Source organism: Pipra filicauda, unplaced genomic scaffold (assembly GCF_003945595.2).
Source record: "Pipra filicauda isolate LSUMZ 115617 unplaced genomic scaffold, ASM394559v2 scaffold344_size1527164_pilon, whole genome shotgun sequence".
NCBI lineage: Eukaryota > Metazoa > Chordata > Aves > Passeriformes > Pipridae > Pipra > Pipra filicauda.
The window spans coordinates 806,365-873,525 of NW_024104470.1; the positions used below are offsets into that span (position 1 = coordinate 806,365).

At 54.2% G+C, this 67,161-nt stretch overlaps 5 protein-coding genes across 10 annotated transcripts in view; 2 read left to right on the top strand and 3 right to left on the bottom strand.

The window, feature by feature from the left end:
* Window positions 1-4,151: 4,151 nt before the first annotated feature.
* On the bottom strand, window positions 4,152-8,677 carry ARSI (arylsulfatase family member I). The gene is made up of 2 exons (XM_027719197.2): window positions 8,036-8,677; window positions 4,152-7,045 (listed from the first exon to the last, which is right to left on the bottom strand). The coding sequence occupies exons 1-2, from the start codon at window positions 8,353-8,355 to the stop codon at window positions 5,647-5,649; spliced, it is 1,719 nt and encodes a 572-aa protein (XP_027574998.2). The 5' UTR covers window positions 8,356-8,677; the 3' UTR covers window positions 4,152-5,646.
* Window positions 8,678-28,072: 19,395 nt separating this feature from the next.
* On the top strand, window positions 28,073-48,011 carry TCOF1 (treacle ribosome biogenesis factor 1). Of its 2 annotated transcripts, XM_027718255.2 has the most exons (18): window positions 28,073-28,177; window positions 28,631-28,686; window positions 31,351-31,493; window positions 32,216-32,322; window positions 32,590-32,941; window positions 33,777-33,877; window positions 34,310-34,534; window positions 35,168-35,437; window positions 39,326-39,500; window positions 39,665-39,807; window positions 41,687-41,860; window positions 42,098-42,347; window positions 42,579-42,667; window positions 43,389-43,617; window positions 44,688-45,254; window positions 46,328-46,428; window positions 46,970-47,006; window positions 47,472-48,011. In XM_027718255.2, exons 1-17 carry the CDS (start codon window positions 28,073-28,075, stop codon window positions 47,000-47,002), a joined length of 3,120 nt encoding a protein of 1,039 aa, XP_027574056.2. In that variant the 3' UTR covers window positions 47,003-47,006; window positions 47,472-48,011. The 2 variants fall into 2 exon arrangements, with proteins under 2 accessions (XP_027574056.2, XP_027574055.2); XM_027718254.2 differs by having other exon boundaries at window positions 46,970-48,011.
* Window positions 48,012-48,453: 442 nt separating this feature from the next.
* Window positions 48,454-52,719, bottom strand: CD74 (CD74 molecule). Of its 3 annotated transcripts, none has more exons than XM_027718260.2 (9): window positions 52,614-52,719; window positions 51,214-51,389; window positions 51,007-51,098; window positions 50,865-50,918; window positions 50,597-50,692; window positions 50,275-50,365; window positions 49,706-49,894; window positions 49,276-49,368; window positions 48,454-49,127 (listed from the first exon to the last, which is right to left on the bottom strand). In XM_027718260.2, exons 1-9 carry the CDS (start codon window positions 52,682-52,684, stop codon window positions 49,123-49,125), a joined length of 867 nt encoding a protein of 288 aa, XP_027574061.1. In that variant the 5' UTR covers window positions 52,685-52,719; the 3' UTR covers window positions 48,454-49,122. The 3 variants fall into 3 exon arrangements, with proteins under 3 accessions (XP_027574061.1, XP_027574060.1, XP_027574063.1); XM_027718259.2 differs by having other exon boundaries at window positions 48,454-49,130; XM_027718262.2 differs by lacking the exon at window positions 49,706-49,894 and having other exon boundaries at window positions 48,454-49,130.
* A 3,942-nt stretch (window positions 52,720-56,661) lies between these two features.
* Window positions 56,662-59,584, bottom strand: RPS14 (ribosomal protein S14). Of its 3 annotated transcripts, none has more exons than XM_027718245.1 (5): window positions 59,456-59,584; window positions 58,181-58,331; window positions 57,712-57,873; window positions 57,457-57,533; window positions 56,662-56,773 (listed from the first exon to the last, which is right to left on the bottom strand). In XM_027718245.1, the coding sequence occupies exons 2-5, from the start codon at window positions 58,327-58,329 to the stop codon at window positions 56,706-56,708; spliced, it is 456 nt and encodes a 151-aa protein (XP_027574046.1). In that variant the 5' UTR covers window positions 58,330-58,331; window positions 59,456-59,584; the 3' UTR covers window positions 56,662-56,705. The 3 variants fall into 3 exon arrangements, with proteins under 3 accessions (XP_027574046.1, XP_027574047.1, XP_039240212.1); XM_027718246.2 differs by lacking the exon at window positions 59,456-59,584 and adding an exon at window positions 58,722-59,052; XM_039384278.1 differs by lacking the exon at window positions 59,456-59,584 and adding an exon at window positions 58,435-58,452.
* A 4,561-nt stretch (window positions 59,585-64,145) lies between these two features.
* NDST1 (N-deacetylase and N-sulfotransferase 1) overlaps window positions 64,146-67,161 on the top strand; it is a 20,403-nt gene continuing 17,387 nt past the window's right edge. The window contains exon 1 of the mRNA XM_027718243.2: window positions 64,146-64,183. The gene's annotated coding sequence lies outside the window, so the exon portion shown is untranslated. The remainder of the gene's footprint in view (window positions 64,184-67,161) is intronic.

The following is a 67,161-nucleotide window of genomic DNA, read 5'->3' on the forward strand; positions in this document are numbered from 1 at the left end:
CCAAAGTGCCAGGAGAAGGGGCTCTGTGCCAGCTGGGAAGGTATTGCCTTTGGCAGCTGAGATGGATTGAATTCCCTTTCGGGCTGCCATGGAAGGGTTAAAAGGAAAAGAAAAGGTTCTAACCAGACAAAAATAGGGAGAAATCTTTGAGAGGGGAGAGAGAAGGAGGAGCAGAGAGGGAGAGAAGAAAGGAGGTGGAAGTGGAGGAGGACAGCAAGTGGTGGAGTGAGGAAGAGGAGGGGGAGGAGGAGAAAGGTCTAATGGCTTTTCCATTAATTGCACCATTACCCACCTTCATCCCCACCTTGCATTCCTGCATCCAGCCTCCCGCTCCCGTCTGGTCCAGCCAGAAGAGATCCTGCATCCCTGGTGGCAGGGCAGGGACGTGATTCCCAGCAATGGACAGGCACAGGGATGAGGCCACGGTCCCCAAGGGTTGATGGCCTCCAGACCCACCTTGGCCATGCCCTGGCATCGACAGAATACACCAGGCACCCTCACTTGGGGTGAGGGCAATGCATTTGTGCCCTCTGTGCCCTGGGGATATGATGGTCCCCAAAACACCTCCCAGCCCCTGCACAGCTCCTTCCCATCTCATTCCCACTCAAAAGGGGGTTTCATTCACCACCCCCAGGGCTGTGTCGGGAGGTGGGTGTTGCTGTGGGGGCCGGTGTGTCCCGATGCTTGTGGGAGTGCTCTCCTCCTCCAGCAGCAGCCTCCAGCAGCCCCTCAGAGCTGAAGGGCAAGAGGAAGAGCCCCCCCACTCTGGAGACCCCATGGATGCCCGTGAGCAGCTCTGTGCCCCCACCCCACTCCTGCCTGTGCTAATGTTCGTGTCCCCGTGGGCTCTGCAATGTGACCTGCCCCCCCTCCCGTGCCCACCCCCACGCTGGCACACGTGTTCAACCCCACACGCATGACTCTGCGTGCTCCTGTAGCCAGGAGGAGGGATCTGTCCCTTCCTTCCCCCCAGGACCCCCACTGCACCCCTGATCCCCATGGCACAAACCCCTCACCCAGGCAGGGGGTGATGGCAAAGCCCCCTGTGAGGACCGTGCCTCCCTCCTCAGGATTCTCCTGCCTGGCAGAGACACAGCTCTCCAGGAAAGTTTTCTCCCTCCATCCTCTCTATCCAGTTTTTTTTTTGTTTTGTTTTCCTCAACATTTTTCCCTCTGAGGGTAAGGGGATGTCAGACTTCTGGGTGCTGAACATGCTCTGCTTCACTGATGATGTTTTCCCAAGCAGGAACTGCTGCATGGCTCTGCTCTTGGGTGCCTGGAGACAATCCAAGGGGAGCAGGAGCTCTGGGTGGGACCTTCTCCTTCTGGGCTGGGGGCTCCCCTGTATAGGGGAGTAGTCCCAGCCCTCTCCAAGAGTCCTCAGGATACACTTAAGATATCTCTGTTTCCAGCCATCCCAATGTTTGCTCCTGCAGGGCTTTGGGAGCTAAGCTGCTCTCCTGCTGCCGTGCTCGGATCTGGCCACCTGATGGAGACCTTCATCCCCAGTGATCCTCTCCATCACTGGGCTGCTCTACCTTTGCTCCAGCTCTACCTGCAGAGATTTAGTTTCTGCATCCCAGCCTGGGGCTGCCCCAGGGTGGGCACCTGAGATCTGATGCAAAACCCCAAATGCACTGGAATGGCAGCTCAGGGAGGACCAGTATGTCCGGGGGGGGGTGCAGCAGGTCCCCTCTGCTCCCAGGGGATGGGGCTTGCAGCAGAACCAGCAGGGCTGCAAATTACATATTGCAGACATCCCAAAATTACTGGGACAGTTTCACATGCAAGCTGGGGTCTGGGGGATGCTCAGTTGCTGTCCTCTGGGAAGCTGAATTTGGGGTTATTTTTAGATAAGATTATAAATACCGTGGTAAGAACTGATTTACATTTAGGGTTGTGTTTGCAAACGTGCCCTGTCCCTGTGGGCCCCAGCACTCGCTCCTGCAACCACAGGAAGCTGGTTTTGGCTGAGACAGGATTTCTCAGTGCCACCCTCTCCTTGACAGCAGGGTCCATGGGCAAAGACCCTCCTGTGGACATGGCTGTGATACTTGGGGACACTCAGCAGGTGCCATGTGGCTCCCTGGGGCCTTCATGTGCTGGTTCTGGGTGGGGAAAAACCTCCAAAAACCACATGTCCTTGGATCTCTGGAAGGAGAAAGGCCAAGAGTGCCTTTGGTCCAGAACACCCTCTCCCCAGCATGAAGTGCTCGGGGTGCTCTGCCACCTCCCACTGTGGCAGTTTGCTGAGATATCCATCCCCTGTCCTGCTACCGGGCTTATTGCCTTCCCTCTCTCTGGGGGGGCTCTGAGGTACCTCCAGTCCTGTCTGACCCATCCCACCCTCATTCCACTCAGATCCTATCCCCACTCCTATCTCTATCCCATCCCAACTCCATCCCACCCACATCCTCATCCCCATCCTATTGCCCTCCCCAACCCCACCCCATCCCATTCCCATCCTCCTCTTATCCTCCTCCCCCATCTCCAGCCCATCCATTCCTAGCCCATCCCCATCCCACTCCCTCCAGCCAGCAGGGTGGAGGCAGCCAGTCCATCCTGACATTGGAGCCCCAGATGCATCCCCCTGCCCCATCCCTCTGCAGGCCCCCATCCTACACCCAGTTCCTGATGGGGTCTGGAGCAGCCAGGGGCTTGCCCAGCACTTTGAATGGAGGTTGGGAAGGAGGGGAGCCTCAGCCTGTCTATGCAGACACGTCTCCCGGGTGCAGGGAGCTCCACCACTGAGCATCTCTGCAGCTGCATTAACCCCTCAGCAGCCAGAGCACACACACACTCTCAAGGGACTTCAACTGTGCGAAAACACGGGATTGTGGCACATTGCTGCATTTTTCCCCAGAGAGACCATTAAAGAGCATTGCTGGGATGAAGAGCCCACGCAGTAGCAGCCATGTGTCCGTTCCCAGCGCAGTGTTCAGATACAGCACAGCTGGAATCGGAGAAGGACAACTGCTGTCCTCAGGCTCGAGGCTTTGCACTCCGTGAACACCCAGAGATGCTCCTGCCTACTCCTCCTCTTTGTTTTCAGGGACTAAGATTTTCCTTCAACTGTTTCTTCTTAAAAAGATTCAGAACCCAACTTTTTTTAATTAAAATACAGATGACGGCAGATCCACCGCTATGTCCAGGCTGACTGCGAGCCCGGCACCAGCCCAGCACATCTGAAACTGGAAAGGAAGCAAGGCCAGACGAACCTTCTCGTGGGGATATTAGAAAAGTGAAGGGAGAAAAATCAAACATGTTTTCATGGAAATTTCCATTTTTGAAGAAAAAAAAAAAAAACAAAAGAAGGACTAAACTTGGATGCATTTATATAAATATGGAAATGAAAGCTGTTTCCCGAGCCTTGTCGCCACCCCACGTCCAGCCCTGCTCTCCTGCTCCCTTCAGCACCAGCTCCCCCTTTGCCATGATTTATTCCTGAGCCCCCTGCAGCATCACCCCCTGCCCTCCTCTGGCTCCAGCTCTGTCTGCAGCAGCCTCCTCTTCTTCAGCAAATTGTTGCTTTATTTTCAGCAGCCGGTTGGCTCTGCCAAATGGCAGCCAGTGCCGCAGCCCCACTGTCGGTGGATACGCTGGTGATGCACATCCCGAGGGACCAGGCTGGCCACTTGAGGTAGTTTGAGGATGTGGAGCATCCTCCCAGGGCTCACCTCTGCCCAGGTGATGCCATGGGGACCAATCCCCTTGGAGCAACATGCTAAGGAAGCAGGGAGATGGGGCTGATGGAGGAGCTGAGTCCCCCTCTGAAACCTGTTCTTGGGATGTGCCGACGGGACGGCACGGTGATGGATGTACGTGGAGCAGCAGGGACTGCCACACACACCACCACACTTTGGCTTTTCAAACTCCTTCCCAGCTCTACAAGAAGAGGCCTCCTCTCTTCTGCCTTGCTGTCAGCTGGGGTTTTTTTTCTTTGTTTCTATAGAAAATCCCAATTCCCCCAAATAATCCAGCTGAGAGTAAGAAAAAAAAAATACAAACGTGTCATTGCATTCTCTTCCCATCCTCATCCCTCTCTCACACACAGGGCTTGAAAGCGCACTGAAAGGTATTCAGCGTTCACGCTGCCAATTGTCACATCTTTCAATGACAGATTTTAAATGAATGTTATTTTGCAAGGGAGAGAGAGAGGGGGGAAAAGAAAAAAAAAAAAAAAAAGAAAGCCCACACTGCTCATCCAAGAGCTGACAAGTCCTAACGGGCCTCATTTTCCAGAGACAAAAATAACTATTTTCAAAATTCACAGCAGGGCCTTCGCCTACACACGCTGCACCAAGAGAAACCTGTGGGGAGAAATGTAAAACACATTGTGTAAATGGAAATGCACCATGCATCCAAAACGCTTTTGAAGCGATTTGCCCCCTTTCATCCTCGCCAGCTCTCCTGTGAGTGCACGTACGCACGCTCGCACCCCGCCGAAGGCGCGGGGGCCCGGCGCTGGGTCTGGAGCTGCCTGGCCCCTGGCAGTCGGATGGGTTCCCCATGGCAGCGGATGATGGGAAGGTGTTTTCCTCCCCACGCGTGCGCTGCTGGAAGAGCGGTGCCCATCTGTGGCGAGGGGATGTGGCGCGGTGCTGGCAGGCAAGAGACGTCCCCATCACCCCTGTCCTCCACCGCGGCTTCAAGGTCCTGCAGCTACAGAGCAGCTACAGCAGCCTCTGCAGAGACCTCCTTGAGAACTTCCTTCTGCCCCAGGTTCAGCAGTGGAATGTGGGGACAGGGACAGCACCAGCACTGGGAAGGGGCAGTCGGGACGGTTTGCCGTTGGATGCGTAGGAGGCATGGAGAGGAAGATGGGTGCCGTGCACATGGGGGTCTGGACAAATTATGGGTGAAAGGGTCTGCTGGGTGACCAGTGTGGAGCTCATCAGAGCCAGGGGCAAACCTGCCTCCCAGATGTGGGGCCACAGAGAGCTCTGAGTGTATCCAACTATGTTTCCGTGGGCCACAGCTCCTCACCGGGGCTGGTCCCGGCCCCCAAAGCCAGTGGAGAGGGGAAACCATAGCCCCAGGTGAGGTCCCTGTAGCAGCATGACTGAGTCCAGCCACATCAGTCTCAGGTCTGATATCCATGGTCAGGAATCCATCCTTCTACAAAGAACTGTAATAGGGAAGTGCTGTGGTCTTGGGTTTGGGGGAGGCCCTCGAGTTCCCAGAGCAAGAGCAAAGGCAGCAGCTGCCTGGCAGAAGGCTGAAAGCCAGGAGCATGTAAATACAGGGAAATGGCAAGGATCAACCTGCAGGCAGGGCTTTCCGTGCTTCCTCCTGCTCTTGCAATGGCCAGCACTTAAAGCTTATGATTGGCTGTGGAGTCCTTGAGGAAAGGGTCTCTCTCTTTGGAAGGGCGTGTGCACAGGCCAGCCCAGCTCAGCACAGTCATACACCACCACCAAGCACCAGGGCAGAGACCACATCACCCTTCCTTGCCCACCGAGACCACCTCCCTGCAGCCACCCCTCCAGCCAGAGAGAAGTGTTTTGCGATGAATCCTGGAGCAAGGGAGAGCAAGAGAGCACTGGCCACCTCCCCACATGTTCTTCTCCCTCACTCCCACCCCATGGCAGTGCAGTCCAGAGTTCCACCCTGGCCAGGATGGGTCGATGCTGGGGGAGTCTCCCATCAGATGCGGTTGGACATGAGCCTTGTGTTCAGCTTGCGGAAGAAGGAGCGCAGCTTGCAGATCTTGCACTTCTTCTTGTTCCTACTCTTCAGGGGCTCCCGGCTGCCTTCCCACTCCTCCCCGTCATCCTCGCTGGCCCAAGGTCCCCAGGCACCACCATTGAAGTCTGGGTGAGCCCGGGGGTTCTCCGCAGGGTACCGCACCGGGATGGCTGTCCGGTTGTACTGCACCAACCTCGTCAGGAGGGTCCTGACCACATCTGGGCGCTGCTCTGAGAGGTCGTAGCGCTCGTAGGGGTCAGCAGTGATGTTGAAGAGCCACACGGACTTCCTCAGGCCGTCAGTGAGACGCTCCAGGTTCCACCAGCTCCCTGGGAAGTTGGTCAGGGTCTGCGGGGGGATCCAGTCACTGTACCCCGGGTCGCCAGTGAGGAGCTTCCACTCCCCAACCCGGATGGAGGCTTGCACAGCTGTGTTCCAGATGCCAAAGCCATCCTCCAAGGAGCCATACTTGGCATGGTTGTACAAGGGGTCGATGTTGTGCAGGATTTCAGTACGTGGTGACTCCTTGCCCTCACTGATGGCAGGCCAGACATCGTAGCCATCCAAGCCTGGCACATTGCTCAGGTTGCCCCTGGCCAGGCTGACCAGAGTCGGGTACCAGTCTGTGATGTGAACCAGCGCCCAGCTTGTCCGACGCTTGCGCTTGATCAGGGGACTGTGGACAAAACCGATGCCACGGACTCCCCCTTCCCAGTACGTCCCTTTGCGGCCCCGTAGTGGCCAGTTGCTTCCCCCGGAGAAGGTCTGCCCACCATTGTCAGTGGAGAACACGATCACGCTGTTGTCGTAATAACCATACTTCTTGAGGGCCCAGGTGATGTTCTTCACCGCCTCGTCCATGCAGGTCACCATGGCAGCGTACTTGCGGCGAGCGACGTTGCCCATGGAGCGGTAGCGGTAGATGTACTCCTTGGGCGACTGCAGCGGTGTGTGCACTGCCTGGAAGGCCACGTAGATGAAGATGGGCTCCTTAGGGCTGTGGGATGCCAGGATCTTGCTGACACGCTGGGCATAGAGGAAGGTGGAGTACTTCCCGCTCTGGTCCCAAGCCACGTCCTCCCCTTCGTGCAAGTCGTAGCCGCAGACGCCCGGCCCGTCGCAGTTGTCGTAGGTGTAATAGTCCACGTTGCCTGTCAGGGACCCCAGGAAGGTGTCGAAGCCCCGGCGGGTGGGCAGGCACTCCTTCTTGTAGAAGCCAAGGTGCCACTTGCCCACCATGTGTGTGGAGTAGCCCGCTTCCTGCAGCTTCTGTGGCAGGGTGACCTGGTCGAGGGGCAGGCAGTTGGGCTGCCGAGGGCGGATGATGGAGTGCTGCAGCCCTGTGTGGATCTGGTACCTGCCAGGAAGAGCCAGGAGGAGTCAATGATGATGGGCAGGCAGTGCTGGGTGGGGATGTGATGGCACTTTATGTACTGAAGACCAAAATACATCCAGATCTCTGTGTCACCCGACCCAGCCCCATGAAGCAAACTCCAGCCAGAGACAGGGAGCTGCCAGCCTGGGGAAGTGTCTGGGCTGTGTCAGGGCTGGGCAGCACAAGCAAGTGGGTTTGCAATGTCCCACCTGGATACCCCCATCGTCCCTACCCTCTCCTGCTTTGCACACCCCAGAGATGCCTGGGACCACTCGAGAGCCATCAAGAGAGAAGAGAGGCTTCTGCCTGGACCACAGTGGGCTCCACCACCCCCTGGCAGTAGGTGACCACATCCATGGGCACCTCCCTGTGGCCCACTCCTCAGCAGGAGATGATCTGGTGGGATCTGCCTCCTGCAGTGAGTGCTGACCACCCAGCATTGCTCCAGAGAAAGCCCCACTTATCATAGAAGCCCCATGATAAAACCTGACTGTGCTGCTGCAGGAGAGAGTGATGGAGCAGCATCCATCCTGCCCTGGCCAGTGCAGCACTGAACATGCACACAGGGAAAGCACGGACCAAGGGATTCACAGATGCAGGGAAAAATGATCCTTTGACCCCACAGCAAATCCCCAAGGGCCAGTGTGACAGCTGCATGGGACTACCTGGGGACACAGCTCCTTGCCTGGCACTGAAGCACCTCAGGCCAGGAACTACCCTCTCCCAAAGTGACATCCATTACCCAACAGCATCCACATTTTTGGCCTTGCCATGTGCCACTATTTTTCCTGTATGAAAATCAACTGTTCACACAGGAAGCCTTCCAGAGAAATCCAGATCCACTGGAGGATCTCCATCACCTGCCAACACACCTGGGCATCGGTCAAGCTGCAAGCTGGGGTTAAACCCCTCGGGGCTACAGAAGGGACCAAAACAGGGACAGGAGTGGGGTGTGAGTGGGCACTGGCTTACCTGCCGGTTATCAGCTGGCTCCGGGACGGGGTGCAGATGGGCTGGATGTAGTAGTTCTCCAGCTTCACGCCCTCCGCTGCCAGCCTGTCCAGCGTCGGCGTCTGGATATCCGAGCCGTGATACCCGACATCGTGGTAGCCCTGGTCATCAGTCAGGATGAAGATGATGTGGGGTGGCCTGGCAAAGGCAGGAGGCAGAGATTTCTCCATGGGGTCCGTGGCCACATCAGCCACCAAACTGGGCTTCATCCAGTCCCAGGATAAGTAGCCAAAGCTGAGCAGGCTGACGAGCGAGAAGCCCGTGAGGGCATAGACGGCCATCCCGGAGCACACTGTGCTGCCTGCCAAGGGAGTTACTGTCCCAGCATCGCCTCAGAGTCACGGAAACAGGAGGTCCCCCCCTCCTCCAGAAGAGCCCCCCGACCTAGGGGATGGTCCCGGCAACCCCCCCGGCTGGTTTTGCGGGAGCAGCTTCCATAAAGGCACACTCGCGTGCACACAAAGAGCTTAATCCGCCGGGGCTGGGTTGCCTTCAGTCAAAAGAAAATAACCCCCGCGCTGCTCCAATCAAACACATCTGCACGGCAGGACGGGCTCCTCGCAGGGACTGGCGGCGGCCCGGAGCTGCTCACCAGCGTCCCGAGCGCTGGAAACACTTCCTGGCTTCCTGGGGTTTTCTCCCCGCTGTTATTTCTTTATGAAGAGCTCCACAAAATCCTTGTCAGAGAAAGCCGCTGGCTTTCCCTCTCTCCAGCCCTGCTCCTGCCCGGCTATCCGGACAGCTCACTCGGGATACGATGATCCTTTTCTTTAAACTCCTGCGGAAGAGGGTGCTAAAGTTCAAGCCCAGGGGTGCCGAGTTCTCCTCCTCACTCTCCGGGCAAGAGCCGCCCTCTCCTTTTCCCAACCTCCGCTCCAAGGCAGAGTCCCAACATCTGCCCGGGACGTGGTCTAAGCCGCCAGGTTTATGGGGAGCTGCCGGCTCGGCCCCTCCCAGCTCAGCAGCTCAAGGAAAAAGCTGGGAAGCCCCAGAGCATGCAGGGTCCTGAGTGTGGCATTCCTTGAGCCACGGATGCTTCCCTCCCTGCTTGTCCCGAGACGTGTGACACACGGGTCAGGACCCTCGGTGGGATGCTCAGCCAAAGCCCCTGCAACACCCAGACTGGGAGGGCAGAGGGAAGGACCGGGTCTCTGGGAGGGATTGCTGGGGCCAGCTGCCCATGCTGACAAGATCACCATCTAAATAAATCCTGAACAGGGGGGATCTACAAAAACCTATTTGAACACTCCCAGTGTTAATAAAACCAGGTGCTTGCAGAGCACTACAGAGAGGGGTGGGTGCTGCTGCACCCATTTTCCAAGAGGGGAAACTGAGGCAGGGAGGAGCCGTGGTCACAGCCAGCCAGGGGCAAAGCTTGGTGGGGACCAGAGACTTCTGCCAGTGCAGGGGTACTGATCTGAGCTTGGGGTTCTGGGACAAGGGGCCAGTGCCCTGATGCTTCAGGGCAGCTTTTGGGAGAGATGAGCAATTCCCCTGTGCAATTCTTTCCTCAGGGCCAGCATTCATCAGGCATCAGGAAGCTCCCACATCTGGAACCATCTCACCCCTTCAACTTTCCCCGGGGCAGGACTTGGCCCAAGAAGGGAGACTGGTAGCACAAACCCTCTCACCTTCACCCACCCTTGGTACAGCCAGAGCTGAGCCCTGTGGCTGTTTGCACAGCCCCCATGAGGACCTGAGGGGTTCCAGCAAACAGGGCACCCCAACAGCCCTCCAGTCCACCCACTCACCCCACCTGCAGGGCTGCAGGGCTGTGGCGGGGGCTCACTGGGGTATTTGGGGGGAACCTCAGAACTGGCTGAAAAGAGCAGTTGAGACAGACAGCTCCAGGTCCCCTCCAAGTCTCCCTCCTGGATCCCCTCCTCTGGTTCCCCCCTCAGGCTCTCCCTACACTCCCTGCCCTTCCCCTGACCCTCCAGCCCCCTGTGCCCCAAGTGTCTCCCCTGCCCCATGCCTGCCTGCCCCATAGGACCCCGGGCACTGTGGAGGAGTGGGGAGGAGGGATCACAAAGCTCCCTAGTCCCAGGGACAGGGATGACTCCCAGGAATAGCAAAGGGAGGGTAGGCTTCTCCCACCTGGCTTAATGCACAGGCAGAGGGGATGAGGACAAGAACAGGCAATGAGACAGAGCCTATTTCAGCCAGGGCTCAGGGGTTTGCAGGAGCACGGGGAGTGGTGCAGGGGACAAGAGCAGGAGGCAGGATGGATAGCTGTGTTCTGTGCCTCTCCCTGCTGGCAGGAACCTCTACTCACTCGATGGAGCACAGCAGGGCTGGGTTGAGCCGTTCAGTGAGGTTTGATTAATCTTCAGGGGTTTATCACTCATTTCTTCCACCCGCTTCTCCTCTCCCTTTCCCTCCCTCCTTCCCATCACTCGCTTCCCTCTTCTCCCCCAGCATCTCTAGTTTTGAACAATACCCTCCTCCCAGAAAATCCTGGACCTGACTGAGGGTAAGTAGAGGTGGGGGACCCTCCACCTCCTGGGTCCTGTGTGCATAGCCACACACATGGCTCCGTGCACACCCTGAACAGAGACAGAGTTATCGCCAGGGACTGTAATCGGAGCTCTTTCCAAATAATAAATAATAGTCCATTTGGGTGAATATTACAGATGAAAGAGGAAATTGAAGATGTCAGGCCTCAGACGTGCCAGAGAAAGTGTGTTTAAGGCAGCACAGATCGCTGATAAACTGTGTCTTCCTTGGGGCCAGAGGATGAGCAGGAGGGAGGTGCAGAGAGGGCAGCAGAAGGGATGTGTGGCCACAGCAGTGGAGCTGGAGCCCACTTATGAGTAGCAGGGCTGGAGCCACCCTGGAGGAGCAAGAGCAGAGCCAAGCACCTCCTGGGTGTGTGGATTTGCTGCTCCAGCAGCATCTGCAGCCCTGTGGTGGGTCGCGTCCAGCTCACGCCCTTAGGATGAGGAGGCACAGGCTGGGAGAGTCATCCTGAGTTTAAGCTGCTGTCAGTGGCCAAAGCTCAGACACTTGAAAGGAGGGCAGGAGGTGGCAGCAGGGACATGGGCACATGCTGGCACAGGGAGGGGATCTTCCATGCCCGCCAGGGCAGCTGGCTCAGTGAAATCAGTGCTGGCCCTGGGTCTGGAGAAGAAACAGCAGGGTTAACTCAGCTCAGGGAGCTTTTCCAAGAGCTGAAGGGTGAATAAATAGTGAATTTGTTGGAAGTGCCCCTGCTCTGAAGGTTCAGGGACGGCTGGCAGGGTCCCAGCAGCACACAAACACCTTCAGGGTGCTCCTCCAAGAAATGATAAGAAGGTGAAAAGCAGCAAGGGGTACAGTGAAGGCACTCTCGATCCCAGGAAATGGGGTGCCTCGGGACCCTCAAACCAGCCCCACTGAAATCATCTGACGGGAGGCAGGAGGAGGGAATGGCTGGTAGTGAGGAGGAGGAGGAAGGAATGACAAGTCTGGAGTTTCAGGGTCAGTACGATTTAAGCTGTCTGCACAGCTGCTCTGAGGGTGATTAATGCATCACAAGGTCTAGGGACGGAAAAAGTACTCAGGGCCTGCAGGCACCCCCCCAGCCTCTCTTAATTCAAGGCAGTCACTCGTCCAGCCTAGCTCAAAGATGTCTCAAGAGCCAGGAGCTTCCTTGGAGAGCTCCAGCATGTTGCACAACGGGGAGATTTCCCCTGGCAGCCAGCCCGGACATGGATGCTGAGCCAGCCAGCAGACCCTGCCTGCTTTGGTCCTGCATCTGCCCTGGCAAGGACAGCCCTGCTCCTCCCTGTCACATCAACTGCTGTGACAAATGACACTGAATCTCCATCTCAGCCTGATCTGCAATGGTGTTACCAGTTCAAGGTGATGGGGAGCCCCACTGGGCGAGCTGTGTGCTGGATGTGGGGCTGGCAGCAGCTCTGTGGGCAGAGCATCACCCTCCCACACCCCAGCCCAGCCCTTCCACACGCCTGCAGACCCTTCCCAGCTGGAGCCAAGCCCCCCACACAGGGGAATTGCTCAGCATCCAGAGTAAAGCCACCAGACAAAGCCTCATATTCTCCCTTTTGGTGCTTCTAAGCCCAGCAACATGACCTGAGAGGCAGCAAACCCTGACCGGTGCCTGGACCAGGTCCCTCCATGTCCCTGCAGCTGGCACAGCTCCTCACATTTGCACAGCTGGTTCTCTGACCAAATATTTAATTATTACTTCTTCTTTTTTCCCCCCTCCCCCCCTAATTATTAATTTTATGTGGCCTAGGGCAAGAATAAAAATAAACACAGCTCTTCCTGCTTCTTTCTGCCCACCGCCCCCCGGCTCCGGCCGCACTTGCGTTTTGGCTCCGAGAGCGCTCGCTGCAAATGGGGTTATGCAAACAGGCTCCACATATTTCTCCACGCCTGCGATGTGCCACGAGGGCCACACAGCAAAGTTTAAAACTAAGCTTCAAATCTTTTTTTTTTTTTTAACTTCCCCCCCCCCCCTCCCCTTTTCTTTATTTTTTAACCCTTTCTGGGGATGGAGCCATTTCAGCCCTCAATACTGCCTTTCTCTTGCCATCAATGGGGCATTATGGCAGGGGATTTATTGGAAGCAGAACTCCCAGGCTTTACAATGGGAGCTCTGTGCAAGGCAAATATTGCACAATCTGTTTGCACGCCACCGGCTCACTGCCCTTCCCCCTCGGCAGCCCCACTCACGCCTCGGCCTCCGGCCTCCGGACCTTAAAAATCAGAAAAATGAAAGGTTTTTAATAAGTCCCCTCTCTCCTGCTTCAGAGCAAGACATTTGACCTAACAGGGCATCGGGGAGCCTCAAAAAAACACCTCTTGTCGCTCTCGCCTCTCAGATGTTTAAGGGTTTCCGCTCTCCCCGGCCAATGTGTGATGCATTTACTCTTTTATTGGCATGATGAAAGAGCCTAGGCAAGTCTGGAAAAGAAGGGAGCAGTCCCAGGAATGGGGAGAGGTTGTTATTTTGTCTAGAAAGGGGAGAAAAGGCTGAGAGGAGGGGTTGGCCAGGTGATTTGCAGGGAAGGAAGGAGGCTGGAGGCATCGCCAGTCCCAAGCCCAGCAGAGAATGGGGCTGGAGGTGAATGCCTCTCCATTGACTTTGGGAGCCTTCAAGAGGTCCTGGCCATCATGCCTTTGGCCTGGGGATGGATCATGGCCCTGTCCTGGACTTCTTTCTCCCTGTCATGAGCACTCTTTGCTCTCCCATGTGTTATCCTCGAGAGATATCCCCAATGACCATCTCCCCTCCCTGGCACATTGCAGGCAAGCAGCATTTCTGCTAGGCAGTTCCAGGACCTGCCTCCTCCCTACCAACCCCCCAAATCCTATTTTCCCATTCCACGACCTCATTTTCCCCACCCAGAGCCCAGCACCTCTCTACCCCCTGCCACATGGACCCTGTGGATAAAAATCAATTTTCTAGTGGCAACCGCTGCGGCAAGACCTCGACCAGATTACAGGGCTGGGGTTTGGTTTGGGGGAACTCGGAGGTTTTTGAGCACACCATAATTCACTCTCTGGAAGCTGGAGCCAGAGGAAGAGAAAACAGCAATCTGCATCAGTTCCTGCTTATGCAACCCTGATCATCACTGAAGGGACGAGGAGCAGTGCAGCAGCAGCCACGGTGCAGGATGCCAAAGCCACTGGGTAGCACGTTACAGGGCAGAGAGGAGAGCATCAGCTGTCTCTCTGACAGGGATTCTTGAAGCCAAATACCCTTTTTTCCAATACACTTGCCCATATTTCATGCCATTTTCACTGTTGAAAATAATCATCATCATCAAAATGCACTTGGAAGCCGTAGCAGAATATTAGAGTCTTTTTTAATGTAAACCATAGCCTCTAACAACACATGTTGGGCTTGGCCAGGGTTTGTTCCCATCAAACCATTGCTGCTCCCCTTCCTCCTCTCCTGGTCCCACAGCACTAGCAAAATATGAAATAAAAGCCCTGAATAAGAGCAGTTCCTCTCTTAGGCTAAGGAATTTTTCTTCTGTTTTTGGTCACCGTGATGATACATCTCAATTAGTGTGCAAATTCTCCCATGAAATTACTTCTATGCCTTCCTGCTCACGTTTGGTTTTTTTCCTTCCCCTTCATTCGGGAGACTTCAGTCCATCAGCTCCCCTTCCTTCGTGTAATATTCCTTCCCTTGCCTTTCCCCACCTCCTGAGAAACTGCAGCTTGCCGCCTTCTCCTCTCCTCTCTCTAACGACTTGCTTTGAAGAGCTGGAGAGGAGCCCATGGGTTTGGCACTGCTCCTTTCTTCCCATGCCTTATGGCAAGCTTTCCTCATAGCCTGGGTGCTCTCCCTCCTTGTCCTGCCCCCTCTTCTCAAGCCCAAAATCCAGCACCCCCCTGAAGTGAGGTGCTTCCCACTGGAGCTTCCCAGCAGAGCCCCAGGGCTCATGTGATGGCTGGCAGTGTGGCTGAAGAATTCTCCTTGCTGTGAACCAGGGATGCCCTGGGACGTGGATCATGTGTCCCAGGGAGGATGACAGGGGAAGCAACTTGAGTCTGGCTTTGCAGGCAGGACAGGCTGGAGGTGAGGAACCCACCCACATGTGACAGCATTTGGTGGGAAGCCGGAGAACACATGAGCACGTGGGTTTGTGCCTGGTCCCATCAGGCTCTCATGGCTCAGGCTCCTGGGGTGGACACTGCTCTGGTCCCAGCATACTCACCTTTTGGAAGGACTGAGCTTTGCTAAAAAAAAAAAATTTATTAAAAAAGTCAGCGGTTGCCTGGCCTCCGAGGGCTCTTTTGAAGCAGAGGAGAAGGTCCCAAAGCTGCGGAAGGAAAGATTTAAGCATTTAGCATAGTTGGGTTCTGGCAGCACCGCCATGTGACCCTGACACTGGATTCCCCAGCTTATTGATTTTGGACTTCCCCGCCTTCATTCCTGACACAATTTATCATGGGATACACAGAAACTCCTCAATCCTCAAAGTATGCAAGATGCTGGCAACACCTCCAGCCTCACCCAAGCTGGGAAAGAGCGAGCAATTCTTCCCAGCACCCACCGGACAAATGTCTCTCCATCCCACAGCCACTCTGGGCTGCACCCCAGCACCTTCAGTGGAGCTCCCAAACAAGAAAAGGCTGCTCCCCCTCACCATGAGACAAGACCATCACTGCTCTCCTCCTGAAAGCAGCCATGGCAGGCAGGTACCCAGGGATCCAGCACGCTTCTGGATCCATGGGAGCAACCCCAGCCCCTCCAACCACCTCCTAAGACCCTACCAGGGTTCTGGCTCCCCTCCCAAGCCACGGCACAGCAAGGGACCAGCCATCCTCTCCCCAGGGCTGGGCAGCCTCCTGGCTCCTTAAATTCCATCGTCCCTTTCAGGTGCAACCTCTTCAAAGGCAGCCGGAGGATTTGGGCTGGCAGGAGATGCGACAGCCGGTGGGCTGGATGCCCACCCAGAGCTCTGCTTGCTGCCCCAAGCCAAGGCATGGGGGAGGAGGAGGATGAAGCCCAGCACTCCCTGCCTTGGCTCAGGTGCCTGCCCCAGACAAGGAGCCCTTTCTCTCCACTGAGCCTGCAGTAGGGCAGGGCAGGATGGCCTCAGCACCCTGCTTGTTTATAACCCTGCTTCAGTGCAAGGAAAACACACCTGCCCGTGCCAGCCGGGCTCGCACCTGTATCCCCTTCAGGCCCCCTGTTTATCCAGGATGTGTTTCCTCAGCACCCCGGGGGGCCGGTGCAGAGGAGCTGCTGCGCCCCAGCACGAAGGGTTGTTTTCCATCCTGGCAGGAGAGGCAGGTGGAAAGCTCAGGAGGGGCATTTCAAAGGGTTTTACATCAAGGCTGGCCACAACCGCGCTGCTGGAGCAGGAAGAGGGCAGGGAGCATGTCCGGCCAGACCCCACGGCTCGCCTCTGCCCACCCCATCCCCGCAGGCAGCAGCGAGCCCTGGGCACAGGAGCTGGCAGCACCCACTCCCACCCTCTCAAAAGGTCTCTATGCTGCTGAGCACTGACTGGGGAGTGGTTCAGAACAGGCAAAGAGCCCAATTAGATGCTGCATTACTGAATACAAAAGGTATCAATAATCCAGCAGGAGATGAGAGCTCTTTCTCGCCCAGGATGCCAAGAGCACAAATTGCCTTCTTGTAAGAGAAAGGCTTAATTTCCATAGAACATGACAGATTAAAGCACGAGTGGGTGGGTCCACTCTATTATTCATCAGCCTTCACTGCTAAGAGGAGAGGGTGTGCTGCCTCCATTGAAGTTTCTTCGAAGGCTCAGGGTGCCCACAGACATTTTAGCAGGGTAGGAAGCAAGATACGAAGCTTCGAACACTCAGCGCCCGCGTTTCCCTTTGCCCTGGGTTTGTAACACACCAGCCTTGCTGCTGCTATTGCTTCCCAAGAGGACTTAAACTAGAAGGTCCTGGTTTAAACCCAGAGACCTGTCTGACCTCTGGACCTTAAACCAGCAGAGAAGAGGTCCAGGATGACCGTGCTGCTGCATCAGTCATGCCCAAAGCTGAGCAGAGCTTCCTTTCCTGGCTGTGCAATGAGCTCTGTCAACAGAGAAATCTAGGATTAAACTTTGGAGCTTTGATTCCTCCCTCCGGAATGGGAAACAGAGCAAAATAATGAGAAGAAAAACCAGCTTCTCTAAGCTGAATTTACTGAGGAGAACACTGGATTATTTCACTCGGACGGAAAACTCCAGGAGAGATTCCTCAGAGGCAGCACATGGCATTTGCAGCTAAACTCTGCAGGGTAAGATTGTGCCAGAGGAGGTTTAGATAGGATGTTGGGAAAAATTTCTTTCCTGAAAGAGTTGTCAAGCATTGAAACAGGCTGCTCAGGGAAGCGGTGGAATCGCCATCCCTGGAAGTGTTCAAATATGTAGATTTGGTGCTTAGGGACATGGCTTAGAGGTGAAACTGTCACTGCTGGGTTAATGTTTGAACACGATGAACTTGGACGTGAATTAAGTTTTCCAAACTTAATGATTCTAAGATTCCATGATAGGTGGATATAACTCCATTTCAAAGCAGGGGGGCCTGGAGCAGCCTCCTGCCAGAGCCATGGATCAGGGTGAGGTGTGTTTGTTCCAGCACAGGCAGCTGCCCACCAGGCACCAGTAAAACAATCAGATCAAGCAAAGAGATGTGGTTTCTCAAACAGAAAGTACCAAGCTCAGTGCTGGGAGACCATGTAAGGAAAGCACAACAAATGTAGGGAAGGGGTTGGAAGGGGCTAGATGCAGAGTCCTGGGCTGGTGCTGGGAGCTGAAACTGAACCACAGAACTTCTGGTGCACACGAAGACGGTGGAGAAATGTGCTCTGCAGACACTGGATCTGGAGCATCATCCCCATATTCCAAGCCCACCCATTACTATCGAGGATTTTCTGCTTGTAGTCGCAGGCATAACTTACAGGGTGGTTGTTGGGAGGGTTGAAGTACCTATATCAATACTGCAGAGGGTGATTCATGATTATCTGCAGTAATCCAGAAGCTATACAAAATTGCTAATAATAGGTCTTCAAAACCGACATTTTAGTCAAGTTAAAAAATGACTGGAACAAAATTCAATCATGCTTCGCTAAACCTATAAATGGAAAGGTATAACCCATATTCAGATCCCCTAAACACTGAGCTAAATGAAAGCAGGGGATGTAGCTCAGCCCCAGCATGCGAGTCAAAGTGTGGTTGGGATCCCCCCCAGAAGAAGTTGGTTCTCAAATATGCTGAAAGCGGTTCCCAATATATCAGGTGCCACAGGACTGGCTTAAATCCGGGCTGGTGGAGGGGATTTGGGAAGGAGAAAGCATGAACACGGATTATGTAGCTGCCCTGGCAGCACATGACAGGCTGCGTGCTGGCAACTGCAGAGCTGCCAGAGCTGAGGCTCCAGCTGTGGGGATGCGGATGTGGGGCCCGGCAGGGTTCATGATCCTGCTGAACACCATTTATTTAACGTTGCTGTGCAATCTGATGCACCGTTGCTAGGTGACCAGAGCCCAGGGATGCCAGGATAACGTGGGAACGGCTGCGCAGGTCAGCCCTGGTCCAGCTCCTCAGCATCACATCTCTGGGATGCATCAGGATGTGGCTCCATGTCCAGGGAGCAGCACAAGGAGTGAGGTAAATACAGAGCTTGTTCAGGGGGATGCCAGATGTGATCCTCATGGTCCTGCCCCCCAGCCTGAGATCTCTGCCAGAAGAAGGGAACAGAGCCTTCCCCAGCCCCAGGTCCCAAACCTTCCTCTCTCCCTTGCAGTTCCCACACTCCTCCTGCCTCCAAATGCCTGCTTACCCTGTTGGGAAATCTCTTCTCACCCCGCCTGACTTGCACTGTTTCATCTGCCTACGGATCGGATAAGCTGATAAAATGTGCTGAACGCACCAAACGGAGCCTGTTCCCTCCATCCGCTCCCCGCGCCGGCTCATCCAAACCAGCTCCGCCGCATCCAAGGCCACAGAAAGCTCTCTTGCCATTAACGCTGCAACAGAGCACGGCGTTTGCAGGGCCAAAGTAAACACGAAATCTGCAGGGATTTTTGTGGTATTGAGGACAACTTAACGACTGCAGCCTGAGGCAGATTTATTGTCACAATTTTCACTGAGCTCTGTAAAATCCAGCAGTGTTGCAAGCTGGTCGTTAACATTGGCTTTAGGCTTTCACAGTTCTGGTTTGGGGAGTGGCAGCAAATGTTCCTGCATGTTGCTTTGGGATGGGAGCTAAGTGTGGGATCAGCTGTTCCCCACCGAACCCCCTGGCCCCCTTGGTTTTGGCATAACCAGCCCCACTTCCACCTTCCCCGCCCTACCCAAGGGAGACAATGTTTTCTCCCACCTCTCTCTGGGAGGGCTTCCCAGTTCCAGGTGGGTAAGGAAAGGTGGGGTTTCACCCCACAGCAGCTCCTGGGAGCCTGAGAGAGGAGTCTTTCTTACTTTTTTCCCTACCAAACCATCAGGCATTTCATACTGACCACTTGAATGAAACCAGGCTGTTTAGTCCAAGCAATTACTCATAAGCAGCATCTAATTACTTCTAGTATTTAAAGAGAACAGAGAAGAATCTCCTTGGAGTATAAACTCGGTGAAGTTGCAGCTGCACACACTCCTTCACATCCCCACACGTTCCCTGGCCCACAGGCACACCCCAAAGCACCCAGGGGTGCAATCAACCCTTTTGTCCCCTCATCCTTTTACCAATAACAGTGTAAACAACAGATGGGAGCAAGGGGATTTGCAAATATACATTCCAATACATCATATCCATACACGCACTCCTGCAACAGCATGAAGGGTAAAACAAATCCATACTCTGTGGGAAAACATTGCCCAGCTCTCTGGCCAGGCAGGGAGGCACGGCCAGTCCCCCCCAGCCCGCTCTCAGCAGCAGATAACATCAGAGGTTGGCAGAGCCACCCTCCCGTCTGCTGCACTGCAGGCTCTTCCCACCCCAGCCACAGATGAAGTTCAAGGGAGCTGGCTGGCGCTCCAGGCCGGAGATGCCGTCAAGCCCACACCCGCTGCCTGGCCTCCTGGGAGAGAGGGAGGATGAGACTACAGCGTGGAAACCTCCCAGAGCACTTCAATCTTCTGTCTTGGACAGTGCCCCGGGCAGCTGCTCAGAAATGCGGGTTGTCCCTCTGGAAGCAGAATTGCAAAGATCATGTTGCTGTAAGCCCTGTGCTCCTTGCCCACAGGGGATGCTGCAACCTCGGAGGGAGAGAGAAGAGGCATCAGGGACTGCTGCTTCTCCCCAGGGAAGGCCATAAGGGTTGAGGTCTTCAACAAAGTCCCCACAGGGCCAAAAGACAACAAGTAGTACATGGAGGAGGCTGCAGCCTGTGTGATGTGACATGTCTAGGGTGACCATACACTGGTACCTTGAGGACATCCCAGGCAGGTGGAACAGGACCAGGAGCATCTTCCCTCCTCAGCACCACTCCCCAGTGGCACAGATGCTCCTGACACATCATTTGCAGTGGCACTGAGCTGCCTCCATCCCAGCCTTTTCTGAGTTTTTGTGGCTCCTCTACCCACTCATGTCCCCCAGCTTCAGCATGTTTGGAGCACTGGGGGGTGCAGGGCTGGCTGGCCACGCAGTTCTCCATGAGCATGAAGGACAGGCACTGAGCAGCTCTCCAAGTTTCCAAAACTACTCTAAAGCGTGGGTTTCACATTAGACCACCAACAAGGAGCAATGGCAAGGTTCCTCTCCCTGTCTGCTGCAGTGATTCTGGGGAGTTCCCCCCTCTTTTGGCAACAGGAATGGTTTGCTGGTGCCAGCACTGATACTAGCTAAAGCTAGGTGGAAATAAAAACTCCTCAGCTCCTCAGCACTAGCATCCCTTTTCCAGCCAGCACTGTCTCCCATCCAGGACTTCATCAAGGACTTTCCAAGAGCCTTTGGTTGCCTTCCAAAGGGGATTGCTGTCCTCTGCCAGCCAGGGACACCTTTGGGTTTGTCCAGGGCCACCACAGCACAGGATGGGACTTTGTCACCCTCTTGTGGCTTACAAGGGCTGGCAGGTTTGCTGTGGCTTTGAGGTGGCCACATCCAGGACCCCTGATCCAGGGAACGTAGGGAAGTTCCTTCAGCATCCTCCTTACTCCAGCATCCCTGCTTTGGCCTTTTGCTCCCAGGGATTCGGGGAGGCTGTCCACCCCCAGAGGATCAGCTTTCCTGGCTCTCCTGCCCTATGAGTCACATGCCTCCAGGGCAATTTCTTGCCCATCTGGTTCAAGGAAGATCTTCCCTCAACCAAGACGTCCCTGCTCACCCCACGCTCCCAGCATGCCATGGAAAGTGCCTGCGAGTCATTCAGATTGGGTTGCTTTAAAGCACTCCCTCCTTTCCTGTTTAGGTGGCTGGAAATCTCCTGCCTAATTCTCAACCCACCCAAATCTCAGCTAGGAAATTAAGCCGCACCAGCCTCTAAGATAGAGAGAGATTCATTCAGCTTTATCTGAAAGCCATTTCAAGTATGTCCAGATTCCTAATGAAACTTGGATAAAGCCCCAGAGATTATTAACAGTGCAGGGTTTTTTCGGATAATGGTTTTCTTCTGTTTCCAAGAGAAACATATATATGTGCTTTGGTGGAATCTCTGCATACATTTTTTTGGCAGAAAAGCCAAAATAAATCCTTGTACTGCAACAACCCTCGAGCAAGATAAGGCAAGAATCTGTTTGTAATTCCTGTGTACTGTTGTCATACACAGATAAACAGGCATCTCTGGCCATGCTGTCCCCTCAGCAAGGCAGGGAGAACAGGGACTGATGTCACAGAAGCCCATCTCAGCTGTCCACACTGGTGCAAGTCCAAACCTGGTCCTCTACCGTGTTACTTCTACACAAGCACGAGTACATGTTGCTCATGCATTAAACTTGAGTTTTTCTGGTACATCAAAGTAAATTGTATCAATCTGGAGAATGTGTTTGGAGCCAGTGTGGGGCTGAATCCCACATAAGCAAAGGCAGAGTGCTCCACAGTCCACCTGGGAAGTCCAGGAGCAGGCAGGTTTGGGTGCCAGGAGACAAGCTTTCCGTCCTGTCCATCTCCTTGTCTGGCAGAGAACAAGGCTTATGCCAGATGTGTTCACAAAAGTCTCCCCTGCCTTTAGACTGAGCCTTGCCAGACCTGACTCAATGGGTGCAGGTCTTGGGAAGTTGTGCTCTTCACAACCCTTCTCCTTCTGAGGCAAGACACCTAACGAGGGGGCCCTCTGGGACTTCCCAGAGCACTAATGCATCTGGTATCTGTCCATTCCACTCCCTTAAACACTGTGGCTTTTTCCATCTTCATAAGCAGGGAAAGCAATCAGCGTAATGAACGTCTCTGAAGCTCTCACCACGGCACTCAGGATGTGCTAAACGAAATAAACACACATCAAGAGCCCATTAATGGAGGTCTCTTGTGCCCAGAAGCCACGCTCAGGCATGAGGGGACCGGGAAGGGATGCTAATGTACAAAGCAGAAACCCTCGGAAAGAGAGGCCTGATTTCTTACTTATTTTATTCTGGTTTTTTTTCCCCTGTTTTCAGATTGCTGCATCCCCACTGCCAGCACATGGCTGTGCCCACACCGGGATGGTGCTGGCAGGGTGGGCAGTGGGATGTGCTGCTGGCACAGTGATGCTCCTCATGGCATGTCCTCCCGTGGGTGACCCACCCTGCCCAGCCATCCTGCCCTGGCAAGCTTTCCTCTCTTTTCCAGCCTCCCAGACCCTACATGAGGGGAATTCAGAGCAAACTGGCTGGCCACAGGCAGCGATTATGGTCAGAGACTGTGGGACAGAGACCCTGGGGCTGGGGGACAAATGCTTCTGGTCTGGTGGGAGCATGAGCAGGACCTGACTCTCCCAGGGTGAAGTTATAGGATACAGCCACACAAACGAGGTACTCACTGCAGAAAAACGTTATTCCTCCCTTTTCAAGATCATATTGGGCCACTTAATCAAGAGCAAGAGTTTTTCTGTGCTCAGAATGGAGCTGAGAAAGCTCAGGATGCTGGAAGGGCACAAGTCACAGCATGACCGCAGCACAAGCAGCCTCTGCCTCTCCCCACTCTCTCCTTCCCCTCCTTTTCCTGCCGCATGCCTTTTGACTTCAGTTAAAGCAGCAAAGGATGTCTGATGAGAGAAAAATAATACCCCAGATCTCTGACTTCATGAAGGCAAACATAGCCCCTTCCCTCTCTTTCCAGGTAGAGCTGTTGAGTCCTGAATCAACACAGCAGAGCTGTTGTGGCTGTTGGTGTTGGCCGTGCTGCACGTGAGGCTGCCAGGCCTTCTAACAGGGATAGGCTTACAAACGAGAGCAAGAGCCTTGGGGGAAAACAGGGCTGGGCTGGGGGTTGATTAATAATAACAGCCCTTCTGCTCTCTGCATCGATGGATATTAGATCTGCTACCAAAAAAAATGAGAAATTAAATGGCTTAATGCTACTCAATGTTCAGTGCCAGCGCTGAATAACTGCCACGCCAGCAGACACACAGGCAGTGAGACACAGCCAGAGAGACACTTCCAATCGAGATTGTTAAGCATATTGCAACCAAATTTTAATGTCACGTCTTCTGCTCGTTGGAGTTCTCAAATCTGTTCTTTCAGCTACCGAAATTTAAAAACTGCTTTATATTTCACAGGCTTAGAGGTGACTTTTTCCCCCCCGTTAATTAGTTTGAAACCAAAAGGGCTGGGTTGCTCTGAGTTTCAGTGATGGAGCTTTTAGGATATGCGCATATGTATTTTTTCAATATTTTTTTTCACTTCTGAGCTGCTCCTTCTCATCTGGCAGCAAGCTGCTGGAGAGTGAGTCAATATTATTTGATACCTGCCTCATAGCTTAGGGGAAATGATCTGACCACCCCAAGCAAAGCCCCAACAGCAAGTGGCCACATCACAGAAATCCCCTCAGCTTTGGCTCTGTGGATCCATCCCAGCTGTGGGGCAAAGGAAGAGGCAGATGTGGTGACACAGCTCGGCTTTCCAAGGGGACCAGCAGCTAAGCTGGAGGTGCCAGGGAGGGCTGTGCTGCACCTTGTTGGGCTCTCCCAATCTTGTTCTTCCACTGTGTGCAAAAATCCTATGAACATAGCATGGGATTTGAGTGTCATTTATAACCCCCAAGCCCCAAAGGCAGCGTGGAGCAGATGTTTCAAAACTAAATGCTGGTCTCAAAGTGCCACAGCCTCGGTTTGGCCTCCACAAATGCGGCTGGTTAATTTATGAATGTGACTTGGACATCCAGGTCTGGGAGGGCACCTGTCACCAGGCTGCTGGGGATGCCTGAACAGTCCTCGGTGTATTTGCTAAACACTGAGAGAGCCGCCCCGAGCGGCAGCAGGGCAGTGTACACAAAACAATGCCATGATTCATCCGAGATTGCCATAACCCATCACATTTCATCAGGATGCTGTGGCATTTAAAATGGCATTTCCTCCCATCTGCTGTGCATTAGCAGACAAAGAAAAAGGAGGAGGGGGGGAAGAGAACAGCAAAACAAAGGGGGGAGAATAAAACAGGATTCCTGAGTCAGACTGTTCCCAAAGCAGCTCCTTGTCCTTGCAAAGGCTGAGCCCGCCGACTGGGCAGAGGACAGTGACTGTGGCCATGTACAATATTGCCTCCAGGCCTGGCTACTGCCCAGGACATTACCCAGATGGTGGTGAGACATGCTGGTAACAACCGTGACTCAAAGCCGGGGAGAGCAGCACCTGGAAAACCCCCTCCACACCCAGAGCTGTCCAGGCAGGGCCCCCAGTGAGCAAATCCCCTCAGGCTAATTTGGTCATTTCCTCTGCTTCTCCATCCCTTCTCAGATTTTCCTTTACTTCCTACCTCCCTTCCCTGACTCATCTTCCCTGGGAAAAGAGAACCCCTTTCTCTATTCCTTCACTGCTCCCCTTTCTCCTGTGTCCATGCTCCCACCTTCTCTCCTCACTGTCCCTTAACACCTTTCATCTCCATCTGTCTCTTGCACCTTGTCCCGTCCCATCCCCACCTCCTCCATACTCCCTCCTCTGCTCAGCCCAGTGGCGCCCCCGAGGGTTTTTCCAGGAGGGAGAGGGTTCAAAGCTCTTTCGACAGGGCACTCAGAGCAGGGAAATTCAGCTCAGTTTCTGAACTCGGCCATGAAGATTATCCTAAGCACTTTCAGCCAACACTCTGAGTGGTGAGACACATCAGAGTTACCTGTTGGGGTTTGCAAGGGTCATGTCTCTGGCCACCCATCCCAACCTGCTCTGGTGCCGAGGCAGAAGGATCAACGTGCCTGCAGCTCGTGCTCTGGCTGGAATCAGCAGCCATGAAATGGGTCAGGCAAGGAGCTGCAGCAGCTGAGGAGCAGCCAGAGTGCCTTTCCTCCTGTCCCTGCTCCCTGCCCTACAAATCACGAAGTCCCTTCACTCTGCAACTCCTAAACAGGCATAAGCAACTCCACATGCACCAAACAAAAAGGTTGGATAACGATGGGAGATGTGTCCCAGACTGCTACAACACAGGACATGCCAGAAACTTACGTGTGGATAAAAACATTAAACCGAAGCTTGGAGAGCAGCGTGTTCCTGCAAGCCCAGCGGTCCAGCAGACGTGCCTGGAGGCTGTCAGCTCCCGTTGGGCACAACGGAGGAAGGACAGCACTCTCCAGCCTGCAGGCACACTCCCTGAACCTGGGCTTGGCCCAGACATAAGCAGTCATTCAGAATGGAATAGGTGTGGACAAGTTTGACCCCAAGCAATAACCAGAGAGCATGTGAAAGTGGCAGTGAGCAAAGCCTTCAGCTTGAAGGCTGAGGACAGGGCTCTGTGGTTATTAGAGATGGAGCTGAGCTGGCTCCTCAATTACAGCTGTTTTATCCCCTGTCTGGATTTCCAACAGCTTCCTCCGATCTCTCCGTGACTCAGTGTCTTGGCATGGACAACTCATACCCGAGAGGTTGGCTTTTGAAATCCACCAGGGATATTTCACCTTCCTAAAATAAAGACTGGGCAAAATGTTTTCAACCTCCCTCCAAAAAATGCACACATGCACACACACACACACAAAAACCACTCCTTAATAAGTGCATGTTGTTGGGTCTCAGCTGGCTTTGGGCTGGCATATATTTTCCTGGTTATAATCATGCAGCTGTTTGCTGACTGAATAGCTGTATTTATTTTTTGACATGTTTACTAACCGCCTCAAATACCTTCTCTACCTGTAATTGTGGTGCAGCGTACATATTATTTTTTTTCTGATTTCTTCATTCAAGTGGGTCGTGTTATTCCCAGGCCCTGAGATGTGGTTTGCTGAGGGTATTCGTGGTTTGAGGGTATGAATCTTTGGACTCAGGTGACCCTGAACTGTGGCAGACCTGTGAAGAGACACTTGGGGGGGCGGGGAAATGGACTCAATTTTTCAAGCCATTTGTGCAAAAGCGCTCAGGGCTTTAACATCCTCTATTTGCCTTCCTCCAGAGCAATCTCTCCTGAAAGTGTTTCCTGCCATCTGTGCTCCTTTGTCTTTTTCCCTTCCATGAAGTTGGTCAAAGCCAAACCCTTTATGCTTTCTAGTACATGTGAGTCCCAAGCCATGGGAGAGGAGGAGGCCTGAAAATGCAGCAGAGCAGGGGTTTATTGGACTCCTGGCACCCGAATGCTGGGGGAAACTAATGCAGCCAGTTTCCCCAGACACCCTGTGAAGCATCATCCCTTGGCACAGAGATTGGAGAGCTCTGGAAAAGCTGGGCTGGCAGAACACCTCCAACCCCAGACCAGCACACTGCCATCATGCCCTGCAGGGCTGTGCTCTCCTCTCCTGCCTGTACCTGAGCTGAGTGTCTGTCTACATTGTCCCACCCCTGAGGGTTGTCAGGATGTATTCCTCTCCTTTGTCTCTCCACTGGCACCTGATGACTTGATCACCTGTCATCCTCTCAGCATTAAATGTCCCATCCACCCTCCACCTAGACCTCTCCAAACGGTGTTTTTGCAATTCCCTGCACCATTAATAGTTTGACATTTGTTTGGATAGCTTTGCTGACCAGGAGGGACCCTCCATTCCTTCCTGCCTGAGCCCCGAGCATCAGCTCCTCTAATCATCAGGCTGCTGTTGGGAGCTGTGTTGGTGTTCAGATTTGGGGGAGGGTTTAATATAAACAAAGCGAGTTGAGCAATTCCTGGAGGTATAAAGCCATTCCAGACCATGTCAAAGCAAGTCTAAATCTGTTCATCCATGTACCTGCAGCAGACAGAGCCCTTTGTGAACCCCTGGGGGCTCAATCTCCACCCAACCACACTTTCAGAGGCCACGAAGTCAGTGTCCCCAGGCTGCCTCTGTCCACTCAGCCCCTTCCACAGCCTCCCCAAGAGACACCCTTCTGTGCTCTCTACCCAAGAATGCTTCCATGTGGCTCTTCCTTTCCAGCAAGGAGAACCAGGGCCCCAAACCAGGCCACCAGCTGAGACCTGGTTACCTCAGGTCACCTCGGAGCAGCAGTAGCTGAGCTGGGACTCCATCCTGGGGCAGCCACACTGTCGCTGCGTGTTTCACGGCCATGTTCATACCACGACCACTTGTGCAGGGGGAGGTCAGTCCCAGAAAGGACTGGCCAGGTCTGGGATTCATTTACAGGAGCTGTAAAACTGCCACCTGGACCGTGGCTTTACAGCTTTGGACGATGCTGGTGTCAGAGACGTTTGGTGCAAGAGCCAGCTGGAGCCACGCCAATTTTATATTTAATCCTGCCTATGAACACGAATAAAGGGTCTGTATTTTGAATGAGCGACAGGCACACCATGGACACTATTAAACCTTCCAAAAATAAACCTCTGCCAAAGTGATGGGAGCCAGATTTTTTCCTGGAAAGTATCAGCGCGGGGCGGGGGGTGGCAGCGGGGCAGCCCCTCTGTCACAGGCCCCTCTCCAACAGCTGCTCTGCATCAGGAGCAGCTTCTTCCCTCTCGCCCTTTGCTTGTTTTAGCCCCTAAAACGCCAGCGGCTCCTCTCAGCAGCTTAATGTCCACTCAGCATTAAATCAGCCCCAAGGATTCAGCTCCGGAGCGCCATGCATGAATCCTGCAGGAAAATCTGTTCCAAAACGCACAGAATTACACACGGTGGTGGTGCCGTAACCCCCGCCGTGCCACCCCCGCCCCCTCCGCTCCCAGAGCGCCCCCATCTCCTGCCGAGGGGGTGTGAGGGGCCCAGCTCCGGCCGGGCGAACCCTCCTTTCCATCCTCCCCCATCTCCTGCCGGGGCGGTGTGTGAGACCCCCATGGAGCGACATCCCCTCCTCGCCCTTCCCTTCTCCACCTCCCACCAGGGCGATGTGCGGGGCTTCCGTGAGGTGACTCCCAGCCGCCCCGCATCGCCCTCCATCCCCTGCCGGGGGCGGTGCGAGAGACCCCCACGGAGCGCCCCCCTGCGCCCCCCGCCAGTACCAGAGCCCCCCTAATGGTGCCCTCGACGCCCCCCTCCGGGACTACATTTCCCATGGTGCGGCGCGGCGGAAGCGGAAGTGACGCGCGACGGCGCGGCACGCGGAGTGCCATGGCCGCCGGTGGCGGGCGGGAGCTGCTCGCCCTCATCCACCAGCACCTGCTGCGCGGCGGCTTCGCGCGGGCCGCCCGCGAACTGCAGGCGCAGACCGGGCAGGTAACGGGGGCGGACGCGCCCGGGCCTCGGGGGAGGCAGCAGGGCCGCGGCGGGGGGAATGATCCCGCGGAGCGGGCGGGCCTCGGCAGGGCCCGGACCCCCTTGGCGCCCTCAGCGACCACCGGGTGCGACGCCGGTGCGGGCCGTGGGGCCCTGCGCTCGTGGCTCCGCGGCTGCACGCTGGCCCGCTGAGCCCACGTGGTGTCCCGGCCCCGAGCCTCCCGGGGGAACAGAGGAGGCTGGCAGCCCGCCGGGTAGCGCTGTCCCGCACCGGGACACGTGCTGCTGCCGGGGAGACCCGCAGGGGGACACGCTGCCATGCGGGATTCACCGGCAGCGTGTGTGTGGGGATGGCATGGTCCCGTTTGCCCGCGGGTTCCTGGACGGGCCCCTGCGGTCTCTGGTGGTCGCATCTCGAGACGGGGCTGACTGGTGTTCCTTCTGCTTTCACAGAAGTTGCTCCCTTCCCTCTCGACCTCTCTCGAGGACATCTTTACTCACTGGGAAAAGTAAGTCAAAGGACGAAATGAGTATCAGGTAGATTCCAGGCTGTGCTAACATGGCATGTGTGATCTTTATTTGCTAGAATTCCCAGTTGTCAGAGTATTTCCAATGATAACTGTGCTCAGCAGACTTTTCTCCTAACCTGTGGTTTCACAGCAATTCGTTTCAGATGTTCAAGATTACTGTGGTTTTAAAATTTCCTGAACTTGGAGATAAGTTGTTACTTTAGTTTTGAGCAGCTGATACTGTTAGTGCTGGTCAATGCTAGAATGTTATGAGGCTCACAGTCGTGCTTTACTGTCAGAAATCTGTTCCCTGGTTCTGTTTCACTTTCTTTTTAAAGCCACGTGCTTTGCAGGAGCATTGACCCAGGAACAGAGACGTTGAGCAGATGTTGAAATGCCAAAGCTCTTGCAGGGACTTAAACCTTGGCATAGATCACAGATGATCTGGCTCAGAGGACATCTTTTGGTTTCAGCCTGTCCTTTCAAGCCCTGATGTGTTCCCAGTGCTTACATATTCCCCACGGGAAGGTCTGCAGTGTGGGGCCTTCCCATCCGTGGGGTGCAGTGACAGTGGCATCTACCCAGGGTTTGCTTTGGTTGGATGTTGGAGTGCAGGGCTGCAGGGAGGCCTTTGGCAGCCTCAGCGCTGGGTTATCCAGGGAATTCCTGGAGCTGGGAGTGCTGGAATGAGGATGCTCCTCAGCGTGGCCGTACCAGCAGCCTTGGGAAGTGTCTCCCTCAAAGGTGTGTTTTTGCTGGAACACCTCATGCCTTGCTGCAGCCTTGGTCCCTGCTCTTGTGCTCCACACTTGGGCAGGAGAAAAGCTGGGTCTAGGTGAGGGTGTAGCAGCACAGAAAGAGGTTTGCAGTTCCTGCCTCTAAAACAGTTTGTTGTTCTTGTGGGTGATGATGGTGACCTTACCCTGCCTGCTGCAGCAAACACTCCCAGACACTGCTGCTGTTAAACCTGGGGGCAACAGGGGACTTACATCAGGTTTAATTCCTTTTTCTTCAGTGTCACCCTTCTGTTGTCGTCCTGCCCCACAAAGATGTCTGTTATTCCTGATCTGCCTGAGCTATGCCTGGTTTGGAGTCAGAAGGAGGGATGTGTTGACCAGTAGTCCTCTTTATCCAGAAGGTGTCCTGGAGTGCTCCTGTGACTGAGCTGCAGTTATTACATCTTGTCACTCCATAGGGGTTTGGCCCTAAAATGTCCTTCCTTAAATTACCCTGTGGCTCCTGCCCATCTCACCAAGGTGTCCTTGGTGCTGTCCTGCAGAAACTCTTCCAGAGTGAACCTGAAAGCTGAGACTTGCAGTTACAGGAGTGGCCTCCCTCCAGAACTGCATTTACTCTTAGGGGATGCAGGGAGTGAGTGGGTGAAAAGGTGCCTGGGGACAGGAGAAAGCTGGACCAGCTCAGTCCTAGGAGCAGCCAGAGCCCTGCAGCCCTCAGACGCTCTGGAAAGCTGCAGGGACAGTGCTAGCAGACACCACATCTTCCCCTCACACAGAATCCCTGAGCTCCTGATCACTGACAGCAGCCTGTGTTGTGCTGTCAGCTGCCACTGGATCAGGAAGGTGTTGCAGGATCAGAGCTGCCTGTGTGGACTGCATGTTGTTTTATTAAAACAATTAAAGGATTATTGGAGTAGTTACCAGGACTTTGGAATAGTAAACATGCCTTTGGCTTAGCCTGTTGCACAAACTTGCTGTTACAGCTGTGCTGCTGGAACGCTCTGGTGACAAGCACAATCTTTACTCGCCAAATTGTTGGACTAATCTTGTTTTTAAAACAGATGAACAAATAAAATGAGCTAAACTGGCACAGAAGTGAGGCTATTTGCCTCTGATAATTGTGTGTCTCAGGGCTTAGAAGTATTGCCTGTATGAATCACACCCTGTGCCCAGTGTTATCCTTGTAATAAAGCAAATGTGTTCTCTTTAATTTTCAAATGAAAGCATGGGTAACTTTAGCCCACATCATCTGTTCTGGTCAGGTAGGATTTAGAGCCTGGAGGAATCTTTCTCCAGCTTAATGTTTTAACCCAATTGAACAGCTTAAGTGTTTAATGCTTATATGTGGCCTCTTCCTCCCCTTTTTCCAACATATCTTCTGTAGGTCCAGCCACTTTCTTTCTTAAACCTCTCTGCAACCTGACTTTCTTGCCCTTTTGACCCAGGAGCCCAAGTTCAAATGGCTTTTACAGCCTTCAGATTCATTTCTTCTGGTCTTGTGGAATACCAAGACCTGTTTGGGGATCACTGCCCTAACCCTGAGGCTGCACTTACCACTCTGTGGCTATAGCTGCCTCCTGGAGATGGAATTTGTTGTGTAGGATGCCTTAGCTCTGCGTTGAACACCATCCTGACCATATATTTTTTTACTTCTCTGCTAAAGTGAGAAAGAGTCTGCTTAGGGCACAGAAAAAAAAGCTCTAGGTTCAGTATCTCCTGAGTATTGCAGGGATATGTTGCTCTTGGGAGTTCCCTGAGGACTAGAGATGCCCCTTGCAGGTTAGAGAATTATTTCTCCCATCCCTTTAGGAGCCGTAGAGGAATTACACTGCCTGTCCTGGAGCCTCACCTGACAGTAAATGAGTAATTGTATTGCAGTTTGTTCAAGATGTATTTTATGGGTTTTGACACCATTTTTCTTCCCTAGAACTCCCCCAAATTCAAGGAGAAGAAAGTTGAGTGATGACGAGGCAGCCATCCCAGAAAAGATCAGAGTTCCTGATCCCGTGAGCAGCTCTGAGAGCTCAGAGAAAGAAGAGGATGAGAAAGAAAAGGCAAAAGCTGCAAATGGTAGGAGCCTTTCATCTCCCTGGAGTTGACAGAGTAGGACTGGAGGCTTGTGTAGGAGCAACCCAACTTGCTTGGCTAGAGAAGATGCTTGTAAAGCGATGGCTATTCCCTTGTGCTCAGAGAAAAATAGGACAACTAATTTAGCACCCTCTTCTCTTCTCATGTGGAGTTTCTGAGGAGCACAGATGTCTGCTGAAGCTAGAAAAAAAGCTGTTATGATTCATTGGGGAGGGATGGGTGTTGTTGCTTGGATGAAACCTTGGGAACCTCTCGCTGTCCACTGTGGAGCACTAGTTGGTCCCAGGTGTGTGTGGGGTCAGCAGGATGGGCCTGTTACATGGGTGAGGGAAGGACTTGGTCTGGAAAGCCAGTGCCCCTGTCTGAAGTGGGGATAGATCCCTGGTGCAGCTGATGTGGGTGGCGTTGGCTTGCAGAGTCTAACAAAAACCCATGTGTCTGATGTATTTTGGCTCAGTTCATCTGCTGTAGACTAGCCTTTGAAAACCTGCAGATCTTGGCAGGTTTCTTGTCTTGGTGCTGGGGAGAAGGATGGGTTGGAGGAGCAAAGCACTTGTCTGTCACAGGGACAGCAGTGATGGTGGTGTTGGGGGAGGTGTGGAGATGGGACCCTGCCCTGCTGCTGGGACCTTCCTGCAAACCAGAGGCCACATTGTTGTGAGAAACACACTCACAGAGCTGTTCTGTGGCTCTCTCCTGTGCAGCAGCCAGCCTTTCTCTGGCCACAAACTCAGCAGTGACTGTAGAAAGCAGTGAGGAGGATGAGTCCTCGTCAGAAGAGGAGACGCCGGCTGGGAAAGGTGCAGTGGCGGTAAGGCAATTCTCGTGGCTTTGAAGGCTGATGGTACTCTGAGGCCAGGACTGTCCCAGACTCCTTGGCATGTGTAGAATTGTGAGCTGAGGTGGAATTGTTATTAAAATGACCCTCCTGTGCTGCCATAAGCCTTCTCTCAGATATCTGTCTCCCAAATCCTTCCTTAAAGCGCTTGCCTGGTTGTCAGATTGCTGTTGAAGGTACATTGTCTCCAATTTAGCCCCTCATCTGTGCGTAGGCTTCTAATTTTCATGTTTCCTGTAGGTAACACCAGCTGTGGTGGGTGGCAAAGCTGCCAACTCCCTGCATTCTCCTCCCAAGCCCACTGCCCCGGCGGGCAGAGCAGCGGCACTCCCTGCTCCCGACAGAACTGTGCTCTCCAACAACAAGCAGCAGCCCAATGCTCTGGCTGCAGCTCCAGCTCCAGCCAAGGCCCAGAAACTGCCTGCTCCTGGGAAGCCCAAACATGCCACAGCAGCTGTGGCCAAAGTAGGGCAAAGCAAAGCACCAGTAGTGAGCAAAGCATCGGAAAGTTCCAGCAGCAGCAGCAGCTCCTCATCTGAGAGCGAGGAGGAACAGGAGACACCGACTGCGAAGGCCCCAGCCCCCAAAGCGGGTAAGGAACCTGCAGGGTGTTGTAAATGTGTGTGTGTGCTCCAGCTCTGCTGTGAATCGGGTCTGAGACGTGCCTTCAGCATGTTCCTTTCAGCTCCCTTGCTGGAAAGCTCAGTGATGCTTGTTCCTTGGGGAGGCTGCTAGAACACTGCAAAGCAGCCAGCTCTGGAGCTCCGTGGGATGAATCCAGCGTGCTCGCTCCCATTTCAAGCAGCAGATCCTGTGCTAAGATGTCTGTCTGGCAGCACCCAGCACTACAGGGTTGGGGGTAACAGCATAGTGTGTCCACAAGAGATGCAGTACTGATATTACAGATACTTTCAGCTTTTTTGAAAGGCAATGCAGCGTTTTCTCTTTATTCCCAATTGCAAATGATTAGTTTGGAATTTTGAAGTCTTTAGGGAAATCTTTAAGTGCTTTGAAGTGTGTGTGTGTGTGTGTGTGTGTATGTATGTGTTGGAGGAGGGGGGTGAGGCACAGACTGTTGAAGCTCTGAAAATGATCCTTATCTTGGCTCTTTTCCAGAGGAGGCCCAGCCAGGGTGGGTGCCCCTGCGTGTGGCTGGGCAGCTCCCCGTAGGGTCAGAGGGTGGCCAGGAAGCATTTCCCATCTCTGCCTGCACTCTTGGAGTGGTGTTTGTGGACCAGTGTTTGTCTGGAAAAGCTGCTCCCAGCAGGCCACTGATGCTTTCGGCAGGGCTGGGTTCTCTTCCCTGCAAATCCCTTAGCCCTCTCTGCGGCTTGTTTTCTTTCCCTGACTTCAAAAGCCACATTAGCATCGCTCTCTGGGGGCTCAGAGCAGGCAGCAGCTGTGACATCTCCTCGCTTGTGTTCCAGAGCCGAAGCAGGCGGCTGGGGCTGCCGAGAGCAGCAGTGAGGAATCAAGTGAGGACACGTCCTCTGAGGAAGAGGAGCAGCTGGCAACTCCAGCCGTCCAGGTAACCACTCCAACACATTCTTTGTCCCTAAGAAGTCACTTCCCTTCTTTTGGAGATGAGAGGAAATGCTGCAATGCTGTATTCTGACAACACCCTTTACCTTCGGTGTGTGAGATCCCCAAAGCCAGAGAACATGCTATGTGGCTTAGAGCCCCATTAACCCCTGCTGGCATCAATCATTCCATCCCAGTTTCTACTAGTGCCTGAAGCTGAGGGAGATCCTTTGATCTGTAGGAGGTGATTGGCGTGCAGTTTCACGGATGTAGTCAGGGAGTGTGTGGAGAAATTGGCTTTTTTCAGATACTCCACAACCCAAGGGTCCGAACGAGCCTGTCCTGGTCAAAGTTAGCAAGGCAGCTTGCTTTAAAACATTCCATGCAGCCATTTTCCTCTGAGGTGTTACCTGATTCTCCTGTTCCCTTTTGTTACCAGGCAAAACCAGCTGTGAAAGCAGCACAGTTTAATGCAGCACCCGTGAAAAGTGCACCTACTTCTCCGGTGTCTCACAAGAAGAATGCAGTGAAGCAAACAGCGCTGGCACCAAGCCACACCAAACCTACACCCACAACGGTTCCAGGGGCTGCGCAGCCCGTTGACACATCAGAGAGCAGCAGCTCATCAGACAGTGAAGATGAAGAACTTCCTTCAGTAACCCAAGTGCGTCTGTCTGAAACTCTCTCTCTCCTTGCACACCTCTCAGGACTGGGAACTGCAGTGAAAAGAAAATGTTGTAAATGCACGTAGTGTGTAGCAAAGTCTTGTTAGGGGTGGGAGGAAAAGGCGTGGGGTGTTCAAAAGCACCTCAGTGTCTTGGCTCTGAGCTTTAATCACCCCACTGTGCCTTTCTTAAAACAAAACAAAAAAATCCGTCAGTACTTTTAAATAAAAAAGCCTCCCAGTAATTCCTTTACCATCTGAAAAGGCAAATTGCCGTGGTGGAATTTGCTCCTCAGGTTTAAATAGCAATAAATAGTGTCTAATTTGTCAAGCTGTAGTGCAGTCCAGCTTCCCAGCTGTGGAGAGTGCAGAGTGCTGCCTTGTACCTCACTGGAGGGGACTATTAGTAGCAGCAGGCTGATGAAGAATATCTGGTCTTGCTTTCTCATCTTGGGAGACTATCCCCACACAGCTAGATGAAAGAATTCCTTGTGTCCTGCCAGTCACTAAACTTTCTTCAGGGTTTGCATTTCCCAGGGGGCTCTGAAATCTCTTCCCTTGATTACAGTTTAAGCAAATGAATTATGCTGCTGGAGAATTTGCCTTATTTCACTCTGTTCATGTCTTGTCCAGACAAAGTCACCTCCAAAATCCTCCCAGGCCATCCCATCCCCAGTGAAACCTACACCAGCAGCATCACTTTCCGTCAAAGCATCTCCAGCAAAAGCACTTCCAGTGTCACAAGGGAAGCCAGCACCAAAAGCAGCAGTGCCAAAGCAGGCTAAAACCCTGCTGGGAAGGACTGCTGCTCCCACAAAGCCTGCTGAAAGTGTAAAGCCAGTGGAAAGCTCTGACTCTTCAGGCAGTGAAGAGGAGGATCTCCCTGTGCCCATCAGCCAGAAGGTAGGTGATCCTTATTCAGCCCAGTGCCAAGGGATGGGGTATGCAAGACAGATGTTTATCCCTTAAATGCTAATACTGATCTCTTGAAACACCAGAAGTATGTTGTATCTCCCTTAGAGAGGAAGATCTTCCTGCTTGGAAACAACAAGTACAGCCTAACTCTGCTCACTCAGCCGTACCAGAGGAGGGTGGGGGGTACCCTGTTTGATACCAGTTGTTCTCTTAACTCGTGCACTGCCCCTCTGGAGTGGGCCTTATGTGCAGGGTCACAGGTAGCTTGGTCTTGGCTCTCCTGTGAGGGTTTGGTTTGAGTTCTTTAACCATGAGCTTAGATTGAACCCAGGTGGCTAAACTCAAAGGGAATTAAATCCCACATGTTGTATTGAGACCTTCTGCCTTGACTCTGAGCTGCAGGGCCCTTCAGAAAGTGCCCTGAAAGCAGCCTTTTGGAGATGGCACGTATTGTCTGCAAGGGAGGAAGAGAAGCCGGGGGCAGAGCCTCACGTGTCCGTGCAAGGAGGCTCTTTGTCAACACGTCCTTTCAGTATTGACAGGCAGGAGCCAGCAAGGCTCTGCATTTTTGTCTTCATAGCCTTGGTCTGCTAAGGTGGGTGGAGGGGGACGCATCTCTAACAGTTAGCTCTTGCTGCTCTCTTCCTGCATGATTGATTGTATGTGAGGATTCAGCTCTGGGTGACAGGAGCAGCTATTTTGATAGCTGTGCCATGGGGTCCTGCTGCAAAACCATCGAGACTCGTCCATTTTAGCAGGGTTGTAGGTGAAGGATGTGCTGGGGTAGGTTTGTTTCCCCCAGTGTTGATTCTGTGAAGCTGTCAGCAGCAAGTTTTACCTGCTGGTTTAACCACTTCAGCATCTTCCCTCTTGCAAACTGACACAGCAAGGAAGAGCTTGTCATCGAGGGAGCTCTATTTTTGCCAAACAGGCTGTTTCTTCCCATGTTAGTAACCTACAGGCAGAGACCACGAGTGAAGCCTGAAGACAAACCGTTGGGCTTAGCTGTGTCCACAGTCCTGTCCTCCCAGTCAAACTCTTCTTAGCTCATTCTCACCATCTGCTACTTGGGCATATGCTAACCACTGACTTACTGTATCCTGCAACTTCCTCTGGCTTCTGTGCAAGATCCAAACAGATACAGAGCGTTGGAAGCTGCTTCATCCTTCCCTGTGGGGGTGGATTAGCACAATTAAAATGAACATCATGCCTAAATTGAACTGCTTAATTGGTATGTTTACCCCTGAAGACTCAGGAATATTTAGTTAAAGAAGTTGACAAGGTGTTTTGCATATTTCTGGGGGGGAAGGATGGTGATGGGGGACAGTCTGACCCTAAAGATGCTGTGAGCTGCTTTTCTTTCGGAACAGCTAATTCTGCTCTGCCTCTTCTCCTGGACGTTTTGAGCCAAAGGTGGCACTTGAACCCTCTGTGGACAGGCTTTTGCTTCTGTTTACAAGGAGTAGGTGTGAGATGCACATGAACCCACGTGTTGGGAACCCGTGTCTTCCTTGAGCATCCCGGGAAAACCCGCGTGGGCTACGCTAGCAGGAGCTGTGCCCACAACTTTTTATCCTGGACCACAGGCCCTATGGGGAGAGGCCAGATCTCCAAAAGTCAGAGAGTCTCTTTGAACCCTGTTGCCCCTCCCGAGCACTTGACAACTGTCCCTTTGCTGGGCCGTGACACAGCCGAGATACTGGTCCCAGTCCCGATCCCGCGGTGCTTCCGTGGTGCACAGGCAGCGATGGAATGTGGTTGTACAACGTGCTGGGCGCACGTGGCTCAGTGTTGTTCCCCCTGTTGTCATGCAGTGCTGCATGATGCAAATGGACCCAGCGAGTGGCAGATGGGTTGTGCGGGAGCTGAGTCATCACACTCACGGAGCCGCAGGCAGCTCCTGCTTTGGGGGCTGGAGAGGGAGCAGGAAAAATGATTTCCTCTTGAGTTATTTTCCTCCTCTCCGAGTTACTTCAGTACCTGTGACTCCCAAGCTGTCAGAAGCTCTCTGCCTGTGTTACCTGCTCCCTGGGTGTAACTCGGCCGTGCTGCCACTCTGATCCCACCTGCAGCTGTCATCCATCTGATGGGGATGGAGGGACCTTGGCCTCCTCCCAGGAAGATCTGAGGAGTCCTGAGGCTGTGCAAACCTTACGGTGATTTCTCTGTGGATGCTGTTGTGTTCTTTCTGTGTTAGGATGTTCCTGCATGGCAGCTTGTTCCCACTCCCTTGCTAAATTAGGAAATCAAGCAGCCCTGTGCTGTGCATCCGCACAGGGGGAGAAACCAGTCCTGTTGCTATGAAGGGCTTAAAACTGAGTGAGTGGGCTCTGATCTTGGTAAGCTCTTCCCTTGCACAGCAGTGCTTGGGACAGCAGGGAGAGGAGCTAGCACGCTCAGAGTAATGCGTGTGAATTCTTCTGTGTGCTTCAAGTAGTTCTCTCTCTTCAGCTTTGCAAATCTGGCCTCTCTCCTGGAGATTGTGACTCACTGGTATCAAAACAAAACGGAGAATTGAGGTTCGCAGTCCCCCCTCCCCAAGCACTCGTGGAGGTTTCTGTTTCTCTAAGCAGAGTCAAAATGTACTTGGCTTGTTCGGAGAGCTGTTCTGTAATGGGATAAACATGCAGATGCTGTTGTCTGTTTAGCGTTTGGCTTGGAGATGATAAACACTGCCCCAGTGGCAGGCTGTGGCAGGGCTGTGCCAGGAGGCATGGTAGGATTGGTCTTTTGGGGGGCCTGCTAGGCTGGTGCTCTCTGTTGCTGGGGTATATCACTGTGTTGGCAGCATGGCAGGGGGTGGCAGGGGCGATGCAGCTGGGCAGGACTCTCTCATTGAGTGCCAAAGCAGGCTGCCATCACATGCCAGGGGGACAGGGTCTGCCTGCCCTGGCAAACACGATGCACTCTTTGGCAGAGCAGCCCGGAGATGAACCATGAGTGGAGTAAACGGAGTGGGTGCAGAGCACTGTGAGCCTAGGGAGTATCTGTGGGGGGTGAAATTCCCAGATCTCTGCACAAGTGCTGCCTGTCCCTCTGCCACCACTAGCATTCAATGTACAGGACGGGGGTCTGCAGCCCTCAGCACAAACTGGGAGAGGGGCCAGGAAGAGAGAGAGTCTCACCTGGCAGTTGTGTGTCTGGGACTGAGATGACTGTGGCTTCCTAGTGCTGACACAGCAGTTGCTTTGGGAAGTGGCTTGTGGCCTGTCCTGGGACATCAGTGTCGACAGGTGCTGTAGAAAGTAGGTGTCAGAGGTTTTTTGTTGTCTGGGTATTTCTGAGACCTATTGGCACATCAGTTTCCAAGGTGAATCCCAGTCTATCTCTGCCTGCCCTCTGTGTCCCCAAACCCTTGTGACAGCCCTGTGTTAACACTGAGCCCTCCAGCACCTCTAGGATGTAGCTGCTCTGTTACTGTCTCTGAATCTTGCAAGTGTTATGGCACAAGGCTTCCCAGCTCAGTAGATTCCCTGACCTGTGGGTAGGTCATACTTAAATAAAGCTCTTCCTTGGAGTGAAAGGCTTGGGGTTGCATTGCTTTCTCCTCAGGCTCCTGTCCAGCCAGTGTCTCTGCCTGAAGAAGGAATTGCTGTTGTGTGCTTACGAGCACTGTCAGCCTGCATGCTCGTGAGTGAAACACTCTCGGGTTTCCTGTCAGAAGCAAATTGCTAAATGCAGAAGTATGTGTGTACAGCAGCTCAGTCCAGGCAGTAACTGAAGCCTTTTCCACTCCTAATGTGCCAAGGATGGAGTGTTGGTAACAGCTGTGTTAGGGTAAAACAAAACCCAACTTGAGCTAAAACTGCACTTAAACTCCTAAACAACACCTGTACTAACACGGCATTTCTGGGCCTGTGTTTCTGTTTTGTTAAGAGGTTAACAGAACAGCCCGGGCCTGTTCCCAACCTGAGCCAGACTGCTAAAGCTGGGCCGCCTGAAAAAGCGGTGGGAAGCACCTTGAAAAGCCAGGTCTCAGAAAGTGGGAGCAGTGACTCGTCTGACAGTGAAGAGGAGTCCCCTGCAGCACAGAGGCAGCCTCCACAAGCTGGTGAGTCTCCTGGTAGTAACCAGGATCCCTCACCTGCATCCTCGTGGGTTTCCTCCTCTCCCTTGCACATGGAACAGTGCGGCCTGTTGTGATAGTTCCTGCTCTGGATAGCCACAGAGAGCAACTCTTTCTCACAATGACAATCTCTTATTGTTTTCCTGCAGTGAAAACCAATTCTGTGCCCCAGCCAACAAATGTGAAGAAGGCACTGGCTTCGGCACCAGCCACAGCCCCTGCAGCTGTGGACAGCAGCGATGATTCCAGCGAGGAGTCAGATTCAGAGAACGAAATAGTCCCCCCTTCTCAGGTGAGGAGCTGCTGATGCACTGGGTGTGTAGGCTGCTAGTTCCGCAGCTCAGGAGGTCTCAGGATTTGGAAGGTGGTAGTTGTGCAGGTGATATGTGATTCAGGGGAGCCCCCCCTTGGCTGGATCAGGTTTTCTTGGCAGTGTCCGTGGATCTGGGTGCCCATCTTGGCCACAGCAATCTTACAGTGTGTGAGAGCAGTGGGGGGGTGTGAATGCTTTGACAGGAACACAAGTAGACACACGAACCCAGACCTCCTCTGGGACTCTGTTGCCTCTGCTCTACTCTAGGAAGTAAGACTGGAAAAGCAGCCAAATCCTTCCAGGCAGCGTCTTTCCATCAGCTGCGTAGCTCCAAGGCAACCCGTTGCCTGATTCCTCCCGAAAGCTTGGAGCTCTCTGGACTCCTCTTCTGCAAGCCTTGGGAGGATGGAAGGATCTGTCTTGAAGGGTGGCACAGTGGTCCTGCTGCCTTTCAGCTAGAGGAGCCAGACCCTGCCTTGGAGAAGGGAGGTGACTCCATATCTGTGCTGAGAGCACGCTGAGTGTCATGGAGCTGATCCCAGTGCTCCCACTGGAGTCTTTTCATGTCTCCATGCCAGTCCTGCAAGGCTGTGGCTGAGCTCCCTGGGGACAGAGCTGCCTTGGTGCGAAGCTCTTGGGTGCTCTTGGGTGCCTTGGGTGTCTCTGCGCTTCTGCTGCAATTTGAGCCCAAGAAGCTGCATGAAAAAACACTGACTGAGGAACGTGGCTACCGTTCCTATGTGGTGGTGGCTTGGCTGGTGCTCTGAGCCCAGGGCTTAGTGGCCAAGCACACTTCATATCCCACACATACCCATCCTCTGCCAGTGCCTTTGCTGGGAGAGGGGCGTTATGTGCTCTCAGGAAACCCTTCCCCGTGTTGGCCTGATGCTGTGGCTATGGAAAGGCTGTCTCCCGCCAGCTGATGGACAGGCAACCAGCCTGAGCAGTCCTTGCGTAAAGCATGTTTATAGTACTAAGATTGTATAAAATAATGCAGCTGCTGTAACTTGAGCTTTGTGTGAGAGGGCTGAGAGCTCACACTGGATTGGTGGCTCTGCATGGCAGAGCGTTGCCTTTTCCTTTCTGAAGGCCAGATGTTTTGTGAGGGAAATGTCAGCCCACAAAGGCCCAGCTTGTCAGTTATGGAGAGGCAGAGCTGCTCACGTAGCCTTTTTGGTAACACAAACAAGGAGGCCAAATGCTCCTTCGTGGCTCCTGCTCCCTCCTCTGCTGGCATTTGTGTCTTGGCCCTGTCGTCAGTACCTGATTTCCATGCCCCTGGCTCTTCTATTTTTAACTCCTCTTACATTAAGTTTGATGGGAGGTTTTAAATGTGAGGCAACAAAATTGCGTCTTGTTAATTTGCTCCGTAATCTGTTGCTGGTTTGTGGACCTGGAGGCAGATTTTCTCTGTGATTGGTGTCTTTGTTTATCCTTCTTACCAATTAACTCTTAGTGTGTGATTTTTAGAGTGTAGAAGACATCTTGGAGTCCAAGTGGTGGCTATGCAAAGGTTTGCAACTGCAGTCTTGCTGGTGCTGCAGTGGGTAGGGATTCACAGCCTGCAAGCACAACACATTTTGTTTGCCCTCCTGATGGGTGCCTTTGGGGCACTGAGCTAATGCTTTGGCACTCCCGGGGTGCTGACCCTTACTGCTGCTCATGGCTGTGCCAGAGGCCTCAGAGGCTCATGGGAGGCAGAGCTGGTCTGTAAAGGAGAGAAGGAAAAAAAAAACAAAAGGCCTTGGTGCTGAAAATGATGGAAAGGCTCATGAGTTAGTGCTGGATTGGTGTATGCTTCTTTATCTTTTCCTTCCAGGTTGTGCTCTGTCGTGATTTTCTTTCTCATCTGTTTTAGAGTCTACCCCAGCAGAATGTCAAAGTGACTGCGGTTTTGAGCACGGTGGCTGCAAAGGCCAATGCCACCCTGCCCGCAGGGAAGAAGGTAAAAACTCCTGCTGTCCCTCCAGCAAGCAGAGTGTCTGAGAGCTCCAGCATGGATTCCTTGGAGCACAATGTGCTGACAGGAAAGGTAATGATGGAGGAGGTGGGGAGCTTCTCTGAGGAGAGGGAGAAGATGGGTCTGCTGGGGTCTCTATGTCCTGCCTGAGAGATTCTTGGGCTAACCCTGACACGAACTGCAGTAGTGTCACCTGAAGAAGGGCCAAGGTGGTCCAAGCCCATCTGCTCTGGGCTGCTGCTTATAGTTCATGGACATGAGCAGTTAGTTATTCCTCCTTTCAGATCGATCTCATTTTCCTCTCCCTAGGCCCCCGCTGCTTCCAGCTTAAAGCAAACGGTTCCTGTGGGAAAAGCTCCTCCAGCCAACACTGCCGCCCCTCAGGCTGCTTTGCTCCCAGAAAGTTCCACTGGCAAGGTGAAGAAGCCAGGCCTGCAGCCAGTGCAGAATGCCCAGCTGAGCCAGACCACGCTGCCCACCCAGGCAGAGGACACCACAGACAGCAGCAGTTCCTCTGACAGTGACGAGGAGGAGGCACCCAAGGAGCCCCCCCGAACTGGTCAGTTCTCTCCAGAAGATGCTTTAAGTGCTGTCAGGGTGGAGACAGTGCTTTGCTACCCTGTGGGAGGTGTGTAGTGGTTGGAGAGTGGTTCCCTCTCTCCAGCTTGGCAGAGCACTCCTCTTTCTTTGGAGGTAGAAGGGCCTTTTGGTGGCAGTACCTGTGCTGGGTAGGTGAGCTCAGCTCCAGACAGCAGTTGTGGTTTTAATGGGATGAACTCTGCTCTTCCAGCAGGCTCGCTGCAGAAACCAGGAGTGACCCAGACAGCCCACAGCTCCTCCTCAGAGTCCAGTGAGGAGGAGGAGGAGGCAGCATCACAGGTATGGGACCTGAGCAGGCTGGGATCCTCTCATGTCTTGCAGCAGGCTCCTAAGTAGGATTGAGAGACGACTCAATCCTCAGCCACAGCAGACAGGGTGCTGGGTGGGTTTTCCAGCAGAGAACTGGGGGCCCTCCAGTGGAGTGGTGTGAGCAAGACTTTTGGTGGGGGAAGAGGGAGTCTCTTGGACCTGGAATGCTTTCCCAGGCAGCCAGCCTTGGGTCCAGGGTTCATGGTGCCTTTGCTGGGAGAAGAGACGGGAGGAGATGGTACCTTGCAAGGGTTAAACCAGGAGAACTGGTGCACAGTGCCAATAGCAGCAGGAGTTTTTTTCCCCCACTTTTATTTGTAACTTAACCCGTGTCCAAGCCATTAAATTCCCTTTGTAAGTAACGTGCAGGGCGTGCAGCACATCTGCAGTGCATTAGCTGTGCGTGGGCGCACACTCATGGCCAGGAGCCTCCCCCAAGCTTGCCTTGCTGGGCGAGAACAAAGAGGAGAACCTCTGGCCGCCAGCTCTCATGGCTGTCAGCTCAGCCGGTGTCTGTCAGAGCTGGCCCCTCTCCTGGTAGCCCTGAGCTCTTCAGAGCTGGCTCCACCAGTGGCCAGAGGTGGGCCCTTCACTTGGAGTATGAGGACAATAGCAGCAGAGACAGCTCTGTGTGTCTGGTGTGTGGGAGGCTGCCCTGCTGTGACTCCTCAGTGTGTCTGTGCTGTTTCAGTCCCTCCTCACAGGCTATCTGGGCTTCTCCAAGGCCCCAGCAGCACCCCAGGCCCCAAAGACGGTTCCTTCCCAGCCTGTAGGTGAAGCGGGGCCAGGGAAGGCAGCTGTGACTGCTGCAAACTCTCCTGCCAAGGCCCCTCTGAAAGCAGCCCCAGCCGACAGCTCAAGCACTGACAGCAGTGACTCCGACACAGATGACAACCAGGTGGCTGCAAACCACAAAGCAGGTGGGTCTCCTTTGGCAGGGTTGGGAATTTGCTTGTCCCTGGAGCAAAGCCGTGCTGGCACAGGAGGGTGACACTGGCGAGGGTGTCAGTGGGACGGGCCGTGTTCCCAGTGTGTCTCCATCACGGAGCCCAGCAGCATGGAGTGCTGCTGCCGTCTGCTGGCTTCCCTGGCCATGGCACAGCCCTCTCCCTGAACACACATGCTGGCTGCTTGTGAGGCTCAGTGCTCAGTGCCTTTGTCTCCTCTGAGCTCTGCTTTATCCACAGTAATTAACAGGAGCAGGGAGGGCTCTCCCTGGAGCTGAGGCACACTGCATTGGTGTGCTGAGGTAGTGATGGCTTCTGTGGAAGATTCAAACACTGGCTGAAGAACATCTGCTACACAGTGCTGTTATTTAAGCCTCCCATTGGGCTGTATGCCCAGTGCTGTGTGGGGTCTGTAGCATATCTGGAGTGCAGAGCAGGGGAAGCAAGTGGGAAGACCTGTGGAGAAAGGAAAAGTCCCACCATTTCCCTGGTTTGTTGGCAAATTGCAGAAATTGGAGCTGGAAGCTGCTTCTGCTCTGGTGTGAACTGTGGCCTGGCTGTGAGCTCTGGCCTGCTCTAGAGGCTCAAACAGGTCTGTTGGCCCCTTGAGCACATAATTACATCATGCAAAAGAGTGTTGAGGAGGTCAGGGCTATATATATGGGCTCAAGAAGGCCCAGGTGCCCTGGGGTTTGCCATGGATGATGCTTAAACGTGGTGGTGTGGGTACCCCCACCACCTTGGTAAGTCCCTGACTTACTGGGAATGGTGTCCTGGGGAAGGACTGATCTATCTGTGCTCACCCATCTTGTCAAACAGCCAAAGCTGTTGTGAGTGTTGTCACCCCCTTCCCTCTCCAGATAATTGATCTCAGGCTGAGGCATCTTTCTTTGACTTTGCTATAGGTAGCCAGCAGGTTTAGCTTTCTTGTGAGGAGTACTGGATGCTCCTCTTCAAATGCATATTTCCATCCTCCTGTGACTGTGGTCTGTGTAATGAGTGCTCCCTGAGTTGTCTTCTCTCTCTTATCACTGTTTCTGCAGAAAACAACCCCCCTTCAGGGCAGGAAGCCACAGAAGCCTCCAACAAAGAGAAGGTGGCAGGAAAAACAGAGCCAGGTCATGCCAGCCGCAAACCTTCACTCAAGAAAGCCCTGGCAGCGAAAGAGAATGATGTTGGTGCAAAAGAGGTGCAAGTGACCCCAGCACCATCACATGCCCCGCTCTCCGTCCCACAGTCAGGGGAGCCAAGCTCAGGGAGCGAAACCGAGGTCACCACTGCTGCCAAAGTCCCTGCAGTGCAGGCAGTGGAAGGATTGGAAGCGAAGAAGAAGAAGAAAAAGGAGAAAAAAGAGAAGAAGGAAAAGAAGAAACCATCCTCCACGGCAGACAAGGCTGTGAAACCGTCTAAGAGCAAAGACAAAGAGAACAAGAAGCAGAAAACGTCTCAGAAGCGGAAACTGGGGGGAGAGGATGGGGCTGTGGGGCAGCCCAAGGAGAAGAAACGGAAAGGGCAGGCTAATGAAGAAGTACCCAAAAAGAAAAAAAAGAAAGAAGATGGTGACCCAGAGAAGACAGCAGGCAGCAAGGAAAAGAAAAAACCAGCTAAAAGTAAGCATGCTACACTTGGGGCCTAGTTGGCAGTAGGTTCTTGCAGCTGATGCATGTTCAGCCTCCAGTGCAGGGCCCTTGTAAGTAGCACCCACTTCCCTATTGGCTTCCTGCTTGGCTGCTTCCCTCTTAAATCAGAGTCATTTGGGTTGGAAAGACCTCTAAGATCATGAAGTCCAACTATGAACCCAGGCCCACTCCCAAACCATGTCACCAAGTGCCATATCTACACATCTTTTAAATATCTCCAAGGATGGTGACCCCACCACTGCCCTGGACAGCCTGTTCCAGTGTTTGACAACCCTTTCAGTGAAGAAATTTTTCCATATACTCAATCCAAACCTCCCCTAGCTCAACTTGGGGTTATTTCCTCTTATCCTGTCACTTGTTACCTTTCTACAGCTTGCCATTCTGTAGTGCTCTGCCTGGTGCCCTAATCCAAAGGCCATTTTTTCCTTTGCAGTGCAGCCTGTATTTGCAAACCAGAGCTGGTTCTGTGCTGGATCTTGTAGGCTTTAAAAAAAAAAAAAAAAAAAGAAAAGGAGATGGATTGGCTGGGCCATATCTGGTGGTGTTTCTGTTCTGCTGAAATGCAGCCCTTATTTTTGGAGCAGACAGACTTGTCCATTGGCCCTCATGTGGGCAGTTGCACATGGGTGAGCTGAAGCCTCTTGGAGCATTTGTGCTAAGCTGAACCTCATGCCCATCGAGTGTTAGCAGCTCCCCTTGCTCTCATTTCTGGCATGTGCCCAGCTCCTCCAGCACTGAAGCGGTTCCTTGGAGCGGGTGGGCAGCAGGATATGGAAAGGAGGGAATCCTATGTAATTCCACCCACATGTGTAGACAGATGGTGGGATCAAATTGCTCTGGCTCAGAGGTATTAGGGAAACATCCCCAGATACAGCTGCCTGTAGCAGGCTTCTGGCCTCATCCAGTTCCTGCTCTGGAAAGCTTGCTCAAGTTTGGATGTGATCAAAAACTTACTGGGGGCTCTCCTGCCAGTCTGTGCTCCCTCTCAGAGGCTGACAATACCAGAATCCCTCTCTTAGTTGGCTTTTCTTTCCGTCTCCCAGAAAAGAAGACTGGAAAAGAAAAGAAGAAAAGCAAAAAGGTGTCTTTTGAAGGGGAGCCTGTAGCAGATGGCTCTGCTGAGGTTCCCAAAAAGAAGAAGAAGGTATGTGCCAGACCCTGGGCTGGGGTACTGTGGGCAGAGCTGTTCTGAGTCATGGCTGTGGTGCTCATCCCATCCTGGCAGCGTGCCAGGCTAGAGAAGGAACAGAGCCATGTCCTGGCCTTGCTGGCAGTACAGAGGAGCCTGCAGTTCACTGTGGCCAATCTTGAGAAATCTTGATCTTTGTTTGGGATTAGGGTGGCTCGAAGAAGGGCTTGTTCTTGTATCGCTGCCCCAGGAGAGATCCCTGTCCCTGGAAGGGTCAAACCCAGGGGCCCTTTTGGTGGCAGAGAGAGCCTGTCCAAGGAGTAAGTGCTGCTCTTCAGCTCTCTGTTCATCTTGTTCTCAGCAGAAGCTGGAGCTGCTGAGGGCTTGGCAGGCTACTGCATCCCATTCCAAGGGCTCAAAGGGAGACTACAGGATGTTCCTTGTGGTGGCTACCACCTCCACAGGGACATATCCAGGAAGCCTCTGTGGCTTTGCTGGGTCCTTCATGTTTGCGGTGCTGACGATAATTATTTATTTCTCCCTGTTTTCTTTTTAGAAGAAGAAAACAGCTGAGCCTGAAGGACTGTGAGAAGGTACATGGCCTGTAGATGGGGGCTATCCATTGGTACCTCAGAGCGGCGGTAACCTTGGCCAAATTCAGAACTCCTGGGCCAGTCTTGGGAAGACAGTGTGCCCCCTAAGTGGTCACTGAGCCAGCCTGGCCTTAGATTAGAGGGCCAGGGAGTGGAGCAGTGTGAGGAATGTCATGCAGCCGTGTGCTGGCTTCTCTGGATGTGTCTGACCTCAACTCTTTAGCTGCTGAGAACTGGATATCCAGCTTGGATGTTGCTGACCTCTGTCACCAGCAGAGATGAGCGGCCTCTGGCAGTGTCTGTCTGTCCCTGCTGACCACAGGGAGCTTGGAAGAGTGATGTGGATTAGATGGTGATGTTGGAGCCACCTGGAAGTGGACCAGATGCCTCTGCCCGTGCTCTGCTCAGCTGTGAGGCTGTTCTCCTCCTCCCCATCCCTAACGCTTTTAACTCCTCTCCCCAAAGGTACCGCATTCCTGTGATTAAGGATTTATGGGTGAAGATCAAACAGAAGAAAGGAAAAGGAAGCTCATCAGGAGAATTCCAACTTTTTTTTTAAATGTAATTTATAACTTCTTTTAACTGTGACTTTTAGAGCAGAGCAGTATAACTTTCTGCCTCCTCCTGCCCTGCTGGGGCCCGGAGATGTGTTTATTGTCCCTCCCCGTGGAACAGAACTGGAGAAGGCAGTTTGACCAGAGCAGAGCACAGGCTGCTTTTCTCCTTGTTGACACCCAGCCGTCCCTTTCTCTTACCACAGAGCTATATTTTTAAGAGAAACCTTTACCTTTTTTTCCCCTCCTCCTTCTGTGACTTGTGGTGTCAGTCCTTTTGCTACTACAGAAGAGAGCTCGGGTTTCCTTTTTATTCTAACACTGACAGTAGTGATTATCATGTCCGTGGAGTTGCACTGAACAGCTGTGTCCAGCAGTTGTTCTCAGCCAAGGCAGAGTCAGTTTTTGTGTTGTTTTTTTATGGAGTACAAAATAAAACCCAACAATGTAAGATTTTGCTTCTACTACTTTCAAAGGAAGGGAGGTGACCAAGACCGCCTGGCTCTGGAGGATGTTGTGGGTAGGAGAGCAGAGCCCAATGTCTGCCTGGGTTCATGGGCACTGTTTCAACCCTTGGGGGAAAAATAATTGCTTTCTTCCTGCTCGCTGGGGACAGACTGGGATCTAGGAGGTGAGGAAAAAGGGACCAGATCCCCTTGTGCTCCGTGGGTGAGGGCAGAGCTCTCTGGCTCCAGGAGGGAGATGGCTCCTGGCACAGGGGGCTGCTCCTCTCCTCTCCTCTCCCCCCCACACTGTGACTCACTGAAAGGAGACTTCAGCCTCCCGGGCCATGATGGGGGCCAGGGGGGCCCCAGGGTGCATGGGAAATCAAACAAGGGAGGGGCCAGCAGTGGGGAAAGAAACACATACAGTCCTGGGTGAGGACACAGGTGTCCAAGTGTTTGCAGAGATTTTTCTTTGTCCCTTTTTTTATTAAGATGCATTTATTTTTAACCTACGACAGCTGCAAACTGCAAGCACAGCCCTGCTAGAGTTGCTTACAGGACTTTCTTATTCAAAAGTTTATTGGAAATAATTAGCTTTTGAGCTCATTTATAAAGGAACAATCAGATATATTCAGGAAGATTAGAAGCCCCTCTGCCCACGGTTACCCACTGCTGCGGCTGTAGGCGAAGATCTCTGTCTACAAATCTGAACACCCCACAATAAAAACCCTCTACTCCAGTAGTCTAACAGGGCTCCAGCCTACGGGGATCAGTTAAGAAGCTGGTGGATATTGTTTTGCTGCTTTTAATGTTCATTTAGTGCAAGGAAGCATTAATTCTTCAGCAGGGGTGAGCTCTGCCACTGCCTGGGTGCTGTGGGATGTCGATGAGCCAAAGGGAACAGGATTTATGGATCTGACATGGTTGAAATAATTTTCCAGCCTGCTTTACCCAGCCTCTGAGGGGACACTTTGTCTCTAGCACTGATAGTCGTGGCAGCTCAGCCCCAGCTGCTGTTCTACAGCGGGGGAAAGGTCAGCAATGTAAGCGCAGAAAAGAAACGGGGGAAAAAAACCAGAGAGGAGCTGGGATGCTGGAGGCAACTGCTGGCATCTTCTACTCTGCTGTGGGGGGAAAAAGAGGAGGTAGTCAGCAGGACAGCTCAAGGACCAACCAAGACCCCTGTCTCCATCACAACCTCCCCAGCAGCGCTTTGGTGCTCGCCCAGGAGCTCCCCTTCCCGGTCCTGGACTGCACTTGGACACTCACGTTTTTCCACATTCAGCTTGAGCGTGTCCACCCCGGAGAAGATCATCTCGTCCGGATCCGGGGTGGCAGCGGCACTGGTAGGAGCAGCAGCCCCTGCAAAGGGAGGGCAGGATATGGGTGCGGGACCCCAGGGCTGCCCCATCACGCCCCATCCCACAGAGAGCAGTGGGGGAGAGGCTGCACCCACTGCTGAGCTGGGGGCTGGGGGCAAGGGGGGCTCATGGAAAACCCTGTCTGCATACCTTGGCTCCACCTGCAGAGACCTGGGCTGGCTGTGGTTTTAAGGGTCCCCTCTAGTCTTAATCTGCTGGCACCAGAGGGGTGCTCCCTACAGCATGGATGCCTCTCCTCTCCTAGCTCTCCTCCTCCCTAATCCCAAGCAGTCCTTGCATACTGCTCATTCCTCTCCTTCCCCTCCCTGGCAACCTACCGGAGCAGTCCAGCTTTCCCCGAGTAGCAGTGCCCTCAATCTTGGTGCCATTTTTGTAGCAGCACCAGCAGAAGCCAGTGGAGAAATGGCACTGCTTGGGCAGGTAGTCACCGTTCTCATCGCACTGTGGGTGGAACCGGCCTGGATGGACACCCCCAAAATTGGCCTCGGCCTGGCACTTAGTTTGCACTAGGGCAACAGAAACAGAGGGGAGACCCCATCAGCCTCTCAGGCCCTTCTCCCCCTCAGCAGCCTTAGCAGGAGATTCTACCCACAAGCAGTTTAATTTAAAGGTGAACAAGCCCCAGCCCCGTGACCTTTCTCAAGCTCTTAGGCTAGCCAGGGGTGGAGGATTTGGGGTGGTGCTCCAGCTGTTCAGCCTTTTGCTCACCCCAAATGCCCTGCATGCAGCAGACAGAGATGCTCTGTGATGTCCTATAGGCCACCAAGTAGAGGCTCCCCACGGAATGAACAGGACCATGACCGGAGCGAGGGCTTGGCTCCCTGTGGGATGCCCCATGCCAACACCTCCCTGACCCTCCCCAGCTCAGCAGCCCCATCCCCAATACCTTTAGTTGCCGGGATTGCCTTGTTCTCCTCCGACTTGGGGTTCTTGGCCATCTCAAACAGCAGCCAGTTGTACATCCAGGATTCCATGGACTGCAACGAGGGGGACCAGCACATTAATGGGCATAGGGGGAGTTGTGGGAGCTGTGCCATGAGCTCCAGCTTGGCCAGGGAAGGTGGTGAGCACCATCCCCTTCCCTGGGGTGGGAGTGGCCGAAGCCTGGCTCAAGCAGGCCTTTGTTTTTCCACGTGGGGACATTCCAGTCCCTCCCCCAAGCAAGGGACTCCTGGATGGGGAAGAGTAGGATGGCAGCAAGCACTGACCTTCAGGTCTGCGTGAGCCATGGTGTTTCTCAGTCTCTTCACATTGTCCAGAAAGTTGTCCTTCAGCTCCGGGAACATCTTCCCAGGGTCTGCTTGCTGCAAAGAAATGACCACAGTGAGACAGGGCAAAGAAAAATCAGGTGGGAGTGTGCTGATATCATCCAGACAGATGCTGCAGGAGGCCAAGAGCTCCCACCAACACCCAAAGAGACCCCAAAACAGTGCAGGGGGGCAGCTGTGGGGCAGATGGGGATGCAGGGGACCTTACCAGCAGCAGGTGCTTCACTAGGTCCTCAGTTTTGTTGCTAGCAGGGGCCATGGCCTGAGAGAAAAAGCAAAGGAGCAGTGTGAGCACAGCAGCAAGCCCTGAGGGCAGCAAACAGTGCCAAGCAATGGTGAAACTCTCTTACCGGAAGGTCTGCAAGGGGGCCAGCAGGCAGGACCCTCATGACCAGCGGGGTGTTCACCATGGCCATCTTCATCTTGTTCACTGGCTTGGCACCTGCTCAGGAAAGAGCACCGTGAGGAGCACCCACAGGGCTGGGTGGGCCAGAGGGAATCTGTCCCCTCTCCCTGGACCCCCCCCCCACCACACTGGTGCCCATGGGGCTACTGACTGGCAGGCAGCTTCCTCTGCAGAGCCTCCAGCTGCAGCGTCTGGGAGGTCTTGGTCAGCTTGCTGATCTGCCCGCTCTGCTGGTACACGAAGTAGATGGTGACAGCCTGGCCAGCGATCAGCAGGGCCACCAGGATGGAGAGCACGGAGAGGCCGGCTCTGCGCCCCAACACCGACCTGCGGGCACGGACAGGGAGCTCAGGAGATGATCCTCTGACATCACCCTGTTCCCGCCCCAAACACGCCCTTCCCGGGGGGGTTTGCAGCCAGACAAATGCAAATTCCCCCACTGCAGGGTGCAGAAGTGAAAACTCAGTGTGAAGGTCACACCAGGAACTGAAACTCACTGTGCGGGCGGGAGGGGGGGGCACGGGACGGGTACCGAGGGGTACGTGGGCACATTTAGGTGCGGACAGGGGACTGCCAGGGGACTTTGGGGCACGATATCACTCTGGGCATCTCCTTTTGTGGGATTATGAAGCCACCTGAATCTCCGCTGATTCCTGAGGCAGAGGACACGGCCCATGGGATGCCGGACAGCAGTTAATTCTTAAAATTTTGTGCCAGATGCTGCCCCGCCGGGTGAATGTGGCACTATAGGGGTGCAGCGGTGCTCCAGAGGCCACTCCCTGGCTCCGCTGCCCGACGGGGAGCGGGCACTGCCCGGCCGAGGGACATGTCCCGAACGGGACAGCGCTGCGGGGGTGTCTGCCCGGAGACTGGTGATGTCACAGCTCCAGGGACTCTGATTGGCTGGAAGCTTTGGCGGGGGCTGCCCCCGCGGGGCTTGGGACATGGGGACTAGTTGGGACACGCGGTGGCAATGGGATGGCGGCCCCGCAGAGCCAGTTGGGTCCAGGGCCCGCGCCTGCCCCATAGGCACGTCATCAGCCTGCCTGTCCCACAGCCTGTCCCATAGCCATGCTGCCTCCCCCATAGGTTCAAGCCATGGCTCTCTGCCCCACAGCCACGCTGAGCCTGTCCACCCCATCGCCATGACTTGTCCCCAACTGCCCCAGAGATACAGTGACCCCCTTCAGCCTCATAGCCACCCAATGTCCCCCCATCCCATAGCCACCCAAGTCCCGCTCCATCCCATAGCCACTCCATGTCCCCCCTGTCCCACAGCCACACTGTGCCCCACCCATTCCATATCCTCCCCGTGTCCCTTCCTGCCTCACAGCCATGTTCTGGCCCCTTCCACAGCCCCCTTGGCTCCACAGTGCCCCGTAGCCACCCTGCGCCCCCCACCTTCTGCCCCGTAGTCACTCTGTACCCCCTTGGCCCAACTGTGTCCCCTTCCATCCCGCACCAACGCAATGCCCCCCCTGTCCCACGTCCCCACTTGTGCCCACTTTGCCCTCTCCGTGCCCCCCACCCCTTGCCCCCCAGCAGTGGCACCTCTGGGTGTTCCCAACGCTGAGCACGGCGCTGCCGCGGTCAGAGATGAGGTCCCGCTGCTCCTCTGCCATGGCTCCGGTGGGCTCCCCGATGGAAATGAGCACCCCCAGCTCTGTCCCTGGAAATACCCTCCGGTCCCCACCCTGCCCTGACACCCGGGGGGGGGAGCAAAAAAAAAATCCTATTGGCTGCTGGCACTTGCATCACTTGTTGCCAGGCAGAGCTCTGCTCCACAGGTCTCCGGTACAGAGTTTATGCTGGACTCGGTGGTGAACACCGCGGCTACTCAGTGGGGGCATCGCTGCCCCCCCCCACGCCACGGGCAGGTCACAGTGCCCAGCCTGGTGACACCAGTGACATGGGTCTGAGGGCTCTGGTACCCCTGGGGGGGCAGGAGGTGGTATATGGGGGGGGGAGGGTAAGAGGAGCTGAGAAACGGGATGTGCTGTTGGGATGGGGGAGGTGAGAGACGATGTGTGAAGAAGGAAGTGGGGTCCAGAGGTGGGTTACCAGGCGTGGGACACCATGGGGAGAGACCCCACACCCAAGACTAAGAGGAGAACCCCCGTGTGGGGGCACACTGTCAAGGTACACCCCTGCTCACTGATCTTTGCTGCTGGGGAAAAACTGCACTTCAGCTCAAACCCCAGGCTGAGGGTCACTTCAGACCCCCCTGGCTGGGGGGTGCTTGGCCAGCACTTCTCAGGGTGAGGGGGAACAATTCAAGGACTAAGTGCTTTCCAGCCCTCCTTGCTTTGCCTGCAGCAGCTTCCAGAGGCTGAACCCCCAAAGCTAAGAGAGGAGGAGCAGCCCCTCGAGGTGAGTGACCCCAAAGCACCAGTGGGAGTGGAGCATCGGGGATTCCCAGCCCTCCCAACAGCCCTGGAAGTGCTACATGGGCAGAAGCAGCACAATGCTGGGTTTGGTGATTTTATTCAAGGTCCCAGGGCAGTGCCGGGGTAACACACCCCCAGTGCCCACACTGAGCCAGGGTCACACTGTGCCCAGCACAGAGCCGGCTCCAGCGTCAGGATCCAGCTCCACCGTGCCCAAGGCTCAGCCAAAAGTGAAACTGCGTGTGAGGCACTAAAAGCCAGACACCACCGGTTACCTGGCAAACCTGCTGGGGCTGGTTCAGCCACTCCTTCTCCTGGGTTAGTCCTGAGCCACCTGGCTGGAGGGACACAGAGCCAGCCCTGGCTGTGCCTGGAGAGCAGAGAAAGAGATCGTCATAGAGCATTTCCAGGCAGCGGGGCAGGGTTTCCTGGCAGTTGCTCTTCCTGGAGGAGGCATGGTGGGACAATGCTCTGGCTTCCCACGTGGGACATTGCAGCCCCACTGTAGAAGGGCTTAGGTGCCCGGAGCCTGGTGTCCCACCCACAGGCTCCTGTGACCCAGCTGGGAAAGCCCTGGGCATCCAGAGGTACATGGAGCACCAGCCCAGGAGTGTCCATCAGCCTCACCCCAGGCTACCAGTGATAAAGCTGTACTTAGAAACCATCAGAGGTGTTTGAAAAGAAAATGAAAAGGGAAAGAAAATGGAGAGAAAAGGGAAAAAAGAGGAAAGAAAAGGGGGCTAAAAAGGAGGAAAGAAAAGAAGGCTAAAAAAAAAGGAAATAGAACATAAAAGCTTTCCATAAATTTTTTGTCTCTCTCCTTGTGGGCACTGGGGGTTCTGGGAGACACACAGGTTTTTCCTCGAGGCTCCAGACCTCACTCAGCTCCTCGTTTGGGCCACAACTCCTGCCTTGAGGCCACACTCCAGGCACATTCCGTGACCAGCCTCAGCCCAAAGGGGAACCAGAGAGAGTTTGAACAGGAACTTTGCAAGTGAAACCCCAGTGACTCCATGGAGCTGGGCCTGGCTCTGCAAACCACAGACGTGGGCGATAACCTGGGGGTGGGGGAGGGCCTTGTTCCCCCTGGCAGGCTGAACCCCCCAAGCCCCAGCCCAGACAGGCACAGTCAGCACAAAGCCAGCCCTCACTACACACACAGACACTCCCCATAAACTCTTCAGTACTTCACACCCCCCCACACACTTTCAGCCTGTGGCTGTGGCATCCGGTGTTTCCAGTTTGTAAATTGATTTTTCCAGGGAAGATGCAGACCCTTTCAGAGAGCAGCTCCCATCCTGTCTGACCCTCCTCATTCCCCCGTTGCGCAAGCCTGGCACTGGCTCCTCACCACCCTGTTACCCCAAGGCTTTGTGTTTGCTGTTGCCCATCAAAAACTCAACGAGCACCATTACAGGAAGCTGAGGAACCAGTTGTCTTTTTTGGGGGAAAAAAAGCCATCTGGAGAGAGGAGTGGTCTCAGGCTTGGGCTCAGACCTGCTGAGGACCAGGCCGGCAGAGCAATTATTTGAGGCAGGCAGTTGGAATAACCCAGGTGCATTCACAGAAAGCCATTCATCACCAGCTGGGCCTCGTCTCCCAGCTCTCAGCCCCCAGACCCTGCGCAGAATAAGGTCTGGGGAACAGACCCACATTTTCCATTGCCCCTAAGGCTACACCCCCAACAGCTCAGGTTTGGCCCTGGGCAAACTGGAGGGGAAGGGCTGAGCCACAGGGCTCGCCAGTGGCCACAGACTGTGTGTGGGAGGGGAGCACAGCCCCTGAGCAGCCCCATGCCTTCGGCAGGATTAGCATCCCTCCTGGGGAGACACAGGGTGGGCAGGCACACACATCTCACCTCCATGCAGCCTGGGAGCCATCACCCAGCTACAGGGGGGTTGCAGGTGATGCAGTTCCTCGCTGAATCACCCGAGGCAACCACCTGGGTCAGGGCAGGGACTGCCAAGAGCCATGAGAGCCATCCATGCCACTCTGACAGGAGGGTCTTTTCCTCCAGAAAGGTGATGTGCCAGGCAGCCACTCTGTGCTGGATCTCTGGTTTCTCTTCCTCATTCAGCATTTCCCCCCTGGGGAGTACACACCAACGCAGGAAGCCATTTCAAAGACGTCAGATCTGCCAAGAAATCAAAGGTATTTTTGCCATTAATTGAGCAGCAAGCCCAGTGAGCAGCCTGCCCATGGCACATCATGTCCAGGGCACCAAATGGCATAGGGTGGGTTGCTCAGCCATCCCTGTGCACACAGCAGGGCTCCAGTTTCCAAGGATTAAGGGTTAATAGAGCAAATCCACCTTCATGTGGAGCAGACACCTTCCCACTTCTAAACTGCCCTTAAAACCAGCAGGGCTGAAATGGCCTGGACCTGGGCGGCCCTGCTGGGCCTGGGTGGGCAGCAGAGGGGAGAGGAACTCAAACAGCACCCAGAGATGAGCTGTTTGTGCTGCCACAAAGGTCCTGCGTTGGATTTGTTATTGCTGTAGTTTTCCACAAAAGTGCCCCGGGAAGCAGCCACACCAATATCCCCTGGGATGGAGCAACACACAGCAAGTTTTCACTGTGTTCAAGAGTTTATTAAAAAACCACTGACTGGAGCTCTTGGTCACACACACACAGTCCCATTCCCTGCACTCCCGAGTTGTCCCCTCCTCTGTTCAGCTCCGTGTTGGCTGAGCTGCTGCTGGTTTTGTGTTTTCAGCAAGTTCTCAACACAGAGTTCAAAGAAAACTTTAAGTACAGGAAAACAGCTATTTGAGTGGCAAACTGCACTTTTAGGACAGTAGGGGAAGTTTATTCTAAAATTTTCCATGGCCACATAAAAAAAGCACTATGGCTGTGCCAAAGGAAATGCTGGCTTAGGAACATCTGCACAGGCAGGGGACTTTTTTTCCACAGAAAGGGGAAGTGATGAATTAAGCAGCATTTTGCAGAAAACACAGCAGTAGTTTCTCACTCCCAGCCCAGCCTTTTTTCCCCGTGGCAAGGACACTTCCAAGAGATCATGACTCAGTTTGAAAGCACAAGTATCCAAGCAGCTTCTGCTTTGAAGCCCAAGACCCATCATGGCTTTGGATCAGCCAGCCTAGTTCACCTCCAACCTCCCCCCAACCCAGAGGCCCAGCTCCAGAGCCCAAGCCATCCATGGATGGCATTACATGGAAGTCCAGCACACCCCAGTAAGAAAACACAGCTGAGCAGAGGTTTAAGAGAGCTTTAATAAACAGAAGATGCAGCGCTGTTTACAGACGACGTCCACGGCGACCACCCTTCCTGCGAGTGCTGTCGGAGGGGATGGGGGTGACATCCTCTGCAGGGGGAAGAAAACCCAAAACACACTGTTACCTTCCAGAGGTACTCCCAGAAACCAATGGGGCGCAGCCACCAACCCCAGCCTCATGGCTGCACCTCGGCAGTGCAGGGGCCACACATGGGCAAAAGGTATGCTCCGTAGAGTGGAACTTGGGAACTTCCCACAAGCTGGGTACCCAGAGCTTTTAATGTATAGGAAGCAAAAATTCCCATCTCCTGTCCCACTTAAACCAAGCAGCCACAGGGTTTCCAAAGAAACAGGATGCTTGATGAATTTTCAGCACAGCCACCACCGCAGCTTCTTGTGACTCCCCCACAAAGTTCAGGACTCTCCTCCAACAGCTGGAGAACTCCACTATAACTGAGTCACTGTCTCAAGCTGAGACCACCAAGGTATTTTTAGGTGACTGAACCGCTACGGGACAAGCGCTGTGACATCCAAGGAACAGCGGTACCCTGCTGTGAGCTGAGGTTTGCCCTGTACACAGAAACCTGGGTTCTGAGTTGTGCTCCCACCACCTCCTGAGGAATCATCAGTTTAGGGATCTGCTTAAATTAAATCCTTCCTTTGGTGCCACCTGAGCGGCCACGAAGAACATCCCAAAGTTAAACCATCAGACCAAGCAGCACACATGCCTACAAAGCTCCTTTCACTAATTAATCCCGTTCTCCCTCACTCACCAATGCGGCCAATCTTCATCCCAGAGCGGGCCAGAGCTCTCAGGGCTGACTGAGCACCAGGTCCAGGAGTCTTGGTCCTGGACGAGAGTCAGAACCAACAACCCCTTAAATGACTCAGAAGCTGAACAGAGTTTACAAACAACTAGCAATATTAAAAATCCCACCTTCCCCATCCCAAACCATCCTCCTCCTGTCCCAGACCCAAACCCTTCACCATCAGCCACCACAGTGACCAACAGTGTCCCTGTGACGTACCTGTTCCCCCCAGTTGCACGTAGTTTGATGTGCAGGGCGGTGATGCCCAGCTCTTTGCACCTCTGGGCAACGTCCTGGGCTGCCAGCATGGCTGCGTAGGGAGAGGACTCATCTCTGTCCGCCTTCACCTTCATCCCACCGGTCACACGGCAGATGGTTTCCCTACAGAAGGAAAAGAACGACACTCAGGAGAAAGCCATTCCTTGTTCCTCCCCCCAAAACAGCTTCTGGGTAGGGAGAGAACCTGTTATTGTCAACGTTACCAGATCAATAAACTGCCACCCAGTACCCTGAGTACAACATTGATCAGAGGAGCTCACCAAGCCACCTGGTTCGTGTACACGCACCATCCCATTGGGCTCAGCAGAAGCTCCAGGACTTTGGTGGAACCTCTTGCCAAGCCTAGTTTCTGTTTTCGCACCTGAAGGAGCCATGTATCACAGCGAGGTGATGGGTGTTCAATACTCACTTGCCAGAGAGATCAGTCACGTGGACAAAAGTGTCATTGAAGGAAGCAAAGATGTGGCAGACACCGAACACATTCTCTCCTTCAGCCACCTGCGGTCCCAAGCTGATGACCTGCTCCTCCTTCTTCTCCTTGCCCTTACGAGGTGCCATTTCTGAACAATCAAAGTGAAGCGTGAGTAATGCTAGGTTTCTCAGCATTGCTAAAGGATTTTATGAAATTCCTACTGTCTCAACCAAGCAAGAAAAATGAGTTACCGTTGGCAAAACAGAAGTCGCAATTTGGGGGTACAAGCGGATTTCTTACAAACCCCGGGATTCCCAGCTTTGCTGCATGCTGGCACACAGGTCACCACCCACAGCTGCTTAGTGGGGTCTCTCCTGCTGCGCTTGTCCCCAGGCCCCACCACAGCTGCACACGAGGGGGGCCCTAACCAGCAGTGCCAAGCACTTCCCCTTGTTTGTGTGACTTTATGGAAAGAAAATACCAAGCCAAACAACTATTAAAAGACCTCATTTGGTCACTAAGGTCCAACTCTGCACACCTTTTAAGTACTAGCTTGGGTTCTTCCATGTTACTGCTCTCCTAACCACATCCTTGGGACTAGCCCAGGTAAATCTTCTGCCTCTGAAGACGACACTCAGCGACGGGAGACAGCAGACCCGGCACTCGGCTGTTTGTTTTGGCGGCCATGGATCCCGTGCCTCTGCTCCTGAGCACAGGAAGACGGTTCCCTATTGCCCTCTCCTGCCAAATACTTGCTACAGCCGGCGCCCTGCACAAGTGAGATGTTCAACCACTTCGCTCAAAAAACCAACTCCAAGAGAACCCGCGTTCACCCTCGCTGGTCCCCCCTCCGCAGACAACATTAATTTACACCAGTGCCTGCGCGGCCGCCCCGACAGCGCCACATCCCCTTCCCGACACATCCACAGGCCCCACGGACAGCGCCGTCCCCAGCCCAGTGAGGCCGACACAGCAGACGCTGTACCGCCAGGATCGACCCCCGGGCGACGACCCCGCCGCTCTCCCGCGCTCGGGGGGCACAGCCCCGGCCGCTCAGGGCCGTGCCGCCCTGCACCTCCCGCCGGCAGCTCCGCTCCGCCCGCCCTGGGCTCGCCTGCGGCCCGTGGCCCCGCTCGGCCGGGCGCGCCCGCCCCGCGCCGGGAGCGCTGCCCCACGCAGCCCCGGGCCCGTGAGGGCGGGCGCAGAGCCCGGGGCCCGCGGCGAGGCGCGGGCAGGCGGATGGCGGCGGATGCGAGACAACCCCGCACTCACCTGCCCGTCTGCTCCGGCGGCCGCCACGGAAAGGAAGCGGCGGGGTCAGGGGGCGGGGGGCACCGCCTCACCCGGAAGGGATGGAGGGACGCGACGTGTCCCCGACGGCAAGCACGAGGCTGTGCCCTGATCCCGATCTCGGTCCTCATCCCGATCCCGATCTCGATCTCGATCCCGGTCCCGATCCCGATCCCGCCACGCCGGACGCCGCCGCCACACCGTGACCGGCGCTCCCGAGGACAAGCAGGGCCGACCTCCCCAAGATGGCGGCCGCCTCGACCTTCCGAAGATGGCGCCGTCACCGCCCTCCTCTGCCTCCCCCACTGACCTCCCCAAGATGGCGGCTGCCCCACCACCTCTCCCCTTCGGCTCGACCTTCCCAAGATGGCGCTGCCACCTCCTGTCCCTCTGCCCCTCACCAAGATGGAGGCGGGCGCGGTTGGGTGGTTGGGTTCCTGGCAGACCTGCCCCGGGAAAGCTTTGGAAACGAACCAGTGTAAAAAACAACCGGATGAAGATGGCCGTAATTCCAGCACGCAGGGCCTTTCCCCCGGCTACACAGCCACAGCCGGCACTCAGCCATGTTGGGGCACAGGCCTTTCCTCCTTGCTCCGCTGTGGGGACTGAGCACAGCGAGGTGTCATGGGGGTCTCCAGGCAGCTGTTTGTCCCTGCCCCAAGCTCAGGCAGGAGCCCTGGCTAAAAGGAGGTGCTTGGGAATTCACCCACAAGGGAATGTGTGTGGTGGTTAAGTATGTGTAAGTCTGGAGTATTTTTCATCAAGGAGATAATGGGAGAGGTTTCAGTCTGGTGATTCTCCATGGGAAGCTCCAGCAGCTGATGGGAGCAGCGCAGGCTGTGCAGCTCTGAGCGATGGCACAGGGACCAGAGCTGTGATCAGGGAGGTTTGTTCCAGCTCTATAGCAAAATTTGTAAATTTTCACATAAAGGTGATCCTGCAAGCAAATATTTTCTGGTTCCAAATAATTTAGAAAGCGCTCAGGAGAGTAAGGACGGGGAACATCAGAGACTTTTGGAAAAGAGGCAGATTGCAAACCTCTGGCGCTGCCACCAGGGAGAGGAGGTTTGGTCCATAAGGCTCTCTGCACTCCCACGTGCCAGGTTTCTTCCCTGGGAAAACCCTCTGTGCTCAGGGATGCCCGTCTTGACCTAGTGGGCCACTCTCACTCACTCCTGTCTTTGTTACCCATTTGCCACTGTATCAGGGATCTTCCAGTTTAAATACTGAAGGAGAGGTTTTTAAAATATACATTGGCAGCACTGCTGTAATTCCAGCCGGGGGCTCCAGTGACAGCAGCCGTGGCCTGATTTGGAGGAAAGGGGAAGGAAGGAGTCAGCAGCAGGGGGTATTGCAAGGTCAGCCTGTATCAGGCCATGTGTGGCTGCGGGTGACCCCTCTGAGGAGGAGCCTGGGGACAGTCAGGGGTGCGTGGCAGCCAGGCAGGGTGGGTTTATCCCCATGGAGCCACATGTGCAGGGCTGGCTGTGATGATCCTTGGCGAGGCTTGTACCAGCCTGTGGATGTTGCCCTGGAACAGATGCAAACCAGAGGCAAGGAAACAGACAGGCCTCCATTTATGGGGTAACAGGCTGGAATAACCGGATGAACTGTTAAAAACTTACCCATCAGTTTGAAATTCCACAGAGCCCTCAGCCCCAAAGCTGCTGGGAAACAGGCTGCTCCTGGTCCCTCTGGGCAGGATGGGGCTTTCCCCACTCCCCAGGACACATTCTTCCCTTTCACTTTGCCTTGCACTAGTCCTGGTGTATCCTCAAGAGAACTGCCTACCCTGCAAAATGTTCCTGGGGCTTGAATGCCAGCTCCAGCCAGGCTGTCCTACTGCCGAGGACAGCACTGAGAGTCTTCCCAGGCTGAGATGAGCAAAAAGGGAGGCACTGGGCAGAGGCTGCAAGGATTGCATCCTCCAGCCTGCCGGGAAGGGAAGGATGCTCAGGCCAGGGTGGGGTCAGTGCCAGAGGTGGGGTCAGTGCCAGAGATTATGTCTATTTGCTTTGAGAAATCCCCCAGATTTAGTTCCTTAATGGGTAATTAACATTCCAACTGCTCCTCGGTAATAGCCTCTCCAGCCCATGGGAAACCCACAGACAGGGTTACGCTGCAGGCAGATTTCATAACTCAGCCAGTGACTAAACCAAAAGGCCAGGGAAATGGGAACACAGCTCCCAAGCTCTCCTCCAGCGGGGCTTTGGCCTTGGAGTAAACTAGTTCAGGCTGAGAGGGGTCAGTGGGAAGTAAATGGCCTGACCTGTGAAGGTCTCAGCTCCAGGCTTCCCGCAAGCAGGAATTTTTGGTGCTCAAATATCACAGTTTCCATGGCTGCGACTTGTTCTCACAAGCCACCGGACCAGTGGTGGCCTTGAAACAGAGACTGGAGCTGGAATAGGCCAAAACTCTTCCCACAGCAGGATGAACCCCAGCTGTCTCCCTGGTATGGAGCAGGGTCTGCAGTTGGGGCTCTCTAACAGGCCCCTCAAAATGGCATCTGTCCTCTAACAGCCCTGGCAAAGACACATTCAGGGTCCTGAGTCCACCCATTCACAGGTAAACGAATAAAACTTTTCCATTTGCTTTTAAGGCAGTTTTTAGTTTCAGAAAGGCAGTTTGTGTGTGCACACATGTAAATGATGTGTCAGAAACAGGCGTAAGAAGATTAAAACAGAAATGTCCAACACTGAAGTTAAAGCACTTAAGGAATTGGCAGAGACTTCAAGAGTCAGTTTCTGGTCCTAATGAAGTCAGTGGAAGTGCTGCCATGGACTTCAAGGACCATAATTTGGCTGTAACTCAGTAGGGAGCTGAAAGTGTTGATTAATAAATTGGAGACAATGTGGAGGAAAGCCGCTGAACTGCTTTCCGACAGATGTGCTGAAGAAGAGCCTGTGAGTTAAAGCACACAGGAAAGGAACTTGTTTCCTTTGTGTTTGCAAACAGAAGACAGGAAAAAAAAAAAGCTACCTGATATTCATGTAAAATGGCAGAGCTGGTATTAATAAACCCCAGTGCCTTTCTGAGCAGCCTTCTGTTTCCCGCGAGTCAGTCATTCTTTAAAAAAAAAAAAAAAGGATTAGCAAATGTCAGACCAAGAATTCAACGAATTCCTTTTTCACAGAAGAAATTATTCAGTGGAAAACTTTACCACTGGAGATTGTGGATTCTGCAGATTGTTCTTGGAGTTTGGTGCGTGCCTTTGATTACTCATTGCTGGCTTTTTGCTCAATGATTTGTGCATGAATCTCCTCTGGCAGAGGTTAGCATGGCCTCGGAATGCTGTTCCCGGGGGAGACACTTTTTTCAGGCTGAGTTTGCAAATCATTTAAGGCTGAAAAAAACTGTAATCCCTTTAATACCTTTTACAGCAGTTCGCAGTTTAAAAACTTGCTGTTTGTCCCTTTTTGTTTTCTGAGCTTTCAAGTAACTTTGGCATTGGCAAGTTATTCAGGGATCTTCAGAGAAAAGGCTTGTGAGGGAAGTGAAATGTTTAAGGATAAAGAAATCTTTGACTTCAATAAACGCCTCAGAGCCCGTTAGAAAATTTGCAGCCGTAATTCTCTCCCATTCTTTGTGTCTCTTTCCCTACGATTTCCTTTCCTCTTTTCTTTTTGTTTGTTTATCTGTCTGTTTCATCTGATTGAAATTGCTTCCTCAACTCAGGTTCAGTCGGAAGCTCTCCCAGAACATGCTGCCTAAACCAAAGCCAGCAGACCTGCCACATCCTATCCCTGTGAGCTGGACATGAAACTTGTCCCCATGGACTGGACATGAAACCTGACAGGGTCGTCCTAATGTACCACGTCCCTTCTGACATGGGCAGTAAGATGGACCTGGGCGGCTCGTTCTGGTGGTTAACGTGGGCTCCCTTCCCCTGGACTGGAGCATGTCCCCGCAAGCTGTTGGTGTCCTCAGCAGCCTCCAAGGGCAGGGCAGGGGCAGGAGTGGAGCAGCTGAGCCACGTTAAGCTCATTTTTCCCCTCTCTGAGGAATGAAGGGAATTTTGTGTGTACGTGCATGCAGGTTGGAGGCAGCCAGCCCATGACTTAGATGTGGCCCTTGAGCTTGTCTTGGAGCCGGGGCGGAAAAGCTAAAACGATGTGGTGTACCAGCACTCTGAACCTGGGTTCTGCGGCTGGGGAGGAGGATGGGGACAACCTCAGGCTTGGCTGGCTTCAAAACTCTTGACACAAAAGGGTGTGCATACACTGGGGGAAGGATGAAAGGGCTCTATGTAGGAGCCGTGAGCCTGACACCCCAGTTCTATCAAACACACTCCCTGTGCCGTACCCTTCGCACACCCCATCACGCTCATCCCGGGGAACCGCGGGAGCGCGGGGGCCTGGCGGGAGCATCGCCGGGCACATGGATCATCACAGGCGTTCGGAGCCCGGCGATCAGAGCCCTCCCGCCGGGGGATTATCGCCGGGCTCACGGTCACCCCGGGGGCTGGACGGGGCGAGGAGCTGGGCAGGGTGGGCACCGGGGCAGGGGCAGCCCCGATCCCCGCCGTCAGCGCTGCCCCTGGCGCGGCGGGAGCCCCTCGCGGCCCCCGGGGCGGTGCTGGCGGGGGGCGGCGGGGGCGGTGCCTGCCCGGGCGGCGGGCGGGACGCGCCGAGCGGGGCCGGGCCGGCGGAGCCCGGCGGAGCGGGCGGCGGTGGAGGCGGCGGCCTGGCGGAGCGGGCCCGGCGGCGGCAGGTACGGCCCGAGCGGGGCGGGCGGCGCAGACAAAGGGCGGACGGGCGGGCGAGCGGGAGGCAGCGCGGGCCGGGCCCCGCACCGCCCCGGCCGGGCTGCGCCGGGGACCGGGCCCGGCGGCTCCTCCCGCCCCGCCGGGAACCGCGGCTCCCCCCGGTGCTCTCGGGAGGAGCCGGCCCGGGCGGAGCGGGGGGTCCGGCGGGGAGCCCAGCGCCCCGAGCCGCCCCGCGGGCCCGCCGGGCCGAGGGGGCACTCGCCGCACGGGGGGCTCGGAGGAGGCCGCGCGGGGGCCGGGGGTGTCCCCGCCCCGCCGCTGCCCGGGCACCGGCCGGGAGCAGGCGAGGCCTGGGGCGTCCCCGCTCCGCAGGGGTGCGAGCGGTGTTGGCTAAAGCCGTGCGGGACCAGCGCGGCCCAGAGCCGCTGTGGAGGTTCACACCTTGCGTATGGCCCCGGCTTGGCCACTCTGGCTGGCGTCCCTTGTGAAGCACCTCACCACCACCTCTGGAAGAGGTCCTGGCTTTTTCCCAGCCACCGGTGAGCTCCTGGGCCACTCGTGCATAGCTGTGTGTGTTATCTCCCCAAGTATTTCGGCTTTGCCTCCACCGCTGATGGGGGCAGCCCCTGATACTCCGTGGTACAGAGACACACCAGCTTGGGCAACCTTTGGAATCAGCTGGAAGGCTTGGCTTCCTATCAAGACTTGTGCTCCCTCCCAGCACTGCAGTTTTATCCCAGCACTGGGGCTCTCCCTTCCTGTGGTCTCAACCAGCAGTTGCCACAGCACACCATGGAATGGTCATCTTCCCACTACTGGTGCTCACAGTGTTGGGAAGCAAGTGCCTTGCAGTGCCCCTTTGTCACCGGCGGTCTTGGAAAAGCACCTCTTCCTGCAGCAAAGCAGCATCTTTGTTACTTTGATCTTAAGAGTGTTTTTTCCCTGGGGCTGGTGCAGATGGGGAGGTGAGCGGCCCTGTGCCTTCTCCCCTCAGCTGCACACAGCGACCATGGCTGAGGGAAGTTGTCCTATTCCAAATAAAACAACCAGGATGAATTCAATAGGAAATAAGTTCTTTGCTTCTGAGTGAACTTGCCGTGGGTGGAGAAGAAGGAAATTAAACAATAGAAAAAACGTGCGGGACTTGATACAGCAGGAAAATAAACCCCAACATAGCTGGTCTCTGGCGGGATTGCCAAGCATCTTCCCTTCACCCGTGGTGCTTCTTTTGGGCAAGGATGGTGAAGGCAAAGCTCATGTTTTCCAATGCCCATCTGTGTCTGGGGCATCCTTGTGTGCGTAGGGGAAGCCAGGACCTTCCCAAGCCTCCCATGGGGTTCACCTCACCCAGCCCCCGGTATGTACCATGTTACCTCAGCAGCTGCAGTCCCCAAGTCCTCCCTTCCAACCTGGTGTCGCTGCCATGGGACATGGATGCTGATGGGAAAGCTCACTCAGACAAAGCCTTTCCCGCTTCTCATGCCTTTGGGAAGCTGGTGGGTCTGGTGTGGCTGTGTTTGGGTGGGGATGGAAAACCCATCCCAGCCAAACAGACTTTTCATTACAGGTTGTTTTGCATTTTTCCCCCTCTCTGTGCGGTATTGTCAGTACTGTAGAACATGTCATGTTTAATGCGCTGTTGGTGGTAATTTAAACAGAAGGAAAAAGACGCCTCAGTCAAAAACCAGGCTGGAATGAAGAGGGAATGATTAATATTTTCTTCAGTAGCGTGTCATGGTGAAATATGGCACAGGCGAGCGTGTCCCTGCTGCAGAGTGTCACCAGCACTGCCTGCTCCTCTCCTTCTGCAGGCTTTTATAAACAGGTTTGATTTTGGGGGCATCTCTGGGTGCTGGGCTGGACACAGAGGGTTGTGATCCCACTGAGCATCCTGTCTTGGGGGTTTCTGGGTGGGCACCGGAGATGAAGCTGCTCTCTTGGCTGTTCGTGCTTTGGGGCAGGGTCATGGAGGGTTTTACTTAAAAGGATATTTTACAGAATTCTGCCTTCTGGATGTACCTTTTATTTTTGTCGTGGTTTTATTTTTGGGTATTGGGGTAGAGCCTGCTAAAATGAGGTTAGGACTCAAGACAAAGAGAGAAGCAAGATATGAAGCTCCTGTGTCTTGTGCCTGCTTCATGGCCTTGGAGGACAGGGGTTACCAGTCTCTCTCACTGATGTTTCCAGCCCTTTCAACTTCAGTACCTCAGGACTGCCCTTGGCTTCCTTTTGTGTTTTTGACCCTGGTGGTGGCATTGCTTGGCTTGTTCTTACCGCTGCCATCACCACGTGTATGCTGGTGGTGGTGGAGCCTGAGACGGGGGCAGGAGGACCCAGGCGGAGGGAAAGTGTGATGCTGCTTTCTTGGAGACCTGGGGGGCTGTGACAACTCAGTCCCCAGGTGCCAGTGGGAGATGGTGCCCCCTCACTCCTCTCTGTGCCCATCCCCAGGTGTGGAGGAGCAGTGCCAAGACCCCTGGAAGGGCTGGATGAGTCACACTGTGCGGACGCAGGGAGATGGCGGCCTGTAGGTTATGATTCATGTTGTTTTCCTGCAAAAGCCACCGACTGCAATGGCAGAGCTTGCAGAAGACAAATCAATATCAAGCTGTAAATTCCACTTGTGACTGTTGGCCAGCAGTGAGGGGGCTGCAGTTGGGAGTGCCTTGGTAACCATGTCTTCCCCAAAAACAGCAGGACCTTGCTGTAGCCCTCTGTCCCAGGAAGGGGACAGGATCCTCAGCACAACCATCAGATGGCACGAACCTTCCTGGAGGGGTTTAGGAAGGTCAAGAGATCCCTAAATGTGGGGTGTCCCGGGAGGAATTGCCCTGGTATTCATGGTGGGCATGTCTGGAGTTCAACTCTGCTACTTGTCTGGTCCAAAGATGGAGGTTGTCTTGGAGAGACCAAGACTGTCTCCCCGGAGCTCTGCCCTGTTGTCCCCCTTCTGCCAGGGAACCGAAAGTATCTTGGAAGGTCT

What these genes read in the sequence shown, in the direction of transcription:
- ARSI (XM_027719197.2), bottom strand. Translation starts at nt 8,355, where the DNA reads ATGGCCGTCTATGCCCTCACGGGCTTCTCGCTCGTCAGCCTGCTCAGC. An exon ending in AGCCAGCTGATAACCGGCAG is followed by an intron (nt 7,046 to 8,035) that starts GTAAGCCAGTGC and finishes TCTTCCTGGCAG; the next exon opens with GTACCAGATCCACACAGGGC.
- TCOF1 (XM_027718254.2), top strand. Translation starts at nt 28,073, where the DNA reads ATGGCCGCCGGTGGCGGGCGGGAGCTGCTCGCCCTCATCCACCAGCAC. An exon ending in AACTTCCTTCAGTAACCCAA is followed by an intron (nt 34,535 to 35,167) that starts GTGCGTCTGTCT and finishes TGTCTTGTCCAG; the next exon opens with ACAAAGTCACCTCCAAAATC. An exon ending in ACAATGTGCTGACAGGAAAG is followed by an intron (nt 41,861 to 42,097) that starts GTAATGATGGAG and finishes TCCTCTCCCTAG; the next exon opens with GCCCCCGCTGCTTCCAGCTT.
- CD74 (XM_027718259.2), bottom strand. Translation starts at nt 52,684, where the DNA reads ATGGCAGAGGAGCAGCGGGACCTCATCTCTGACCGCGGCAGCGCCGTG. An exon ending in TGGCTCACGCAGACCTGAAG is followed by an intron (nt 50,366 to 50,596) that starts GTCAGTGCTTGC and finishes CCCTCGTTGCAG; the next exon opens with TCCATGGAATCCTGGATGTA. An exon ending in GGGAAAGCTGGACTGCTCCG is followed by an intron (nt 49,369 to 49,705) that starts GTAGGTTGCCAG and finishes CTCCCTTTGCAG; the next exon opens with GGGCTGCTGCTCCTACCAGT.
- RPS14 (XM_027718245.1), bottom strand. Translation starts at nt 58,329, where the DNA reads ATGGCACCTCGTAAGGGCAAGGAGAAGAAGGAGGAGCAGGTCATCAGC. An exon ending in GTGACTGATCTCTCTGGCAA is followed by an intron (nt 57,874 to 58,180) that starts GTGAGTATTGAA and finishes TTCCTTCTGTAG; the next exon opens with GGAAACCATCTGCCGTGTGA. An exon ending in GATGAAGATTGGCCGCATTG is followed by an intron (nt 56,774 to 57,456) that starts GTGAGTGAGGGA and finishes TTCCCCCTGCAG; the next exon opens with AGGATGTCACCCCCATCCCC.